At 49.0% G+C, this 71,126-nt stretch overlaps 1 protein-coding gene and 1 pseudogene across 3 annotated transcripts; one reads left to right on the forward strand and one right to left on the reverse strand.

Annotated features, from left to right (window-relative positions):
- Positions 1-15,269: 15,269 nt before the first annotated feature.
- On the reverse strand, positions 15,270-42,149 carry LOC119251229 (patr class I histocompatibility antigen, A-2 alpha chain-like). Of its 3 annotated transcripts, XM_054698555.1 has the most exons (7): positions 41,971-42,149; positions 18,372-18,591; positions 18,089-18,296; positions 17,513-17,782; positions 17,043-17,315; positions 16,198-16,473; positions 15,270-16,085 (listed from the first exon to the last, which is right to left on the reverse strand). In XM_054698555.1, exons 3-7 carry the CDS (start codon positions 18,150-18,152, stop codon positions 15,934-15,936), a joined length of 1,035 nt encoding a protein of 344 aa, XP_054554530.1. In that variant the 5' UTR covers positions 18,153-18,296; positions 18,372-18,591; positions 41,971-42,149; the 3' UTR covers positions 15,270-15,933. The 3 variants fall into 3 exon arrangements, with proteins under 3 accessions (XP_054554530.1, XP_037374527.1, XP_054554529.1); XM_037518630.2 differs by lacking the exon at positions 18,372-18,591; XM_054698554.1 differs by lacking the exons at positions 18,372-18,591; positions 41,971-42,149 and adding an exon at positions 37,271-37,385.
- Positions 42,150-53,232: 11,083 nt separating this feature from the next.
- On the forward strand, positions 53,233-56,341 carry LOC119251230 (class I histocompatibility antigen, Gogo-OKO alpha chain-like; annotated as a pseudogene).
- Positions 56,342-71,126: the final 14,785 nt, after the last annotated feature.

The following is a 71,126-nucleotide window of genomic DNA, read 5'->3' on the forward strand; positions in this document are numbered from 1 at the left end:
AAATCCATAAATCCCTGACTGAGTAATGTCATCCCTGCCCCCATGTTCCAGCTGAGAGACTGCTCTGAACTGTGTTGTCACATGAGTGGTTGGGGAGCACCCCCAACTTTCGAGAGCCAGGGCCCCCACAGGGCTGTCCTTCCTGAAGGAAGAGCTCCCAGAGCCCCTGGGCCCCACCCACTGAGGGAGACTGGGAGGGACACACTCACCTGGGGACCCCCCTGGGGCAGCTGGAGGAGGAGAAACAGGGAGGGAGGAGGCAGAGCACAGAGTTGGGGCAGGAGCAGGCTCCATGTCCTCAGGGCTGGGGAGAGACAGGGCAGGAGGCAGCCAGGCCCACACAGAGGATCAGGCAGCCAGGAGCTCTAGGCTCGGGGGGAGCAGGGCCCAGGGACCCCCACCAGCAGAAGCAGGGCCCTTCCTAGTGACCCCTAGGCCTTGAGACCAAGAAGTACAGACGTAGCTCTTCTGAAGGCTGCTGAGCCTCTTTGCTGCTAGAACATGAGGTTTATTGGAGAAAAACATCCTCCCTTCCCTTCCCACCCTGTGGAACAACACCCCAGACCCACACTGCCCAGAATACCAGGCCCTCCTTTCCCTGCACCTGGGCCTGGGGTGCAAACTGCCCTCCCATCCCCATCATCACACCCAGTGACTCCCCAGGACAGAGGCCCAGACCCAGGCCCCCAGGAAGGACAGGCAGCGCCTGCTTGTGGTCCTGTCCCCCTCAGTGTGAGCAGGTGTCCCTGAGAAGCATCAGGACACAGGATGTTATCCCCCAGGAGTCGGTCCCCCCAGGGTCCCCCTACAGACCCCTGTCCTGCTCTGTCTGCTTGTTCAGTTCACCTGAAGGTCAGTCCCTCCCCACCCCTGACCTGCCAGGGACAAGGACGAGCCCTGCCCCAAACACAGCAGGAGCCGGGTCAGATCCCCACTGAGGGCTTCTGGGCTTCCTCCTTGTCCTTGTCCTTGCTAACCCGGGGGTGGGGGGAGGATTTCTGCCCCAGGGTCAGGGACCTGCTGGGACAGAGCAGCAGAGAAGGGGAAATGAGTCCTGATCAGAGAAAACACACTCCGTCTGTTAGCAGGGAGAATGAGGGGCACCCCTGGGCCCCAAGCCTGCATGCTCCTTCTGGGTTCTGCCATCGGCCGCATAAAGGCAGAGCACACTCCTAGCGTGAGCTCCCAGTAGAGTCCCGTGCGGGGAAAGATGGGATAACAGTTTCCCAACCAAACACTGAAAGTTACCCCCCACCCCACCCCAGGGTAGAGGACCAGCCAGACTCCCTGGGGAGAGGCCAGAGCTGCAGGATGTGCCCCACCCCCACCCCAGCTCTCAGCCCAGCCCAGCCCCCAGCTCCAACCACCCCAGGGGAGGGGAGCAGGAGGGAAACTTGGACTCAAAACTGCCCCAGGAGGACACACCCAGAAACCTCATCTCCCCCCTGTGCTGTCCTTGGGCCCATGTGGGGAGGAAAAAGAGGGGGAGAAAGTATAGAGCACAGGGCAGGTGACCCTGGACAACCCTGGAGGACACTGGACACCCTGCAGGAAGGACACTCACCCCTTCACCGCCTCTCCAGCTCCTCAGAGTCTGTACCTGCTGCTTTCTCAACACACCCTGTTCCCTGTTCCCTGTTCTGTCTTGTCAGATACAAATTGTCCTGATGCTGATGGGTTAATCATTTATTTCCCTCTTTAATGGACATATGCCTCTAACTTTTTTAATTGTTTCAAGTGCTTTTGAAATAGTTTCAGATAAATACAAATACAGTGGAGAAGATAAAATGAATTGTGAATTGAAAATACAACTACTGATGGGAAGAATAAACCCCTTTCTCCAACGTGCCATCCAGTGAACTTCATGTTGACAAGGTTAGGATGAGGGGTTCACAGGGAAAGGCTCTTCCATAAACGGTGCTGGGGACACTGGACAGCCACGTGCAAAAGAATGAAACTAGAGCACTCTCTCCCACCTCACACAAAAGTCAACTCAAAATGGATAACAGGCTGGGACTTAAGACCAGAAACCATAAAATCCATGGAAGACAACAAGGACAGAACGCGCCATGACATACATTTCAGATATCTTTGTGGCTCCAGCCCCTGCAGCAAGGAAAAGAAAAGGGAATATAAAACAAAAGGGACAGATAGCAAATATCTACAAGTGTTAGAGGAATAGGCCTGGGTCTGCTGCCCGTCACCACCAGAAAGCCACAAGCAGAGTCAAGAATTGAATCTATAAGCACTTCCACTTCTCAGATCACAGGCCATTGATCTGAGAGAATGGGGGGACATCGCACCGTTCCCCCATTTCATCTCCAGCTGGCCTTGTTATAATCAATTACATAAAGACAGTCACAGCAAACAGCCGTCAGAATAGCCCATCAGAGTTGCTGCTCCTGGTCTCCAGCACGTTCAACTCTAGAACTTGCTATCAGCACCTGACCTCACCCAGGTACTACACTACCACAGTCGTTTGCACGAACTCAACAGAAACAGAAATTATTATGCAGACCTTTTAATTTTGCTTTGTTGGAACTTCACATAGGATCCCTCAGACCGAGAGCTCCTAAACACCAGGAGTCAGGGCTCAGGACCACGCCAAGCTCTCACCATCAGACATGGCCTGCGGCACCTGTATCTTTGGGGAAAACCTTCTCGAGGCTCCTAAGACATCTGGGGTTTCTGGACCTGTCAAGGCATTGCCTTCTTTACCATCATGACAGACCTTGTACCCCTAAAACAGGTGCGAATTTATTGTTTTCTTGTAGGCTCTGAGATCAGTCTGGTTTCTGAAAACACAACATTCCAGGCAAAGCCTTGGTAAAATACCCATATTTCCAATCGTCTATTAAAGAGAAGGGGAAGAAGAACTTTATTGGATTTATGCAAACAAACATTTTTTTTTTTAAGATTTATTTATGTGCAGAAGAGCTGGGGTGTAGGCCAGAGGTAGGCGAGGGAGGGGAGTGAGAGGATTCATCAGAGACAGAGGTGGGAACAAAACAGGCAGATCTACTGAAATGCCATGCTGAGGGGAGCATCGGGCAAGAAAGGGGAGGTCTGCTGCACCATGTGGGTAGCTCCCTGGGCAGGGATCCAAGTCAGGCCATCACGGTGTCTCTTCCATGTCTCTAAATTCTTGGTTCAAGTCCAAAGCCAAGAAGCAAGGCAGCCTTCTCTACATACCTCTCTCCTGCGTGTCTCCCGGTGCTCTCTGCGCTGACAAACCTTTATGTTCTGAGCAAATCGTCCATCAGAACAGCCCGTCACAGCTGACACTCCTGGTGTCCGTCATGATCAGCCCCAGAACTTGCCTTTAGCCTCCCGGTTATCCTGCCCCTGGTATATCAGAGGCGTCAGTGTCTGGCACTCTTTGGGGCATCAGCAGGGCAGGATCTCAGTTTAAACAAGAGCTTTAGTTCAAAGAAAACAGATCATGAGTCATGTAGCGTGTGTGTGCAGCCTGTGTGTGCAGGTTCCTGTCCTAAGTATGGGCCCTTCCTCCCTGGGCCCCTCTCAGAAGGACAGAGCTAAGGCAGAGCACAGGGCACTGTCTGTGAGCTCTCACCCGTGTGCTCAATTGCAACCACTCAGGCTCAGGGAACAGCAGTGAGGTTTTTCTAATGAACAGGAGAGCAGGGAAATAAAGAGTTTCTAAGGCCTCCGTGGCCAGCTGTGTCACCCCAGATAGTGTCCACAGTGTCCGATAGTCCTAAATTAAGGCTGCCCATGTGAGGTGGTACAGTCCCATCAGGGAGGGTGGCACAGCCATAAGCACTGGGCCAGGATCCAACTCACAGTGGCAGCTGGAGGTGCTCCCAGGGGGTGCTCACCTCTGAGGAGACAGCCCAGCAGGCACAGCCACAGTCTGATGGCCTGGCTGGACGGGAAGGAAGCAATAGCACCGGGAGGTGGTGTCGGACAGTCAGCAGCAATGACAGGTCTCAAAGGGGACCTTGCTGCTGTAGCCCCAGTGGACTGCATGCCCTGGGGTGGTATGTGGGGGGACAGAGAGCCTCTGCTGCCAGATTGGCTGCCGCATTTGTCCATGACACTGATGGTGACTGGTGGTAAAGTGCCCACCTACTGTCACCCACTGCCACTTCCACTGCTGGTTGCAGTGGGCACAGCTGTCAGGGTAGCCTGGGCCCTGTCCTCAAGCAGCACCTTCTGGAGCCTGCCAGGGTGGGTGGGCACCATTCAAACCCATTTGTGTCCCCAGCTCTCATCCTTAGCCCAGCGAGGTGGCCTCAGCGAAGCTGTCTTGTGGCACCCACTGCAGGGCGGTAGCACTGCCCAGAAGCAGCTCCTTTGGGGGGCACGGGGGGAGCCTAAGCTCTAGGGGCTCCTGTGCTTAACCCTAGCTTGCTCTGGGGGAGGGGCCCTCTGAAGGCTGCCTGCCCCCTGACAGGAAACACCCCCTCTGCCACCACCTCTAGAGCTGTGCCCACCAGCTCCCACCTGCACATGCAGGTGCCAGGGCAGGAAACCACCACTGCTGTTGCCAGCCCTTTCAGACTCCTGCTCCCATTGTTGTCTGGCTGTGCCCCCTGGGGCAGCCGCTCCAACAAAGCCCGCATGTCCCACCACTCAGGGGGCAGGAAAGAGCTGTGTAAGCCACAGGGGTCTGGAGTCAGTGTCACACACTATACTATTATATACAGGCATATACACATTCACATGTATCTATTATTGCCTTTAGTAAATTTTACTTGGACAATTTGTGTTGTGAAATTGTATCAAATGAGTGAGAAATCCAGGGATAGTGACAGGCCCTGCACATCTCTACTTCACAGTCTGAAATGTTGGGTGGCCTCCTGACCCCTCTTTCTCATAGCCCAGATGTCACATTAGGAAATGCTATAAAGTCCATCTCTAAAAATATCCAGCTCCAATGACTTCCTATTATTTTTGTGATCAGACCCCATAAAGCTACCAAATTTTCCATCCTAGAATCTGTGCTAGTTTCCTACATTTATCTTCCCACCTCTTACCCTGCACTGTTGATTCTGCACAGCAGCCAGACTGGGGCTTCTAAAGAGAAGTTGCACCATGTCAATCTCTGTCCAGAAAGGTCCATTGATAACACATCTTACTCAGAGAAAAGATCATGAATTCCAAACCAATGTTCAGTGTCAAGCCTAAATATTTGGCAATTTTTCCTTTTATAGAAAAGTATAGTTTTTTTCACTTTGAAACATAGCAAAAGCACAGTGTATCAGTTTAGTGAAAAATCCAGTAGCCAAATATACAACTTAGGCATGAAGTTTCCCTTTGTAAATACATTTAGAATCACATAATTCTATGCTTACTACATAATGGTTTTACATAATAACCATCAAAATCGTTAGTGAAATAATGTCATATCTGGATTGAATCATGGTAGCATGGATATTTTTTAGAAATTCCAGCTTATTTCTTGATGAGTAACATGTAACATTTGACAATGTCCCCAGAGAAGAAGCTTCCTGTGTGTGGGGAGATGACAGTGTCATCACACCTGCTAGGAAGTGGGTCACTTGCGCAGTCACTACTAGATTCTATCAGACCTGCTGTCATGCTGAGGCTTCCCCGTGAGCAAAGTATGACAAGTGGTCACTGCTGGACCCGCATGGAAGACCGAGCTCACTCCTGACACCAGGCACCACCTGAATCCTGTATTTGTGTTTCCTTGTTATGGCGCTGAGCCTTGGTGTTATTAAGCACAATGAGTTTTCCTTAATGAATGTGGTGAGTTAAAGCAAAAGGATATAACCTGGTCCCCTCAATCATTTACTTTCTCTCCACCTTTTTAAAAATTATTGTTGAGGCAATATAAGTTACATATTCACTGGCTGGAAAGACACAGTCACCTCTTAGGTCACCCCTGGTGTTTACACAGGAGGTTGGTTCCTCTTGGTCTCTCAGCATGTCCATCCCTCAGCAGGGCCCTCAATGCAGAGTTTCAGATGCTACCATTGCTATGACTCCTGGTTGGATGTAGATTATTTTCCCTCATTAGAAATATTTAATAATTGGGCGATAATCTGCTCAGCCTTTGTAACTTCTCCCTGGAATAACTTTCCATTTTTTACCATTTCCTGCTGGCTGCTGTGCTTTTTTTCTGTCTCCTTCTTCACATAACTGTGGTCCTTTTCCTTCAAAAGAGGAAGAATTTTTGAATGAGGCCCCAATTCTATCCCACAATGTAAAATATTGTCCACAGTTGTAGTCAAAGAAGAGGTGAAGGTATGTATGGGGAGCTGAGCCATTAATAAATGGCCTTAAGATTTGAAGATATGAAAATCACCATCATGAATGGAAACTGTCCAGTAGTTGACCAAGATGTACAACCTAATAAGCCAGCTTGCGGGATGAAACATCATGTGAGACCAGGGAGGAGTCAGGTCAGAAGTCCTAAAGGAATTTCTAACCCTGCACCACAGGGAAGTTTCCAGAACTGTGACTAAAGACCCAGGTCTGGGCTGGGAAAAATGAAGAAAGGAGGTGAAGGGGGACTAGTCCAAAGGCCCTCTGGGTAATACACATGTGTGGATGGTACTTCCCATTAACCAGGCAGGGCAAGTTCTCCCTGGGACATGAAAGCCCCCAGTGGACAAGATCCCCCCATTCCCTTCCCTACCTGAGTGCTTCTTCCTCCCCATTACAGCTGCAGCAACTGCAGCTCCAGTGAGCACAGCTCCAAGGAGAACCAGGCCAGCAATGATGCCCACGGTAGAGTCGGTGGAGTTGGTAGGGACGGTGGGCTGAGGAGGTGGCACTGGAAGGGAAGGGAAGGTGAGACACTGAGTCCCAAGCCTCATTCTGACCCTCTGAATGTCTCCAGAAGGGCTCCTGTTTCCTCTGAGAAGAAGCTCAGTGCCCACGTCCCCCTCCTCATCCCATCTCAGGACTCGGGGTTCCAGCAGCCCCTCATGCTGCACATGGCATGTGTAGCTCTGCTCCTCTCCAGAAGGCACCTCCACAGCCTCCTACTTCTGGAAGTTTCCATCCCCCTCAGGCCCCAGGCTTGGTGTCCACCAGCTGTTGTCCTGGGTCAAGTTATCCCCATCTCGCTGCCAGGTCAGGGTGATGTCTGCAGGGTAGAAGCCCAGGGCCCAGCACCTCAGGGTGACCTCATGCTCAGAGGAGAGGTGGAGGGTCACATGTGCCTTTGGGGGATCTGAGGAGAAGGGACAAAAAATTCACACTTTGGGTTTTTCCTTCCTGGACACTGAAGCAGCCTCACTGACCATCCTCAGAATGAACATGACTTTTGGTTTGGAGGGAGGAAGCACAAAACCCAGAAACCAGCCTAGTCTGGAGAATCTGGGATAATCAGGTGAGAGCCCAGGGTAGGAGGATGCAGGTCTCTAAGGAGAACACAGACTTTTGCTCCTGACCTGGGTGGAGAGTGAATGACACGGAAAGGTAGGAGAACATTCCAGAAATGTTCTTAGACCAAAAACAAGACCATGAAAGAGAAACTCATGGTTCCCAAGAGGGCTGTTGGGTCAAACCGATCCAGGAAGAGTTATTTCAGGATGGCCTCCCCTCCCTCGGGAAAGACTGGATTCCTTAACTGTCCAGAAAAGTGGTGTCTTCTGGGCGAGTCTCTCTCTAGCACAGAACATGACACCCAGGGGGACTCTCCCTCTCTGCCCAGAAAGCAGCTGCTGTTCTGCCCATTATTCCATTTCCCTGTGGGGCCAGAAGAGGGGAGGTCCGAGGCCTCGTGGCCCCTCTTACCTGTGCGCTGCAGCACCTCCTTCCCCATCTCCAGGAGTCTGCGGAGCCGCGGGAAGCACCTGCTCTGCACACTGTGCCTGACGCGCTCGGCCCTGCCCGCCGCCTCCCACGCGCGCTGGGTGATCTGAGCCCCCGAGTCCGCGGGGGTCCAGGAGCGCAGGTCCTCGCTCAGGGGGATGAAATCCCGCCGTCGTAGGCGAACTGGTCACACCCGCCGAGGAGGCTCAGGTCTGGCCCCACTTCACAGCCAAACATCCTCTGGAGGGTGTGAGACCCTGAAACCCACCCCTGTGTTTAGCCCCGAGGTCACCCCGCGGTCACCCCGCCTCTCACCCTGAATAAACCAAAAACTGAAAATGAAAAGGCAGGCGGGAAAGTTTCCCTGGCTCTTCCCGGTGGAGGGGCCTGGCAGAGCCACCATCCTCGAGGGGTCAGTCGACCTTGAGACTCGCGACACCCCAGCCTTATGGTGGGAATAGGGTTTTGACCTGATCCTGGAACCGCTACCCGAAACTCACCGTCCTGGCTCTGGTTGCCAATATTTGTCGGCCGGGAATCTAACCCGCGCTGCAGAGGCTGCGGACAGCTTCACAGCGCTGCGCTCAACCCGCTGTGACCCGGGGGAGCCCCAACACATTGATGTCTTATTTGGTTCCCCTATATTCCTGCTATAAGTGAAACCATCTGATATTTTTCTTTATTCTTCAGGCTTATTTCACTGAACACACACAATTCCTTCTAGCTCCATCCACGTTGCTGCAAATGGCATGAGTTTATCTTTTTTGATTGCTGAATAATATTCCATTGTGTATATATACCACACCATCTTGATCTAGTCATCTATTTATGGGCATTTTCGTTGTTTCCAGGTTTTGCCTATTGTAAATAGTGCTGCAATAAACACAGGGGTACAGGTGTTCTTTTGAATCAACCAGGTGTCAAATATTTGAAAAAGTCTCTGACGAGGCTGATTGGCAGCCATGAGGAAATCCTGGCCTATGATCTTGCTAAAGTGACCAGAAGCGCTGGCACCATACTTGTTAGAAACACAGACACCCACACTCTACTTGAGACCATCTGAAATTTAAGAAGATATCCACATGGTTTCTGGGCACAGAAAGGCTTGGGGCTCCCTGTTATACATGCCCTCCAGGTGCGGTATCAGGATGGCACAGGCTCCTGGTGTGCCATGTGGCCATGCCCCTTCTCAATGGAAGTCCAGGGTTCACTCCTTGTTACTTGATTTCATTTATCCTCAAGACTTTAAACATTATTTTTACCCTATCACCTCCAAGTGCATTTCTCCAATCCACACATTTCTCCCAAACTCCAGACTCACCTGCTTAAGTGCCAACACAACTTTCTCATTTGCTTCTCTAATAAATATTTCAACTTCAACAGATCCTAAACTGCTCTCTCCTCAAATATACTCCTTCCGGAAACTTCTCTATCCTATTAAAGGCAAACCATATCTTAGTTTGGACAATTTGAAGAACTTTTTGGCGTTCTCTCTGACTTTTTTTTTTTTCACTCTGCATGTTCTATCCATTAGGAAATGCTGCAAAAAGTCCATCATTGAAATAAATCAAGAATCTAACCACTCCTACTATTTTTGTTGCCTACATCCCAGGCCAAGCAATCAATATCTCTAATCTAGAACACTGAAGTGGTTTCCTGCAGTTCTCCCTACTATATCATTGGCCTAAAAGCACTAGATTTTGTTTCCAATTAAACAGCCAAAATGATCCTTTTATTTATTTTTTAAAGATTTATTTATTTATTTATTTATACAAGAACCAGGGTACAGGCCAGATTCACGGGAGGGTGAGAGGATTCACCAGAGACAGAGCGGGGAACAGAGCAGGCAGACTGATGACATACACTGCTGAGGGGAGTAGCAGGCGAGGCAGGAGAGGTCTGCCTCGCCATGTGGGACCCTTGCCAGCCAGCAGAGATCGAATAGCCTCACAACGCTGCGCTCACTGCCTGTGCCACCAGGGGAAGCCCCAAAGTGATCCTTTAAAAAGAAAAGTTATACTATGTCTCTTTTCTCAAAACTCTCTTGTAATCACCTGTCTCAGTTAATGAAAGGACAAAATCCTGCTCACAGCCTACCTGGTCTGACTGTGATCCTGTCTTGATGACTCTCTGCTCCAGCCACACTGGCCTCCTTACTGCTCCCAGAACACATGGCTGCTTTATTCTAGTGCATTTGCACTGTGGTTCCTCTGCCTGGAAAGAACTTGCCACAAGCATCTTCATGGATAACTCCTGGTGTTCTTGAGGCCTTTCCTCAAATATCACCTTTTCAATGATACCTACATGAGTAAAATAGCCATCTTCTCTCTTCCCACACACTCCCTCCGCATGGCCTTCCCCACTGTATACTTTCCACGACACTTACCACATTCTCACATGAGCACATCATTGACTGTGTTTACTAGACTGGATAATGGTCCTCAAAGATGTCCACATCCTGGCCTCCAGGAAGTATTGTATATTATATGTGTAAAAGGATTTTATATGTGGTTGAACTTAGGATCTTGATATGGGAAGATTATCCTGGATTAGCTGGGCGTGCCCAATGATATAGTCAAAAGAGAAAGAAGATTGAGAAAGAAGATGAGGTTAGAAGCAGAGTTCGGACAGAAGATTCCAAGTTTTTGACATTGAAGATGAAGGAAAGGACACAGGCTAAGAAAATGAAGGTGTTGTCTTAAAGTTGAAAATTAAGGGAATTAACGTCCCCCAGAGCTTCCAGAAGAAACACAACTTGGGCCTCCCCGATGGCGCAGTGGTTGAGCGCTGGGTTGAGAAGCTGCCTGCAGCTTCTGCAGCGCCGGTTCGATCCCCGGCAGCCATGCGAGGGTCCCACATGGCACGCAGACCTCTCCTGCCACCCGCTGGTCCCCTCAGCAGTGTACTTCGGTCCTTCTACCTGCTCTGCTCCCCGCTCTGGCTCTGGTGAATTCTCTCACCCTCCCACGCTTGACTGTACCCAGTGCTTGTATAAATCAATAAATCTTTAAAAAAAAAAAAAAAGTTGAACTGGCTTAGTTTTTAAAAAAAAAAAAAAAAGAAACACAACTTATGGACACATCTTAGTCTTCTGACCTTCAAAACTCTAAGATAATAATTTTTTTTTTTTACTTTAATCTACCAAGATAGTTTTTTTTAAAGATTTATTTATTTATGCATACAAGAACTGGGGTACAGGCCAGAGATGTCGGGGTGTGAGAGGATTCATCAGAGACAGAGTCTGGAACAGAACAGGCAGATCAACTGAAATACACTGCTGAGGGGAGCAGTGGGCGAGTCAGGAGAGGTCTGCTGTGCTATGTGTGTTGCTCCCTGGCTGGGGATAGAACTCGTGCTGTAGTGGCTGCAGTGAACTTCATAGGTTGTGTTTTAACCCCTTGCGCCACAAGGGAGGCCCCACTGTGAGAGTTTTTTACAGCAGAAAACTAAGACATTATGCTGGAAAAAAAAAATACTCTGTCTCTCCTCAATTGGACATATACTGTACAAGGCCAGCAAATTTTGTCTGTTTTTAGTTCACTGATATTCCTAATGCAAAAATACTGTGTGCCAAATATCTGACATTTGGTAAATGTTATTTGAATAGTCCTCCTTAGTCTAGAGACATTATCTTTGTTAATTTAGCTTCAACTCATATGCAGTTTTGTGGCCACTCTAGCTCATCACCTTCTATTTTTCTTGTAAGTGCTGCTCTTCTCTCCCTCCTCTCCTCCCACAGCAACTCCCTTGACACTACAGCACACAATTTCATTTCCCCTTTTAGAAAAGAAGGGTTCTAGGTTTATGGGCCCCATATTCCAAACAGCTGCAAATTTTGAACTTTATTTATAAATCCATGTTCAGTTGTTTCCAGCACTAGGATTACTACAGCTCAAGGCAGGAAGAGAGGACAAGTGAACAGAGAAGATGGAAACATAATTGGAATTAATCTGAGAAAAATGCAAAATTATGGGATCTGCTAATTGCAGAATCTGGCATTAAGAAGGTTGGAGAGAAGATGGAAGGAATAATCCAGGGAACTGCCAGGGAGCAAGAGCTAGACCAGACTAAACATCTGCTCCCAACACCACAGACTCCTGTGTGTAGGTGCCACGCCGGGCCTTGTGGGGACAATGACAGGATAAACACCTCTTGCTGTTGGAGATGGGGGCACCCAGAGGAGAAGATCAGCACTGAACACAAAACAAGCATAATTCCTGATAAATATAAAGACAGAAACAAATACCCAGAAGATGGCAGCTGAGGGCCTGAGCCTAGGCTGATTCAGCCACCTGAAGTCCTTGCTACCCAGGGTCCTGGAGACAGGACAGGTCCAGGTGGTGTCTGAGTCCCTGTGATCACAGGCCCTGCTGGGACAGGTGCTCCTGAAGGACAAGGACAAAGGGGCAGAGAGATGACCCCTGAGGAGTGACCACGTCAAAGCCCACGACACACTGAACACCAACTGGACACAGGTCCCGTCCCCCTCGACTCCTCACAGCCTCTCCTGCACAGACCTAGCATAGGAAACATTCAGATCCTGGACGGTTCTCAGTGCTTCCTTTCATTTCTCTAAAAATTTAATATTCTCTTCTTTAACCCAAGAACCCCACCTTGTGACAAGGATTAGAAGAAACAAACTTATGTACACATTTTTTAATTGTTGTGATTTTCCTTTTTATTTATTTATTTATTCATTCATTCATTTGAAGATTTATTTATTTATTTATTTATTTATACAAGCACTGCGTACAGTCAGAAGCATGGGTTGGTGAGAGAATTCACCAGAGCCAGAGTGGAGAGCAGAGCAGGCAGAATGAAGAAGTACACCGCTAGGGGAGCAGCGGGTGGCAGGAGAGGTCTGCGCGCCATGTGGGACCGTCGCCCGGTGGCTGGGGATCGAACTGGCACTGCAGAGGCTGTGGGCAGCCTCGCAACCCAGTGCTCAACCGCTGCACCACTGGGGAGGCCCTGATTTTCCTTTTAATTGAAGATCCCTTGCTGGTCCTGCCTCCATGAGTGGCCACGACCAGGGGAGTGGGGAGGGGAACCAGGCGGTGTGGGGAGTGGGTCATCTCTACATCCCGTTTCTACACAGAACCAAACAGACAGCACAGGGTCACTATTGCAGTTGAAAGGTGGCAGCACAGAAGGGGATGAACAGTGAGGGCTTAGGGTATGATTAAAAAAACTATACCCCAATATACCTCTTGCTGTTGGAGATGGGGGCACCCAGAGGAGGAGATCAGAACTGAACACAAAACAGTCATAATTCCCTTCTGGGGGGAACATGGTCTGCTTAAACCCAAGAGGGATGAGAAGATCAAAAGTGGTTTGGGAAGGCCAGATCTGTCAGGGATGGAGGTAGGAAGAAGGTCTGGGGGGGAGGGGGCTTTTGGCAACTAGGCGGAGGCACTGTCCTCCCCCTGCTGGGATTCCCTAGCCCCTCTGGTCTGGCAGGAAGGGGGCAGCCTGCAACCCCTATGGGCAGGTCTGGGGCAGCCAGATGCTTTAGGCAGGGGGGTGGAGGGGGCTTGCCCTCCAGGGAAATGACACACTACCCCCAGCTTCTCTGCCAGGGTAGAGTTCGTTTTTTTTTTTTTTTAATTATGCATGCAAGAACTAGGGTGCAGGCCAGAGGTGCGGGGTGGGGAGTGAGAGGATTCACCAGAGACAGAGTGGGGAACAGAACAGGCAGACTGACTGAAATACACTGCTGAGGGGAGCAGCAGGCGAGACAGGAGAGGACTGCTGTGCATGTGGGTAGCTCCCTGGCGGGGGATTGAACTTGTGCTACATAGGCTGCGACAAGCTTTATAGGTTGCATCTTTTTTTTTTTAAGATTTATTTATTTTATTTATACAAGCACTGGGTACAGTCAGAAGTACGGGAGGGTGAGAGAATTCATCAGCGCCAGAGCGGAGAGCAGAACAGGCAGAATGACGAAGTACACTGCTGAGGGGAGCAGCGGGCGGCAGGAGAGGTCTGTGCGCCATGTGGGACTCTCACCCAGCAGCCGGGGATCGAACCAGCGCTGCAGAGGCTGCAGGCAGCCTTGCAACCCAGCGCTCAACCGCTGCGCCACCGGGGAGGCCCCTATAGGTTGCATCTTAAACCCTTGCACCACCAGGGAGGCCCCAGCATTTTACTTTAAGAGCTGGTTGGGGCAAAACCAGAAAACAAAACCTGGTTAGAGTGCCTAGAAGATGAGTCTAAAGGAACAATTATGGGGTGGGTGAGCTCCTGCATATACTCCATCTGCACTTTTCTTTTTTTTTTTTAAAGTTTTATTCATTTATGCACACAGGAGCTGGGGTACAGGACAGAGGTGCAGAGGTTGAGAGGATTCACCCGAGATAGAGTGGGAAACAGAACAGGCAGACTGACTGAAATACACTGCTGAGGAGAGCAGTAGGCCAGATAGGAAAGGTCTGCCTCGTCATGTGGGTTGCTCCCTGGCTGCCCAGGGACTGAACCTGTGCTGCAGAGGCAGTGGACCACCCCAAAGTGCCATGCCCAGCCCCCTGTGCCACCAGGGAGGCCCGCCATCTACACTTTTCTAAGGGCCTTCTTACCCCACTTATATCCAGACTTAGTATTTCTCTCCTTCTCTACCTGTAGGAAGAAAACATTTTGTGAGAGGCCAGGGAGGAGGCAGGTCCTGAGAAACTGGCCTGTCCTGGGCTCCAGGACAGGATTGGTGCCGAGGACCAGCCTCCGGCAAAATGTCGTATCAGGGGTTCCTGAAAGGATGAGACAGCCTCGGCGAAAACGAATGATCTGAAACTTAGGAACTGAGGGGAAGGGAATGAGGAGACACCGACACTTGGTGAGGTGTTAGTATCTTCTGCCGAGAGGCTCAGCAGGTTCTTTATTTATACATTTTTTGCAAGCATTGAGATTACATTATCAAGTGCATAAAAACAAAGCAGAAACAATCAGTGCATCCCTTTCCCCATAGACTTTTGACCACTACGTGCTCTCAGCAAGAAGGCAACCTTCAAGGTTAATAAAAAACTAAGTCTTACACTAAAATTCATTGTTTCAGCTAAACAATAACCTAAGACAGTTGATAGCCGCCAGTACATCCCTATCAGCTAAAGCCTAAGCAAGAAAAGACTTTTCTTATTCGCATGGCCTTCACAGCAGGGGCTGGCTGCTACTCAGCTATCAGAACTTCCTCTACCTAGAAACTCCTTAACTCAAATAGCTCCATTTAAGAACTTTCCCAAGAAACTTCAAGGGAAGGCAAAAGAAGGACTTAAAATAATAGTCGTATTGTAATGCTTGTCAGGCATGTTCAATAACTTGTCTCCCATTGTCAAGTGGGCCAAATTGTTTAATAATTAGTTTTTTTTTTATAGAGGCATGTTTTCTTTCTTTGTTTATTTGTTTGTTTGTTTGTTTGTTTTTTTGTTTTATACATGCACTGGGTACAGTCAGAAGCGCGGGAGGGTGAGAGAATTCACCAGAGCCAGAGCGGGGAGCAGAGCAGGCAGAAGGACCGAAGTACACTGCTGAGGGGAGCAGCGGGCGGCAGGAGAGGTCTGCGCGCCATGCGGGACCCTCCTCCGGTGGCCGGGGAGCAGCCGGGGATCGAACCAGCGCCACAGAGGCCGCGGGCAGCTTCGTAACCCAGCGCTCAACCGCTGCGCCACCGGGGAGGCCCTAATAATTAGTTTTTAAGAGATAATTTTCCGTGCCGTTTATTTGCAGTATGTATATAATGTAGTGCCTGATGTACTTTTTTGGGAAATTTTTCTCCTTTTATGACCAGGAACAAAAAGTGAAGGGATGTTAGATCTTCAGCCCCACGGTGTGAGGCCCTTTAACTTCGGCCCCATGGTGTGAGGCCCTTTGAGCTTCGCTGCTTGCCAGTATTTTATCTGGCGGGGCTACAAGGCCTCCTGCAGCAGATTGGGGAACATGAGGAGAAAGCACGTGTGGGAGCTGTGCCAGCCTCCTCCGTCCTTAGCAGGGACATTTCCTTTTTACCTGCAGCTACTCAAGTGAGGTCCCCACGACCAAAATCATCAAGTTGAAATATTTGTCCTTCATTTTTCATACAAAGGAGTTTCACATGCTTTACAAAAAAAGTGTCAGCAAACCCGGCTCTCAGCTGAGAAAGCGCATGTGTGTGGGAACATACCTCAGTATCAAGCAGACGTTAGACAAGAAATCTCAGACCTCATACGAGGTTTTCTCTGAGTGCTTCTTCCTCCAAATCACAGCTTCAGTGAGCACAGCCCCAAGGAAAAGCAGGACAGCCCCAAGGGGAACCAGGACGTCTGCAATGTTGCCCACGGTGGGGATGGAGGACTGAGGAGGTGGCTCTGGAAGGGAAAAGGTGAGACTGACTTTCAGGCCTCAGGCCCCATCCTTCTGGAGGGCTCCAGAAGGGCTCCTGATTCCCCTGAGAAGCTGTGCCCATGACCCCCTCCTTACCCCATCTCAGGACTCGGGGCTCCAGCAGCCCCTCATGCTGCACATGGCACGTGTATCTCTGCTCCTCTCCAGAAGGCACCTCCACAGCTGCCCACTTCTGGAAGGTTCCATTGCCCCCAGGCCGGGTCTCTACCAGCTCCGTGTCCTGGGTCATGTCCTCCCCATCTCGCTGCCAGGTCAGAGTGATGTCCGCAGGGTAGAAGTCCAGGGCCCAGCACCTCAGGGTGACCTCATGGTCAGAGGTGGGGTGGTGGGTCACGAGTGTCTTTGGGAGTTCTGAAAATTTGTACTTTGGGTTATTTTCACAGGCCACTGAAGCAGCCTCATATGACCATCCTGAGGGTGGACAGATAATTGCACTGGGTGGACAGAGTGCAAAACTGGAACACCAGCCTGGCCTTGGAGACTGGGATAATCTCCTAATCCTTGGAAATTTCTAGAATCAGGGTGCAGCAGTTCAGGGTAGCAGGCTGCAGGGCTCTGAGGGAGAGACTAGAGACTTCTCGTCTTGACCTGGATAGAGGCCCAAGTGACTCAGGAATGTTCGAGTCTGAACTAAAACCTCTGAGAACCAGATGTGAGCAAGATATACCTGGCTCACCAGAACACTGCCAGGATCAGAGAGATCAGTTATTTCAGGACTGTTCCTCACCTGGAGAGAGCGCCTTCCTTAATTGTCCCCACGAAGGGCTGGCACTCTAGGGGTCACTTTCGAGGATCTGGACACCCAGGCAGACTCCTCACCTTCTGGGGCCATAGGCGGGTGGTATCTGACCTTGAGCCCACTCTCCTTCCCTGTGCTGGACCCAGCGTTGGCCCTACGGGAGGCCCGAGGCAACTCTTACTTGCACGCAGTGTCCGGTTCCCTTTCTTCAGGTGTCCTTGGAGCCACTGCCCACACTTGTGTTCCAGGCGCGGAGTGTGGAATTCCGAGGCGAGGACTTCCTCCCAGGTCTCATCCTCCCAGGTCTGCGCCTCCATGCCCGCTTTGGTCCTGGTGCGCAGCTCCTCCATCAGAGTGAGGGAATCAACGCCGTCGTAGGCGAATTGATTGAAGCGGCTTAGGCTACCGTCCAGGCCCACTTCACAGCCATCCCTCACCTGCAAGGTGTGAGACCCTGGCCGGCCCCGCCATGTCAGCCGCGCCCACTTAGCACCACCCCCACTTAGCACCACCCCCATCCCCAGGCAAGCACAGCTGCTGGGGATTTGTAATAAACTATCACAGAAACAGGGTAAAAGTTCCAAGGCCTCGAGGGGAAGCTCGGACCCAGAGACTGGAGGGAACCCCTGTCCGTAGGCGGGGATCACACACCTGTTCTGCTCTGGTTGTAGTACATCAGCAGGTTGCTCAGTCGGAGCCTGGACAGGTGTAAGTGGCCCTCGACAATCCGCTTTTGGCTCTCCCAATACTCCGACCCCTCTAGCTGCATCCAGGGCACTGTTGCCTCCATTTTCGGACTCGGGTCGTTGTTGTCAAACCGCAGGAGCTGCGTGTCGTCCATGTAGCCCACGCAGATGAAGCGGGGCTCCCCGGAACCCGGCCGGGACATCGCGGTGTGCAAGAATATTACGGAGTGGGAGCCTGGGGGAGGGGAGGGGTTGAGACCCCAACTCTCCTCGGGGCACCAGTGTCTGGGTCCGAGGATGAAGGGGCCGGGCAGGGGGAGAGAGCAAGGGCACTCGTGAGACTGAAAAAGGGTGGCAGGAGAAGGTCAGGGCACAGGGTGGGTGGAAAGAAGGAGCAGGATACCCCTGCCGGCAGAGGTGTGGGGTTTGATGTGGGTTGAGGAGAGGGCCGTTGGGGGACCCTTCTCGGGTCCTGGCCGCTGCAGGGCGGTCCTCTCACTCCTCCCAGGTCAAAGCCATCCCCTCCAAACTTTGTACTCACCTGCCCAGGTCTCAGTCAGGACCAGGGCCCCAAACAGCAGCAGGAGGAAAGTTGAGGGTGGCATAATCTGGATCCTCCTGGTCTGAGAAGAATCTAAAACCCAGTGCAGACTTTACATCCCAAAAGGCTTGACGCTGATGGACTTGTTCCGACAGTCATGTATTGGAATTAGAACTGGGCGTGTACAGGATGAAGGACTTGGTGCAGCCTGTGATAGAACAAAGTGGAGATGAATATTCCCTGCGCTTGGCTCCCCACCCAAACACTGTCCTGAGAACCACACCTGAGAGCTGGGACTGTGCCCGACCCTCCTGCAGGTGGCTCTTGGCTCTGGTGTCTTTGCTTCTGCATTGAGGAGCCTTTCTCACACCAGTCTCTCTGTACCAGGGTCTGTTTAAATCAGCGGTTCTCAAAATTTTGGTCTTTATGATCTGAATACACTCTCACAGATGAATGAGGATCCATGATAATTTTGTTGGTTATATCCATCAATATTTGCCATGCTAGAGATCAAAAATTAAAAGAAATACTTATTCATTTAGAATGATATTAACAACCCTACATGTTAAAAGAAATAAAATATTTTTATGAAAATATTTTCCAAAACAAAAAGTATAGTGACAATATTAGGGGGAAAGGATGTCCTGAGCAAGCTCCACACAGGCTTTGTGGACTCCACCCCCACTCCAGACCAAAGCCATCAGGACACTGGGAATGACAAATCCCTTTGTCACCAAAGGGAGGGTTGCTGGGACCTGAGGGCGGAGTTTAGCAGCCAGGTTTGTGGGCTTGTGTTGCTCTCTTGGCCTCATGGCTCTTGGCTCTTCGCCAGCTCTCAGCGTGCCCTTGGGATTTCAGGTCAGCTGAACTGGTAGGACAGATTCACAAAATTTTCCCTCTTTTTCTCCCTGAGTTATTCATTTCTTTATTTCCCCTTCTTTTGTAAATAAACCTTTTATTAACCTTTTGTGTGTGCCTGCAGTCAAGCATTAATAAGTCCCTTTTAAGCGTGCAGGTGAGGACCCACAGTCACACAACCCGTTTCATATGGGGGTTGCCCTGTAACAGTTTGGCACAACATGGTTGACCAAGTTACATCCATGGTTGACCAGCCCAAAGTAACCTTCCTTGCGATGGTCACCTTATGTGCACTAGGTCTACAGGACACGTGGTGTAATCTTTGTCTCAGGTCTTGAAAAGTCTGCTTTTTTCCCCCTGTGTACAGCTCTCTCTTGTGTGTGTGTTTTTGACCAAAACATGGATGGCCTCAACCGTGAGCGTAAGCAGTTTTATCCCTAGCTTGAGTTCTTTCAGTTTTTTTTTCCGGCCTTGAGTTTAAGTAGCCTTTTTCCATTAAATATTATCACCAGTTTTATAAATGTAAATAATTTGATAAAACCTGGTATATGGCACATGATTTTACTTCTCTACATATGTGGGTGGTTTACAAGCCATCCAAGCCATCCCTACTTTACAATCTGTGCTTCTGGGTTTTTTCTTTTTTTTTTTTTGTAATGTGTGTAAGCGCCATTTGCTACATTCTTGGTTCAATGAAAGGTAGATGTTCTACTTCACATACTGAGAATATGCAACAACAAATTCAGGCTCTTAACTTAGCTATGCAACAACAAATTCAGGTTCTTGATTAAACTATTAAGAGTATGAGGGATGAAAACCATACTGTTTTTGAGCCAGCTTTTAAAAGCATGCAGGATCAAGCTTTTAAAAGTATGCAGGACCAGCTACAGGCCGCCCTCCATAAATTGGATATGGCCAAATCTTGGCTGATGGCACAGAGAAGGGATAAACCTTCCCCTTCCCATGAGGACTGCAAGAGGGCAGAGTTAGAAGAGGAAAATTATCATTTGTTAAACACTTTAAACACATCAGGACAAAATCCTTTTCAGTGTGACAATGCCACCCCCCTCCACCCCTGCAGACTCCGGAGGCACCACAGCCTTCACTGCCCTCTGGGGAAGAAACTAAAATGGCGTCTCCCCCTACACGAGATGGGGCATCCACTTTGGCAGAAAGAGTCACCCTGGAGCAGGACAGTTTCCTCTTTGCCAGATGCCGATGGGTGGTTTGAATGAACATGGGCGACCTGCTGGGTATTTTTGGTTGCACCATCCTTTTAGCACCACAGACCGGCTACATTGGAGGAGTTCTGTCCCTTCATATGGGCAGGCTCCTAAGAAGATGGCGAACTTGTTTGCGTCTCTCTTCCTCTCCTACTGCCCTAACTGGGCAGATATACAGTCCATGCTACAAACTTAACTGACTGTGGACGAGCAGAGGAAAGCCAGGAAGGAGGCTGGCCACCTCCACCAACAGGATGGAGAATCCCCAGAGCCAGAGATGGTTGTCCCGGTGGTGGATCCTGAATGGGAACCCAACAATGGAGGAATGGCGATGTTAGAGCTCTATAAAAAATGTTTACTGGTAGGACTGCAGCAGGGAATCCCCAAACAAAAAAATTACAATAAAATCTTACAGATCGAATAGGGAGCTAATGAGGATCCACGGAGTTTCTTGAAAGAATTATCCAGACATATACTGACCACACAGATACAAATCTAGAAGCCCCAGATAACACTCTGATCACTATGGTATTCGTTACACATAATGCCCCAGACATAAGGAAAAAGTTAACAAAGGTGGAGGGCTTCCCTGGTGGCGCAGGTGGTTGAGCGCCGCACTGTGAAGCTGTCTGCAGCCTCTGCAGCGGGGGTTCAATCCCGGCCAGCTGGCGAGAATCCCACAGAAGACCTCTCCTGTCTTGCCCGCTGCTCCCCTCAGCAGTGTATTTCAACAGTCTGCCTGTTCCTTTCCCCGCTCTGTCTCTGGTGAATCCTCTCACTCTCCCGCACATCTGGCCTGTACCCCAGTACTTGTAAAAATAAATAAATCTTAAAAAAAGTTAATAAAGGTGGATGGTGTCACAGAGATGAGTCTGTCCTTGGTAGTGGACTTGGCATTTTGGGCTTATAACAACAGAGAGGACAGGAGACCAAAACCTGCAACTGTTTTTGTACAAAGGGAGAAACAGGACAGGATTTCAGGGAAACAGTAATGGACTGACATGTGAGCCCAGGAGAAGTGAATCCCTAGGGAGAAATCAATGTGCTTACTGCAGGAAGGGTTCAATTAAACCAGGGCGTCTTATTACAATATGCAGATGATTTATTGATTGCAAGTCCAGACTATGAATCTTGTCTGAAAATACCATAGTGGTACTGAATCACCTGGCAGAATGTGGCTATAAGGTGTCACCTAACAGATATGTAAACAAACAGTGACATATTTGGGGTTTGAAATTAAGGAAGGCAAATGGAGCCTGATGATGGAAAGAAAATAGGTAATTTCAGCCCTTAAAATCTCTAGCAACCGGTGACAGTTGCGTGGATTTTTGGGTATGGTTGGGTTTTGCAGGATTTGGATGCCTAACTTTGGACTAATAGCAAAACCCTTATATGATGCTCTCAAAGTCTTGGACTCTGAACCTTTGTCTTGGACCCCAGCATGTCAAAAGGCCTTTGATAAAATAAAACTAAAGTTGATCTCAGCACCAGCATTAGGGCTTCCAGATCTTAGGAAGCCATTCAGACTTTATGTACATGAGAGACAGGGGATTGGCCTAAGAGTGCTAATCCAATTGTTGGGGCCAGAAATGCAGCCCATTGTGTATCTGTCCAAACAATTGGACCACACCACTAAGGGATGGCCTCCATGTTGCATGCTGTGGCTGCCACTTGTGAGCTCCTACACAAGGCAGAAAAGTTTACCTTGGGTCAGCCCATGACTGTGTGTATGCCACATCAGGTCTTGCTGTTGTGGAACAGACGGGTGGACTTTGGTTAACCGCTGGGTGAATGGGAAAATATCAAGCATCTCTGTTAGACAATCCTAATGTGAAAATGCAGGTTTCCAATTCCCTGAATCCTGCCACACTGCTTCCAAGCAATGCAGATGGATCTGAGGATGACACTTAAATCCATAACTGTTTAGAAACCATAGACACAGTGTTTGCCAGCCAACCGGATCTAACTGACCAGCCTCTGCCGGATCCAGAATGGGAGCTATTTACAGATGGCAGCAGCTTCAAGGCCGTCGATGTGCAGGATACGCAGTGGTGACACTCAAGAACATCGTGGAAGCCAAGGCTCTTCTGGCAGGTCCATCAGCGCAGAAAGCAGAATTAATAGCCCTGACCCGTGCCTTGGAACTCTCAAAAGGTAAAAGAGTCAATATATTCACTGACTCAAAATATTCTTTCATAATTCTCCACATGCATGGGGCCATTTTGAAGGAGCGGGGACGCCTTACTTCCAGTAACAAGGATGTCAAACACCCATTAGAAATCCTGGCCCTGTTAAAGGCAGTAGCTTTACCATCAGCTGTTGCCGTGATGCATTATCCTGGCCACCAAAAGGGTGGGTCTGACATGGCAAAGGGCAACAGGGCAGCTGATCGGGTGGCTAAGGCCACTGCCCATTCTGCTCTCCAGGGTGCTCTCATCCCTCTTGTGGACCTAACTTGGTATGTCCCTGACTACACTGAGCGGGAGGAGGAGAGAGCTCGTGTATGGGGATTTACTGAGTTTGACCCCAGCTCCACTTGGAGAGTAAAGTCCCATGGGAGATACTCCTCCTGGAGGCCCTGGTATATCCGGTGCTAAAACATCTTCACGAAGGATCTCACTATGGAAAAGATGCCTTATTAGAAACAGTGTGCCCATATTTGAAGGGACCATATTTACACAAAATAGCACAACTGATCACCCAAGGTTATCAATATGTGCCAGAAATAACCCCAAGACTGACTCCCACTCTAAAGTCACTGGGGTTCAATATTGGGGCAAGTGCCCTTTTGAGGACTGGAAAGTGGACTTTACACAAATGCCTAGAACAACAGGCAACTTCAAATACCTACTGGTTTTTGTGGACACGTTCTCGGGATTGGGGGAAGCATTTCCCACCAAGACAGAAAAAGCTTCCGAGGTTGCAAAACCACTGCTAAAGGAGATAATCCCTCACTTTGGGTTGCCCAGCTCCATCCATAGTGATAATGGGCCAGCATTCATCTCTGATGTCACTCATGCAGTAAGCAGGGCATTACAAATCAAATGGAAATTGCGTGCTGCATGGAGACCACAGTCTTCTAGACAAACTGAAACAATGACCCACACCTTAAAGAAAACCTTGGCAAAATTGTGCCAAGAAACAAACCTTCATTGGGACCAGGTACTATCCCTTGCCCTCTTTCAGATAAGAGTGGCACCTAGAAGTGGACTACAATTGAGCCCCCTTGAAATTGCATTTGGAAGACCCTTCCAGGTCTCAGTTCTGAAAGCCAGTCCAGAAATAGCCAGATCACACAATATGTGAAACATATCCAGGAGGTTCTGTCAGTAAACCACAACTTTGTAACCTCGAGGATCTCTATGCCTCCTGGTCAACCATTACATCCCTTCAGACCTGGAGATCAGGTCTTACTGAAGACTTGGCAGAGTGGGGATGCCCAAAACAGCTGTAAGAAAAACATACTGGTCCATATGACATTTTGCTAAGCACACATACTTCTTTAAAACTTTCAGGCATAAAACCATGGATACATCATTCCAGAGTTAAGAAAGCCCCAGAGGGAACTGACCCAGAGACGAAAACCCATTGGTCTTGTGAACCCATGGAGGACCTGAGGTATTTATTTAAGAAAAAGACGAAAACTTAAATGTTGTTGACTTCTTTTTTTTCCCGCTATTGTAGCAGGATACTCAAGATTTCACTATTCTGAAGAAACCCAGAGATGATTAACATACTCTAACCAATCTCTTTCCTTTCAAATTTAGGAGACATGAAAGAATATCTAAAATCATGCAATTATGCTGGCAGTATTTTTTAAAAATGATTTAATTTTATTACAACGAAAGGCCTTCAATTTTGATTTTGGTGTATCCTTTAACTTTTGGGTTTTTTTTTTTAATTTCAAGGGTTTTTTTTTCCTGCTTGTTTTTGTTATTTTGGTCCATGAGTGAAACTGCAGTTGTGTAAGATATCCCACGCGTGATAAATGACACCTAAAGAGCTCTCTGTGTCTAAATGTTGGATGTCTGTATGTCCTTTCTTTGTGTCCTTGTCTTGTTTTCTAGAGGTTGTAAGATTAGTATAAATGGTGCCTATTGACATTGGGGAAAAAAAGTTATGAATTAAAAGCTAAAGGTTATGGTTGATTGTCAACATTGTACTACAGAACTGAGCTGGTGCTTTCATAGAGATTGAATATTGTTGTTGCTGTTGTTTTATAATATTTATGGAAAGCTTCCCAGAAATCTAAATTGAAGTAAAATTTGGTACCCTGTCATTTGCTTGATAGAAGGAAATTTGTGGAACCACAGTAGAGCTCATGAGACACTCCACAAAATTTCTCCCTTTCCTCCTGGGAAAGTCATTAGATGAATGAGTCCTATTTGGTTTACCTAGTAAAGTAAAACTAGAAGGGAAACATTGTCCCTTGGGAAAATGGTAAAACTTTGGCATGTGCAGAAATGTTAACATTGGTTTTCTAAAATGTGTATAAAATTTTTCAGTATCTTGGGCCTCCCCGGTGGCGCAGCGGTTGAGCGCTGGGTAGTGAAGCTGCCCGCAGCCTCTGCAGCACTGGTTTGATCCCCAGCTGCTCCCCGGCCACCAGAGGAGGGTCCCACATGGCGCGCAGACCTCTCCTGCCGCCCGCTGCTCCCCTCAGCAGTGTACCTCGGTCCTTCTACCTGCTCTGCACCCCGCTCTGGCTCTGGTGAATTCTCTCACCCTCCCGCACTTCTGACTGTACCCAGTGCTTGCATAAATAAATAAATAAATAAATCTTAAAAAAAAAATTCAGTATCTGATATGTATGTAAATTGTCAATGTTGACAGTTGCCTTGCAATATTGTATACTTCTATGGTTTGATATCTGCAGAAATTGTTTCTGGAGAAAATAAAGGGAAGAAGGCCTCAATGGATTCCAATTGATTGAACTTTTAGTGGAAATTCCCTACAAAGGACTGAATGTTTTTTTACTGTTTTGTTTGACATAATACTGTTTTGTTTGACATAATACTGGTAATTTTTTTATTTTTGTTTTGATTCAAAGAAAGTTTTCTTGTTTTGACTGACCAGGATCTGCGGCAACATTCCATTTTTTTTTTTTTTTTTTCAGGAGAGCTAACTTGTGTTTGCATTTTCTCTCCCCTTGATACCAACACGGCATGAAGACAGTGGTAGTAATTTTTTACTACTCATTTCAGTGTCTATTTCTGCATAACTTCCATAGGGATTTTGTCTGCTTAAACTAGTAAATTGGAAACGAGTTTCATTGTGTGGCTTTGAGTGGAGTTCTTCCAGGGAGTTGAAATAGCACTGAACCAAGAAGAGGAGAACACTCTGCTTTGTCTGTAGGGCTCCAGAGACCTCCAAAGAAGGTGAGGAAGCTGCCTCCATGGGCAGGACTGGACAACCCAGAAAAAGGAAAAGCTCTGGTACCTAGAGAAGAGGAAAGCCCAGGTGGAGGCTGGCGAGAGCAACTTTGTTCCTGAAGCCTACATGGACCGGACGTCAAGAGTTCACTCTGATTCTACATGGAGTATTCCAACGAAGCCAGCTAAAATTGCTGTTTGGTTATTCTGCTTTGTGGTTTTATGCAAAAATAGGTATAATGGTTTAAAAGTAGATTTAGTTTGCAAATTTTTTGCTATGCTGTTGAAAAAATTGTGATCAAGGTGGAGAGAACTTATTTTTAGATAAGTTGGACCAGTTTTAAGATTTTTTTTCTTCCTGTGATTTTGATATATTTGCTGTCTTGTTTTGCTAATGCTTCCAGATATATTTTTTTTTTCCTTTGGCTTGGACTGATGAACTATTTTCCAGGAAAGGAGGTCTTTTGTTTTCCACAATGGACAATACCTAGAGAGACCGACTCATTTTTCTTTCAAACTGGAACCCTGAAAAGTTTTCACCTGAGACTGTATCCCAGCATCCATACATGTGATCTTCATCACCATGGAAATGGTGGCAAAAAGTGAAAGGGGGGAATTGTTAGGGGGAAAGGATGTCCTGAGCTAATCCCATACAGGCTTTGTGGACTCCACCCCACTCTAGACCAAACCATCAAGACACTGGAAATGACAAATCCCTTCATCACCACAGAGAGGGTTGCTGGGACCTGAGGGTGGAGTTAAGCAGCCAGATTTGGTATAAAACCAGACACGTGGGCCTTGGGTCCCTCACTGGGTTGCTCTCTTGGCCTCATGACTCTTGGCTTTTTGCCAGCTCTCAGCGTGCCATTGGGATTCCAGGTCAGTGGAACTGGTAGGATGCATTCACAAATTTATCTCTCTGTTTTTCTCCCTGAGATGTTCACTTCCCTTTTTTTTGTAAATAAACCCTTTATTAACCTTTTGTGAGTGCCTGCAGTTGAGTATTAGTAAGTCTCTTTTAAGTGCGCGGTTGAGGACCCACAGTCAGGCAACACATTTCATATTGGGGTTGCCTGTAACAAACCCACTGACTCCAAAAAACCCCATCATATGGCACCCAACATGTGCTGCTTCATGACATGGGTAAGATTTCTCCAGTTTCTCTATCTTTGTATTCTCATGAGCTCTGTCTCTCTGAGAGGAGTTGGCGTCCTACATGGACTGAGGGGCTCAGGCCAAGGCTACTCTTTGGCATGTCCCAAAATGTGAGGGAACAGCCTTCCTAGGCCTGACCAGGTAAATGCCTCATGCCTCTCTCTTTGCCTCACTACCTTGCTAATCTCAGTCAAGCCGCCATTCCCTCTCTACTTTGGGAAAAGAGCTGGATCCTGAGTTCTGTCTTCAAACCAGGTCTCGTACTCACCACAAAAAGTAGTGGGCATGGTTAAGCCATGTAAGAGGCCACTAGGGTTGGCTGCCACTTTCTAGAAGACTCCTAAGAAAGGATAAGTTGGTGTGCACCCCAGGTTACCTCTGGTCCCACCAACCACAAGACAGAGGGTACAGCAACACTGGAACTCGCGATAAGCACCACATGTCCCACCCTGCAGCTCTCCACCTTTTAGGACTGTAGAAATGAGACCTGGACCTGCTTTTTACAACCTATTATCTACTGCTCTTCCCTAACTCAAAGCACAAACTTCCACTGCTTCCTTTTCATCGTACTTAACTCCAAGTCAACAAACTGTAAGTAGCCAGTAACCCATCCAGCCTTTTTCTTGCTTAGGTGGAGCTCCCCCTCTCAGAGCTCCCCCTCGAATTCTTGTCTTTTAAGTGCCTTCCTGTGTCACCTGTAATTTGATAGTCTCCTTCTGTAACGAACATATAAAGACTACAAGTAAAACTAAAAATATTAAAGTCCCTGCAAGCACCATGAATGAAAGTAGCTGCATCCACATCCTGAGTGTTAAAGACTGATAAAGCAGAAAGAATGGAGGAGCTTCAATGGCCCCGTGCTACAGGTGCAACAAGTCTGGGCAATGGAGCAGGAATTGCACACAACCCAGAAATCCACCTGGGCCAGGCCCCAGGTGCAAGCAGGACGGCCACTGGAAAAGGGATTGTCCCCTTCTCTTAAGGGAGGATGGACCAGACCCTCAGCTGATGCTTCCTGGATGACAAGTGACAGGGCCCAAGGACGTCATCAGCTTCCCAGCTGACCATCTCCATGGCTCAGTCTGGGGTAACCCGAGAAGTCGCAGGTAAGAATATTAATTTTCTGATTGCATCGGGAGCCACTTACTCTGTACTCACCCAGCATTCTGGATCCGCCTTCCCTTCCTTACAAAATAGAATAGGAATGATGCAGTTACAAATGACTGGTCTCTCAGATAAGAATTAAGAAGTTTGTCTTCCCCCATCTCTTGCAAATTCCCCCTTATTTGACAAGTTTGCCTTCTTTATGACCGGCCTCCCAGATAAGCATGAACAAGTTTGTCTTTCCTGTATTTCTTGCAATTACCCCTTTCTTTGACAGGTTTGTCTTCTTGCATTTGAAGGAAAAGGAAGGCTATCCCTAAGAAGATAATAATAAGTTAAACATCTATGGAAGTTAAACATCAGGTGTTAATAAAGCAAGCTGGCGCCCACCTGAAATCTCCCTATGCCTGCATCAAGAGGACATACCGACCCTGTCCATCTCCCTTTTGTTTTACTCCTCTGTATAAATCCCCCTGACCTCTGCCAAAGAGCAGGACGGTGGTCTTTCAGGCATGAGTCTGCTGCCCTCCTCATTTGTCCACGAATTAAGCCACTTTCTTTTTCCTCAAACTTTGTGTCCTTTTATTGGCTGAGGGAAACTGAGGCTGGTGCTCGGTATCAATTTGGCGAGCCAGCCAGGAGATGGATGCCACTTTGGCTCTCCCAACCCCAACTCTGACTTCCAAGGGATGGAGCAGTTGGCTGCTGCAGCGCACCAAGGCTTTCCCATCCACGCTATTGGAGAGGGGCCTGGGTGACTCAGTTCGCATCCTGACCCTCCTGCTTGGAGGGAGCACCCTCTCTCCAGGAGGATGAGGGAGAGTCCCAGCAGCTGCTGGAGTTTTTCCTCTGGGGAACTTCCCAAGTCCTCCTCGGGAGAGGCACAGCTCTTCTCTGCACCCGGCATTCACCTTTGAGGAGATGGAAATGGATGGAAAACCACAGTCCCCTGGCATTTGGTGTAAGTTCCCCTGGCATGCATGCCCAGACCCTTGCCTTCACACATTTGGGAGGAATCGGAATCCCCCTTGTGGAGGGAGTCCAGTTCCCCTCAGTTTGTGAGGGAGCCTATTATTGAAAGTTCAATGCATGGGGCAGGAATGTGGAAGACCACCTAGAAAAAATCAGACAATAGGGCCTCCCCTGGTGGTGCAGCGGTTGAGCGCTGGGGGCTGCGAAGCTGTCTCAGCCTCTGCAGCGCCAGTTTGATCCCCGGCTGCCGGTGAGGGTCCCACATGGCACGCAGACCTCTCCTGCTGCCCGCTGCTCCCCTCAGCAGTGTACTTCGGTCCTTCTGCCATTCTGTTTCCCTCTCTGGCTCTGGTGAATCCTCTCACCCTCCCGGGCTTCTGACTGTACCCAGTGCTTGTATAAATAAATAAGTCTTTAAAAAAAAAATCAGACAATAAACCTTTTCCCACCCTGCAAACCCAGTTTCCCATCTGACCTCTCCTCATCCTATCAAAGCCTGCCTCCCCCTGGCAACGGGCACAACTGACTGACTCCCACCTTGGGTTCATGTACCTTGCCCTGGGGCACAATAAAGTTTTCTGCCTGTGAAAAACTTGGCCTGGCCCTCCTTTTCTTTACTGCGCTGAGCCTTTCATCTTAGTGCAGAAACCCGGAAGGCTGTGTCCCCTGGCGCCGGGGCCACCTTCCGTTTCTGGGACCTCTCCACTCCATTGCAGACGTCTCACATCCACCACCGGCCTTGATCCTTGGGGTAAGTCATCTATCTGACCCTCCTTTCTGGGAGGCCCTCACCCCTGGTTACCTGGCTCCTCTCCTAACCCCCTATCCTGGTCGACTGTTCCATAAACCATGAGCCTACATTAGTTGACCCCCATTGCACCTGGTTCTGGATTTGGGGATGCCCGTCTAGACCAGATGTCCCATACAGGTGACAACTGAGTGGTGGAGACGTCCCTCTCGCTTATCTGCCCCCATTCCAAAGGCCAGGACCAGGTCATGGGATGCTGCGATTCCGGGTCTGTACCCCTATAGGTCAGATCAGGTCGTGGGATGCTGTGTTTCTGACTCTGTACCCCCATTAGTTCGGTAGAGAAGCCAACTTAGCCATGGGGTCCACAAATTCTATGCCGAGCCCAGCCACCCGACTATGATGCCTTCTCTCAAAACTTGATCTGTTGGGACTAAGGCCAGTTATACGCCCTAAGTGCCTTATTTTTTATTACAACACTGCATGGATAATGGCTCTCACTGGCCGGAATATGGCCTTTCGATTTCACGGTCCATGCAGACTTAAACAATTCTGTCATCGCAATGGAAAATGGTCAGAGATCCCTTATGTCCAGGCTTTATTTCTCCTGTACTCCCATCCCTCCCTCTTGAAAACCACACTTTCCAAGTCTCGAGACTGCTCTCACTCTTTGCCCTCTCTAGACCCCTCTTCGGCATTCTCTGATCCTCTGATTTTCTGTCTTCACCTCCTTCAGCTCCCCAATCCAACCCCCTTTTTTCACCTCCAAGCCACCACACCCACTCTCATGATTGTCCTCTTCTCTGTCTCCTTAGGGAAGTGGCAGGGACAAAGGGAGTAGTTAGAGTCCACATTCCTTTCTCTCTGTCTGATCTCTCCCAAATTGAAAAGCATCTCAGTTTTTTCACTAATGATCCCATTACCTACACCAAAGAATTTTGTTATCTTACCAAGCCTATGACCTTATGCATCATGATTTACATACTATTTTCTTCCACCCTGACCCCTAATAAAAGGGAACATGGAATAAAAGACTATGACCTTATGCGTCATGATTTACATACTATTTTCTTCCACCCTCACCCCTAATAAAAGGGAATGTGTTTTTTTTAAAGGTTTATCTATGCACACAATAGCTGGGGTATAGGCCAGAGGCATGGGGGTGGTGTTGAGAAGATTCACTGGAGACAAATCGGGGAACAGAATAGGCAGATTGACCAAAGTACACTGCTGAAGAGAGCAGCGGGCAAGATAGGTCTGCTGCACCATTTGGGTTGCTCTATGGCTGGCTGGGGACTGAACTCGTGCTGCAGTGGCTGCGGACATCCTCACACGTTGCGTCTTAACACCTTGCACCACCAGGGAGGCCCCTGAAAGGGAACGTGTTTTTTGGTCTGCTCAAGACCATGTAGATCAGGTCCACTTAACTGATGCAGTCACGCCCCAGGCTCTGAAAGAGTTCCCCACCAACAGCTGGGGTGGGACTACCAGACTGACACTGATGCAGGCCACCGGGAGGGCTCACTGAGACCGCTTCATCACCTGCCTCTTAGTCGATCTCCGAGCAGCAGCCCATAAGGCAGTTAATTTTGACAAGCTTCTAGAGACCACCAAATTCTCCTCAAAAAATCTGGCCACTTTCCTGAGCTCCCTCACTGAGGCACTCTGGCGCTATACCAGGCTTGACCCTGACTTGCCTGGAGGCACCATAGTTCTGGCTCCCATTTCATATCCTAGTCACCCCCTGACATTGACAAAGGCTTAGGAAGGCTACGGACGGTCCTCAAACCCCTATCCGGGATCTACTGAATATGGCCTTTAAAGTATTTAATAACTGGGAGGAACAGGACAGGATGGATAGAGAGACCTGTAGTTGCCAGAAGGCTGAGCTTCAAGCTCAGGCCCTAGTAGCTGCCTTGAGGCTGTCATGCCCTGCTCCTCCAATGAACGCAGCACCCGCTGCTTGACAGAGGTCAACAATGGGCCCCATGGGCCCCAATCAACCACCCCAGGAGCCTGCTTCAAGTGTGGCCTGGAGGGCCACTGGTCCAGACAATGCCCCAACACCCACCCTCCATCAGGACCGTACCCCATCTGTGACATCCAGTGTCACTGGAAAAGTGATTGACCCTTTGCACATGGCCATGGTGGGCCAGTCCTTCTAGCCCCTGCAACCCTGCCACCAGCAATCTTGGATTTGGTGGCTGAGGATTGAAGAGGCCTGGACTCATTGACCCTGATAAACTTTGAGGAGCCCAGGGTAATGAACAATGTAGCAGGTAAGTCCTTCTCCTTTTTGGTCAACACAGGGGCTACCTTCTCTGTCCTCCCCTCCTATTCTGATCAAACTTACCCTTCTCAGGTCTCAGTCACAGGTGTTGATGGCCTTCCTTCTCAGCCCAGGACCACTGGATCCCTTCAATGTCAGCTTAATTACAAACCACTGGTCCACTCTTTCCTAGTCATGCCCACATGCCCCACCCCTTTATTAGGACGGGATCTGCTGGCAAATTGGGAGCCGCGATCTCATGGTCTCCTGACCCGGCAAAAGCTTTCATCCTCCCCTTGCTACCTGACTGTGATCCCCAAACCCAGGACACCCCTCTACCACCAGACCTAGTTAACCCGCAAGTATGGGATGTCTCTACCCCAACTGTTGCCACCATCATACCCCAGTCCTCATTCACCTCAAGGATCCCTCTTCTTTTCCCTCTCGCCCCAGTTTCCTATTTTTCTCACCGTCAGGGCCTCCAACCCATCATCCAACGACTCCCAGGAAAGGGACTCCTTACTCCTATCAACCCGCCCTGTAATACTCCCATTCTCCCCGTTAAAAAGCCTGACAGTTCTTATCGCCTTGTTCAAGACCTTTGCCTCATCAATGAGGCAGTGGTGCTTATCCATCCCGGAGTGCCAACCCCCTACACCCTCCTATCTCATATACCATCTTCTACCACACGCTTCTCTGTCCCTGACCTCAAAGATTCCTTTTTACCATCCCTCTGGATCCTCAAGGTTACTTCCTATTTGCTTTTACTTGGGAAGATCTGGACACACACACCTCCCAGCAACTGGCCTGGACAGTCCTGCCTCAGGGGTTCCGGGACAGCCCTCATCTGTTCGGTCAGGCATGAGCTAGTGATCTCCCGTCATGTCATCCTCCACCCCGCACTCTCCTCCAGGATGTCGCTGGCCTCCTCCTCTGCAGACCTTCTCCGCCACAATCTCAGCAACACACTGCACAACCCCTCACCTTCCTGCGCTCAAAAGGATACCGTGTCTCCCCATCCAAAGCCCAACTTTCAGTTCTCACAGCCGTCTATCTGGGTCTTCGACTAACTCCTTCCTCCAAACAGCTGATGGTGGGCCACAAACAGGCCATCAGGGGCCTTCCCTCCCATGAATCGGCAGAACAAACCCTTTCCTTCCTAAGTTTAGTCGGATTTTTCCGTCATTGGATCCCTAATTTTGCTTTCCTAGCCAAGCCACTGTACGGGGCAGTAAAAGCTGCCCTGAAGGACGTCTCCAATCCCCCGGGGAGGTCTGCAGGGCCTTCCTTGTACTCACACATATCCTCCTTAGGGCACCTGCCCTTGCCCTTCCTGGCAACCTCGCCTTAGAGCCCTGGTGGCAGCTCTACTCATCTGGGAACCCCTCAAACTTACTCTGGGAAGACCTGTCCAAGCATATTCCCCGCACCGCCTTCAGGCCCTCCTGTCTCCCCACCCGCTCTCGACTCTCACTCCTGCCCGCTCACAGGACTTCCACGTGCTCTTTATCGCAAACCCTCTGGTGAGTCTCACTCAGTTAAATTCTCTCAACCCAGCCCCTCTTCTGTCTCTGGCCCCCCTTCTGCCGCTCATTCATGCCCTGATATCCTGGTTGAAATGCAAACCTCCAGACTGGGTTTGGCCGACTCCCCTTGGTCAGATGCCTACTGGGCTCTGTCTGTAGACGGCAGCTCTTGCGAAGGTGCGCGAGGTCAGCGGAGGGCTGCCTAGGCCATCGTTACCCTCAATCAGGTCATCGAGGCAGGAAAGCCGCCCGGGGGAACCACCTCCCGAAAGGCAGAACTCAGAGCACTTCCCGGGGCCCTGACCCTCAGCAACCATAAGAAAGTCACCATCTATACGGATTCAACATATGCCTTCCTTATGGCTCACAGTCCTGCTGCGATTTGGCAGGAAAGGGGGTTCCTCTCCACCCAGGGGTCCCCCATCATGAACGCTAAACTTATCCTTAAGCTTCTAGTGGCCCTGCAGCTTCCAACTGAAGTTGCCATGATCCTCTGTGAAGGACACCACACGGACAATTCTTACGTGACCACAGGGAATAACAAGGCTGATGAAGCAGCACGGGCTCCCACCACAGGCTGCAGACCCTGGTCCTATTCTCTCTTTATCTATCCCCTCCATCGCTCGGACTTAGGAGCCTAATGAACACCTCATGACAAAAGGAGGAACTGAAATAGCCCAGGGCTGGATTATGGCAAATAACAAACTGATCCTACCTGCCAAACAGGCGGACTTGGTCATTCAACAAGTCCACAGTACCCTCCACATCGGGCCGTGCCCACTTACCCAATTCCTGAGTCCGCTCTTCTTCTACCCCTCCTTGAGTGCAAAATTCTGGTAGCTATGTTCCCATTGTCAAACCTGTGTTCACATGTCACCTCATGGGGGAGTTCGCCCACCTTCTTTTGCAGCTCACCAGCTGCGTGGACACTTACCCGGACAGGATTGGCAGGTTGATTTTACTCACCTCCCAACTCACAAAAAGGTTAAATATCTGCTAACAATGGTTGATACGGTGACAGGTCGGGTCTAGCCCTTCCCTGCAGCTAGAGAAACGGCTCAGGTTAGGCTCAGGTGGTAACCGAGGCCCTTCTAGCCACATTATCCCACGCTTTGGCCTCCCCACCTCTCTACAATCTGACAATGGTCCAGCTTTTATCTCAAAGATTACTCAGCAGGTCTCCGTGGCTCTGGGTATCACCTGGAAGCTTCACATTCCCCACCACCCGCAATCCTCAGGGAAAGTGGAGCGCGCCAATGGGCTAATCAAGGATCGCCTGACTAAACTCTCGTTAGAGCTCCGTAAGTCTTGGGTTCAACTTCTCCCACTGGCTCTCACTAGGACACGAGTCACTTAGAGGGGACCTCGTTTCATCAGCCCCTTTGAATTGATGTACGGCCGCCCCTTTCGCCTTAACTATGACCTACCCATCCAACCCTCTCCACTTTATTGGTTGTCTCCCTTACCTCTCCCTACTCAGGCGACTGCTCCGGGAACAGGCAGCACTTTTGTCCTGGCACAAAATGCTACTGTCCAGGTCTCCCAAGATATCCTTCACTCAGAACAAGTCCTACAAAACCAGCTGACATCACCAGAAAAGACCAAACACCCTTAACCTGGATCCATATAATCCAAAACCCTATAACCTTCCTAATTGACTCTTTCAGGACTAATACCTCCTTTTGTTTCCTCTGCACTTTCCTTCAGAGGCCTCTACTGGCAGCGGTTCCAATTACTCTCAATACCACTACGGCCAAGATAACAGATGCTGCTTGCCAGACTCCCCAACTCTCAGTCCCCCTCGGACTCCAATCACAGCTACTCCTGCTAGCAAAGTGACACCCTTGTTGGTTTTCATTCCTGCACTTCTAACATTTCCGTTACTTCTGTGCTCCAAACAAGGGGAAACTTTTTCTAGTGCAATGGCTCTCTCTCTCAGTGTATTAATTTTTCCACTCCAGGCCCATGTATCCAAGTTCTGGCGGTCCCACAGTTAACTCTGTACGGACAGTCTGAGCTAGGGTGGTTACTTTCACCTCACCAGACTAAGCGGGTGAACTTTCTTCCAATCATGGTTGGAATCAGCCGTTGTAGCTGCAGGTGTGGCAGGTGGGACCCTGGGACACAGTCTTATTTCTGCCCAGGATTTTTATGAATGAGTAGATATCTCCTTAAAAAAAAAAACCTCTGTGTCTTTAGCATCACTACAAAGACAGCTCACTTCACTTGCACAAGCCACTCTCCAAAACCGGTGGGCTCTGAACTTGTTAATGGCGGGTACCTGCCTGTTCCTCAGGGAAGAATGTTGTTACAATATCAGTGAGTCAGGGATTGTAGAACAAAATGTGGAAGCCTTCATGAAACTACGCAAAGACGTGGAAAGGCAAAGCGGCGGCTCTGACTCTCCACTGACATGGTTTCAAAATCCTATAGTCTCATGGCTCCTCCCACTCTTGGGGCCAATATTAATAATAACCTTGTTTTTTTTTTTGCTCCTTGCCTCTTAAAATTCACACAGGCTTGCATTTGGGAAATGTCCCGTACCACCTTTAACCAACTCCTTCTCCACCCATATTCTCACGTCCCTGAAGAAGACCTTCATAATTAGGCTTGAGTTCCCTCCCCCCCCCCCCCCCTGCACCCAGTCTTCTCGAAGTAGCCAAAGAAAGAACTATCACCCCTTTTCCTATCAACAAAAGGCTGGTATGAAAGGTCAATGCAGGGGCCAGGACTGGGGAAGCCCACATACAAACAACAAGATGGCCCTGACCCCAGTACCCCTGATTCCATCAAACCGAAACTGAAGCCATAAGCAGGAGAAAAACAACTCGGCTCACAAAAAACAACTTTGTTCTGTCTAAACCCGTTTCCCGCCCAGCCAACCCAGTTTTCGCGCCTAACCTCTCCTCACCCTATAAGAACAACCCTCCCCCGGCTGAGGGCGCGGCTTCCCTGACCCCCACGCTGGGTCCGTGAACCTCGCCCAGGAACACAGTCAAGTTTCTGCCTGTTAGAAACTGGACCTGCTCTCCTGCTCTTTACCGCCGATCTTTCACGGATTAGTTTACACTTCTGCTGAAAGGAGTAATAATCCTATGAGGATACTTCCGATGAGGTATCAATGTACCCAAATTGACTCAAGTTTGCTTTTCACAATGAAAAACAATTTTATCCGGTTTCTTAGGAGTCCTCTTAAGGAGAGATGGATCAGCCGGGCAGCGGGGAAATGCCGTGAGTAAGACCTCCCGTTAAAAAACAAGTTACTAGGGGGGAAAAGCAGCAGGTCCCTGTGAGAACCGGGACACGGAAGATAAACGGGGGACTCTGGCAACTGGCGAAGAGGAAAGTTGCCATAAAAGAGGGCGAGAAGAGAGGAAATCTCGGAACCCTGCTCCCCTCCCCCACCCACAAAGTCGGCGGACCCCGACCAACAGAAAGGAGGAAAAAAAAAAAAAAAAAAAACAACGAGAACAAACTACAGATCAAGCGGGACAGCGAGTGGAAAGGAACTACTGCAGGCACCACACCCGGGAGCGCGGACTGTGGAGAACCGCGCGCTAATCACCACAGAGGTGATCCAACGGCTCCGGGCGCCATTAGAGGAAGACAAGGACTCGGGGGAGACCTGCAGATAGCCCCGGGCCAGCCGGTAAGTTTGTGCGGAGAAGTGCGCGCGCTGGGAAAGCACACGCGGATCGTGGCTGCCCAGGTCCCCGCGCCCGCGACCCAGGTTCGTGGGGAGACGTGCGGGAACCTTCACTGAGGTGAATGACCCTCACTGAGAAATCAAAAACCAGGCGCCAGGTACGGGAGTGGAGGGCAAAAGGCACCATTTCTGCCAGCGTTTTGGATCTGAGAGCCCTGGAGCTGAGACCTAGAGCGCAGAATGCAGGGCGCGGGATCCATACAGCTGCGGGCACACACCGGGTGAACACGGGGCAGACACAGCACCCACCTTGAGCAAGAGCCCCTGTGTTGAGGTGCTTCCCTCCCCTCCTCGGTTTCTCAGAGAACCACTGGGAAAAAGCACAGGCAGGCAAGTATGGGTCTCTGGCGCCACCTAGTGACCAGAACAAAACCACTAGCTGATTCCCTGATGGAACTGGGTAAATACAGAGGGAGGGAGCTGTCAGGGACAGCACCCAGCAACACAGCATCAACACCCTGGTGCAGTTTTGGCAGAGAAATGAATCAGTAACACTGGAAGAGAGGGAAGAATGGGGAGGAGAGAGAGAGAAAGGGAGCAAGGGGAGCCTTTTAAATAATCCTAACGGGGATCTGAGGCTAGTGGGATTCTGTGTCGGATCCGGTGTGGTGCTTAGTGAGGAATGACCAATGTGACATTGGGATCATCCATCCTCTACTGGGTCTCGGCATCTCCTCCACTGCTGAGGGCGGGGCATGATGGCCGGAGCTGCTGGGAGAGCAGCCCTTCTGTGCAGCTCCTGCACGGCCTCTAGATGATGTATGTGCCCAGCTTTTCGGAGACTGTAGTCCCTCATATGACAACGATGACGACCAGACTTATTTTTCCAACTGGCAGATGGACTAGTCCCCTTATGTGGTCTGGTCACCAGTTTATCCTTCTGTTACAGGGCAAGGATAGGGACACGCCAGAACCCCCAAACCTGCCTGCTCTAAATAGGTTCTGCCATCTGCCGCATCAAGACAAAACATAGAAGACCTTTAATGGAAAGGAACTTTAATACCACTAGTAAACAATACAGAAAAGACAAAGAATACAGTTTCCAAATCAAGTACCCACGGTTTCCTGTCCCCTCATGGGTAAAAGTCCACCCAAAAGGGACTGGCCCAGAGCAAGGCCCAAAAGCCTGACACAAGTCTAAGGCCACCCTGTTACAGAAGGGGGAGTTGTGCCCCAGGGAATACAGACCTTCTTTCTCTGATTACTCTAAAGCTCCTTTAGTCTCTTTGTTACTGGTTAGTTCTCAGTGTGTCAGTCACTGACTGAATGTCTCTGTGCCCAGAACTGTCTGTGTCCCAACCCTTATCTTTTTTTCCTTTATCGTCCTTTTCCAGGAATGTCCTGTTTCTCCTAGTCCTGGGGTGTGTGATTATCCCCTTTGGAATTTGTTGCCCTTATCTCTGGAGCCTCCTTAACTCTCCTGAAATCCCTGCACTGCCCTTGAGGCTGCCTGATTATCCCTAACTTGCCCTGGGACTCAGTAACAGGCTGCTCTTGCTCTCAGGACTATTATGTTCCATTCCATGTGCTGTAAGTAATTTTGTAACAGGGTGGTCCCCAGGAAAAGGGGAAGTTCCAGGTTCCCTGTCAACTCAAAGGAGGGTAGAGCTGAGCAGGGAGGAGAAGAAGCTGCAGAAGAGATTGAGAAGGAAAGAAGCAGGATGGAGCCAGAAGGAGACCTGGAGGAGGCACGTGGAGCAGAGAGACACGTGAAGAAACTGCGCTTGCCTTTTGGTCGTGGACTGGGTGACACAGATGTGGGCGAGAGACCCGTGGGGAGGTTGCAATGGCAGCTTTTGTCTTGGTTTTTCTCTTTTTCTTCCAGACTTGCCTGTGTCTGACCCTATTCTATGGGTCCCCGTGGGAAGGTGCTTCAGACTGTGACAAGCCTTTGGGCCCTGCTTTGGGCCAACCCTGTTTAGCTGAACATTTACCCACGAGGGGATGGTGACTTTGGGTGCTTGGTTTGGAAACTTTATTCTTTCCCTTATCTTTGTTGCACACTAATTGTATTTAAGTTCCTTTCCATTAAAGGTCTTACATGTTTTGTCTTGATGTGGGGATGGCAGAGAGATGGGGGAGACAGATTGTTAAGGGGAGTCCCCCTCCTTATTCAGAACATCCCCCCTCAGTTCCCCAATGCTGGGGTGTCAGGGAGGTGCAGGGACCAAAGATGAGAGCAGAGCAAGGCCTGTGCCACCCTGGAGGACCATCCCTGGGGACTGATTCTGGGGTTCCAGGGCCTCCCTGCCTGCAGATGGGCCAGAGTCAGCCCTGCTCACAGCTCCAGGACAGCTGTGGATGGCAGAGAGATGGGGGAAGACCTAGTTAAGGGGAGTCCCCCTCCTGTTGTGATGCCGATGTGCATTACTCCTCTTCCTTTTACCACCACTTCCTCTTGGGAAGACGTCCAATGGCGCCTTCCTGGTCCCTTCCACGATTGTCTGGCATGAGATATTCTATTTTGTTTTTAAGATTTATTTATGCATACAAGAGCTGGGGTACAGGCCAGAGGTGTGGTGGGTGAGAGGACTCACCAGAGACAGAGTGGGGAACAGAACAGGCAGACTAACTGTTCTGTAAGGGAGCAGCGGGTGAGACAGGAGAGGTCTGCTGTGTCATGTGGGTTTCTTTCTGGCTGGTGATTGAACTCTTGCTGCAGAGGCTGCGGATTGCTTCATAGTGCAGTGCTTAACCCCTTACACCACCAGGGAGGCCCAAGCACGAGATATTCTAGATCTCAGAAACAAACTTCAGCAACAAATGGCTTGACTCCAACAGGAGGCAAAAAAATGCCACCTTCAGCCATCTAAATGATGTAGCCCACTGGCTAAATCCAACAAATTGGTTTTCAGGTCTCAATATCAGAATATGGGTCATGACTGGATTGGCTATATTATGTATTTCGTGTTTTCTTTCAGTGCTAAAGGCCCACTGTCCCTTGTTCCGGGGACCAGACAAGCTGAGGCCAGGCTGACCCTTGTGCAACCATTACAGTATCAACCCCTTCCTGTGCCTCCTGCTGACTCCACTCCTGATTCTGACCCGCCATAAAACAACAGGGGAGGAAATGTGGGAGATGGATTATTCTTTCCCTTGACTATTTTGTGCCTCTCAGAATATGAACACGGAGAGTTTGAGATAAGGAACCTCTCAGGGCAAAAGTTCCTGAGAGTCCTGTTTCAGCATGTGCTGGAAACAGCAATAGATGTTGCGCTTAGAGAAGCAAACCACTGACTCTCCCTCATTTCCCAGCCTTGACTGGGCCAGCTGGTTACGAGTCCCCCCACACTTGTGCATCCCCGTTTGCCTGCTGTTTCTTTGATATTTTTTATTTTCTGTTTCATTCTAAATAAAAATGAGACTGCCCTTAGAGCTGGGCTGCCCCTTTGTGGTGTGGTCCCTCTAGGTTTCTCAGTGTTCTGCACATGGACTCTGAGTAATCCTTTTTCATGCCACCGCCACACATCGTATCAAGACATGAATTCTTTTATGAATATTTTCAAGCACACAGAAAAATGGAAATAACAGTACAGAGCACACCACCTGGATCCCAGCATTAGCATTCGCCACATTTGCTTTATCACTTATCTTTATCCACAGACCCGTCTCTCTGTTCATCGTCTTATTTTTCTGATGCATTTCAAAGTTAGTTGCACATGTCAGCACCTTTCATTTCTCAACAATAGAGCATTCCAATTAACAACTAGAGCTCAAATTGGGTTAAGAATTTTCTTTGAGATAAAACTTTATTTGGAGAAATGCACAAACCTTAAGTATAATGTTAGAGGAGTTTTGACACTTGTCAAGAACTTTTTGGACATTATTCTTTTCTTCTCTTGGAAACAATGAGCATTTGAATAATTTAATGATGTGTTACACTTAATAATATAATTTATCGGTCCCCCCATCTTTTGAGTAACTACCACAGTCCAATCTGAAGCCTCCCCGGCCCCTCCATTCTCAGCACGTCCCGGTGACCACACTCTCCTTGGAACAGAGTCCATGCCTGATTCATCTTCATAGTTATTTATTCTTATTCTATTTATTTGGATAACTTTGATTTTTCAACCATATATACATTTTTTAGGGGTTAGAAAACTCCACAATACATGTCATCACCCCATATAAATTGATATATCAATATATGATATGTTATTCATCTTTGATCTTTCAACAAATAAGTTGATCTAATTCTCCTTTTTCCTTTCATCCATAAGACTATTAGTCAATCATAAGAGCAGTTTAGCTGTTTTCATAATTTCACAGCCAAATATTACCATATATATCTATGGTAAGTATTTTTTATTATCATTTTTATTATTTTATTATCAGTTTTATTATAAATCTTGTATTTACAAGCAATACCTGAAGCATAATTTCATCAGAGCAAGAGATGGTCATTTCTTCTAGAAAAACAAATGTCTGCAGTTAGATGAAGACAAGGAAATAGGGCCTCCGTGGTGGCCAGGGGTTAAAGTGTCAGCCCTATCAAGCTATCATCAGCCACTGTGGCATGAATTGGATCCCTGGCCAGGGAGCTGACCCACATGGAGCAGCAGACCTCTTCTGTCTCACCCACTGCTCCCCTCAGCAGTGTATATTAATAGATGTACCTGTTTTGTTCCCCACGCTGTCTCTGGTGAATCTTGCCACCTCCCTTACCCCCACACACACCTCTGTCTTACACCCCACTTCTTGTATACATAAATAAACAAAAAATCTTTTTAAAAAGAGAAGGAAATAATAATTTTCATTTTATAATTATCCTGTATGTAGTCACCCAAGTCACATCAATTCCTTTATGAGTGCTACTTTAACAAGTTATTAACATCAAATAAGCCAGAATCCTTATAGCCTTAAATTTCAAATCAATCATCAACTTTTCTTAGTTATTTGAAGACATAAAACTAAAAATAATTTCATATAATAGCATGCAAACTACATACCTTTGTAAAGTGATGGAATAGTCAAACTATTTCCTAGGTTTTAGCTGAAATGACCATCAAGAGTGCTCAGATTGTATCCAGCTTGTTTTTGGGTAATTTGCCTCCTTGAGCCTAAGCAGAGGACAATATTAAAATCCAAAAATGATCTTCACTGACACTCTTTAGGCCTCAAATGGAAACAAAAACACCCCCTATACAAAAAACTGGGCGGTGGTTTCCATGTCATTTCCTGTGGTCTGTGGTTTGTTACTGCACATTCTAGAAAAACAAGTGTGTTACTTTGTCTCGAGATTCTTTCTCCCAGGTTTAGGAGATGCTCCCTGCTTTCCTGAGCCTCCCCGTCCAGGACCCCACAGCTCTTCACACTGGACAGAGTGGTCTCTGTCCACATCCGTGACTCGGGTCATGGTTTTGCATCAATAATCTCTGGCTCTTAAATCTGTCCCAAGTCCTGAGATCCACCCACCTTTCCCCACACACTACTTGGAACATAACCCTGGAAACTCCCTGGTCCCAGCCGGCCCCAGAGTCTGTCCTCACAGATTTTCTGTCCCCCCCTGGACTGGCCCCTGGATCCCCTCCTTGGTTTCCCTGCTTCTCCATTCAGTCACCACAGATATTGTCCTGGAAGCTGGGAAAGGCTCCTCCTCTATGTCCTGGAGTCTCACCAGCCCCTGAAACCCGCCCTCCAGGCAGGTGCCCGACTGCGTGTTCAGACTCCTGGAAAGGAGTAGGGGCAGGAGGAGAGGCTGCTGGGCGTGGGTAAGGGTGACCAATCCATGGGATCGCTCCCCTCCCACTTGTGGGTGCAGGTCACCTTCCCCCCACAATTCTGTGACCCAAAAGGGATGCCTTTTGGCTACAGGTCAGAGATGACAAAAAAGGGGGTGCTTTTCCTGTCATTCTCTTCCAGGAGGGTAATGAGGCCTTCACTACCTGCTCATCCCTCGGCTGTGTCCTCAGATCTGAGCTACTGCCTGGCCAGCTCATAAACTAGAGAACAAAGAAATCCTGGCCAAAATTGGGAGTATAGATTTCAGTTCTTTTTTTTTTTTTTTTTTAAGATTTACTTATTTATTTATGCAAGCCCTGGGTACAGTCAGAAGCACAGGAGGGTGAGAGGGTTCACCAGAGCCAGAGCAGGGAGCAGAACAGACAGATTGTCAAAATACACTGCTGAGGGGAGCAGCGGGCATGGCAGGAGAAGTCTGTCGCGCCATGTGGTACCCTCGCTGGCAGCCGGGCATAGAACTGGCACTGCAGAGGCTGCAGGCAGCTCCGCAGCCCAGCGCTCAACCGCTGTACCACCGGGGATGCCCATAAATTTCAATTCTTACGCCACAACTGAGGCAGTAGAGAAAATGCTGGAGACTAAAGTGAGAGACTCACAGCAGCTGATGGGGAAGCTGCCTCTGTTCTCATGAGACCAAGTGAAAAGCAAGGACTTTGGGAAACTAATGTAAATCTTCTGTCTCGGTTTAAAGCCAAAAACAAGTATTTGTTATAAATGGAAACTTAAAGCAAATGTTTTCTTGTTAAAGAAAATTACCAGGACCCCAAAATTACCAGGGCCCTGTGGGCCACTTAAAAACCATTAGGGTGTCCCATACATTCTGAAAAGTTGTGTCCTCATTGTTCAACTCAAAGTATTTTTTAATTTCTTTTTTTATCTCCTCTTTAATCCATCTTCCCGTAGTGTGGGTTTCAATCTCCATGAAATGGGAGGTTCCTTGCTTTCTTTTCATGGTTTATTTCGAGTTTGATCTCTTTATTATCAGAGAAGATAGTTGGAATGATTTTGATCTGAATGTATCTGTCGATCTTTGTCTTGTGACCTAAAATGTGATCGATTCTGGAGAATAATTTGTGCGCACTTGAGAAAAATGTGTACTTGGATTTTTTTTTTTGGCGCAGTGTCCTGTGAATGTCTATTAAACCCATGAGTTCCAGATCTTTATTTAGGACTCCAGCGTCCTTGTTCATTTTTGGTTTCATTGGTCTGTCCATTGGTGAGAGTGCAGTGTTGAAGTCTCCTACTCTGTATGCATTTTCTCTAATATTTGTTTTCAGAGTTGATAATAATTGTCTTATATATTTTGGTGCTCCCTCATTTGGTGAGTATACCTGGACCCCTATGTTTATTCCTGCACTATTTACAATAGATAAGATTTGGAAAGAACCCAAATGCCCAAAAATAGATGACGGGGTGAAGAAGACATAATATATATACACAACAGAATACTAGTCTGCAATCCAAAATGATAAACTCATGCCATTCACAGCAACATGGATGGAGCTAGAAGGGATTACCCTCGGTGAAATAAGTCAGAAGGAAAAAGAAAAATATCACATGGCTTAATTTACAGGGAAAATATTGTGGAACCAAATAAGGGATAGAGAATAAAATAATAACAATTAAAAAAAAAACAGTAAACTATAAATCAGAGACATTCTGCAGGGGAGGAGGGGGAAGTGGGGTCAAAACAAGGGTGGGAAGAGCACAAGGAACTATGGTTATGGTGCACGGGTGAATTGGTGGTGGGAATTCTATGGGGACTTGCCGCGGACCAGCGCAGCGGTAGATTAGCAAGGCTGACCCAGGGTTGAGAGACTGAGCAGGGTGGTCAAGGATTCGGTGCAAAAATGACAGACAGACACACTTTAGGAGTGAACATCTGACTATAATGTGCTCAAAATCAACGTACATTCTTATACATTTTTAAAAGCATTACATCATACAATTTTTTATCACAAGAATGATTGACATAACACAATATAATCATAAGATATGCTTAGAATTACAACAAGTTATATTTTAACTAATGATTGGTCACAGGTTACACATGTTCTTGGCTAAAATGTAATTCCTACCTATACTTGTTTAACTTGTTTTTTATTTTATACCTATATTAAACCTATAATTATAAGTACTATTATTGTTTTGAAACTGGCCACCTTTCTTAACTATTTTTTCAGGTTAATATTTTATTTATAATGATTGGGTTTAATTATAAGCTTGCAAGCTTGGATTTTTTATTCAAGACCACCTTGAGGTGGTTGCCAAGGAGTGTTTTTTATTTATGACTTATACTGAGAAATGTTTTGACTATTGGAGGAAGTTACTATATTATTTTTCATATATAATTGTTAACTTGTTTGTTAACTGGATCTTAGGTTGCTGAATTTTTGTGCTTATGTATTAAACCGTAACATTTGACTCATTACCCCATTGTATTGTGACTAGGAAAATTAAAGCAATACAGGAAAGAAAAAACATTCATAATAACAGAGGTCAACAAAAGGGTATGCAGAAACACAGGAGGAGATTGTTGCTATGGCAGGAACGGCAGGTACGTTGTGCTTATGGCAGTCAATCTTCTTAGAATCTGGTACGTCATCAGCGGCAATCTTCTTGGGGAGCAGGTGCAGCGTGTCCCCCTCCGCGTGCTCGGCGCCTTGACCGTGCTGAACATCAAGGACCAGATTGGTATCACTTGAGTTCTTCCGCGGGAGGGGGCCCCGCAGGCGCTACACGTAAGAAAGCAAATATTGTACAAAAATGAACAATGATGTAAAATATATATAAATAAATTATTAATTAAAAAAAAACATTAGGGTGGGGGCCTCCCTGGTGGCAAAAGAGTTAAAGTATCAGAACTATCAAGTTATCACCAGCCACTGCAGCATGAGTTCAATCCCCAGCCAGGGAGCTACTCACATGGCATATCAGACCTCTCCTGTCTCACCTGCTGCTCCCCTCAGCAGTGTACTTCAGTAAATCTGCCTCTTCTTCTCCCCACTCTGCCATGGGTGAATCCTCTCACCCCTACACCTCTGGCCTACACCCCATTTCTTGTGTGCATGAATAAATTAAGAAAAACAACACTAGGGTGACTGTAGGGAGAAAAGTCTCAGGGTAGGCTGTGTGGTATAGAGTAGAAACTCTCCAGTCCCTTTCTGAGGCAGGGAAGTTGTCCTTTCTTGCACCACTTTCTGACTGTTCATCTTAACCACGGGCCCAGTGCTTTGCTACCCCTGACCTCACTCATCATCTTGGAGGCCATCCTGTATCCTAGACCTAAGTAAAGTCCTCAAGTCAGTAAAAACTGCTTATAGTTAAGTTAATAAAAGTTCTTTATGTCTTCACGAATAAAAACAAATTTAAAATTTAGTAGTTTAATTAAAGTTATGATGCTTTAAAGTTATGATGTTGGAAATTAGTACTTGATTCTGTGTTTTAATGTGATTACTTAAAAAAAAAAGTTCATGGTATTCAGAAAAAAAAAAAAGAGAGCAATTAACCTGCTCTATGTCAACAAAGATAGATTTGCTTTTTTTTTTTTTTTTTTTTTTTTATTTATTTTTTTTTTAATAGAGGCATGTTTTATTTCTTTATTTTGTTTTTGTTTTTATACATGCACTGGGTACAGCCAGAAGCGCCGAAGGGTGAGAGAATTCACCAGAGCCAGAGCAGGGAACAGAGCAGGCAGAAGGACCGAAGTACACTGCTGAGGGGAGCAGCGGGCGGCAGGAGAGGTCTGCGCGCCATGTGGGACCCTCCGCCAGTGGCAGGGGAGCAGCCAGGGATCGAACCAGCACCGCAGAGGCCTCGGGCAGCTTCGCAACCCAACACTCAACCGCTGCGCCACCGGGGAGGCCCTAGATTTGCTTTTTGATGTTAATACCAAACTTCTCTTTATGAAATATATTCCAAAAGACAAATCCATTATCATTACTTAAAGTTTTATTGAGTTTAATTATAAAAGTTTGTTAAATATCTAAAATTATTTTATTTAAAATTACTGAAATTTTATGTTTACTTTTTGCTCTTTATTTTAAGGAAGCTGAAATTTGATATCATGTAACTGAAAGGAAAAAAATAAAACGTGTTTAAGTGTAAGGCATTCAGTCCAAAGAGATGATAGTACAATAATTACTTTAATATTTTACAGCCTAAGGGGGAAAAAAAAAACTAGGGTGTTATAAATCTGAATACAGGTAAAGTAAAATGCGTGTTTTTACTTTTTTTTATTTTTTTAAAGATTTATTTATTTATTTATACAAGTGCTGGGTATAGTCAGAAGCGCGGGAGGGTGAGAAAATTCACCAGAGCCAGAGCGGGGAGCAGAACAGGTAGACTGAGAAAATTCACCAGAGCCAGAGCGGGGAGCAGAACAGGTAGACTGACGAAGTATACTGCTGAGGGGAGCAGCGGGCGCAACAGGAGAGATCTGCACGCCATGTGGGACCCTCACCAGTGGCCGGGGATTGAACCAGCACTGCAGAGGCTGCTGGCAGCTTCGCAGTCCAGCGCTCAACCGCTGCGCCACCAGGGAGGCCCAAAATGCGTGTTTTTAAAAAAGGGTTTAATATCAAATTAAAACTGGTTATCTTTGAAATAAAGTACTATAAAACAGAAAAGCAAAAGAAAAAATTTTTTTGCATAAGATAATATTTAAAGTTAAAGGCATCTTAAAAAATTTTATGTGGTCTTCTAACTCACTATAATAGCATTTAAATAAACTTTAATATTTCTAGTGTGCTTATATGATACCAAACTTAAATTTCTGATTTGCAAGAAGAACTACAGTACTCTTGGACTGTCTTCACTAACTTTCAATAATCCCGTCAGCATTGCTAAGCCTTGTCAGAAAAATAAGATCTGCTCTGAAAAATCTTTGTCACTCTGGGTAATTAAGTATTTTAAAAAAATCTGTACATTGCTTAATTCTATGCAAGCTTCCATTATAATAAATATTCTAAAATAGTAAAGATTTTACTTTGAAAGTCTTGAAAGGACTCCTAAGACATCTGATAAAGTTTTTCTTGTAAAAAACAAATTGGGTCAGTTTGAGTGTATTAAAACCAGTCAAGAAACATTTTTTTGTCATTAAAAATATGATTACACCTTTTCAGCATAAAAATAAATTAATAGGAGTGATTCTAAAATTTGTGAGTTCTTGAAACGTCATACATTCTGGTGGGCAGTCTCTAGTACAGGCCTTAAAGCAGCACCTATGTGATCACCTGCTTCCTTCAGGGCACACAAAAAACAACTATAACACACTGAGGAATATTACACAGGAGCCCGATAAAAATCCTGCATTATTTCAGTCTAGACTTGCAGAGACCATAAAATATATATACTAATCTGGACCCAGGGACAGTAAAAAATGAATCTCTTCTAGTAGCTCCTTCACTAGCCAGTCTGCCCTGGATCAAGAGCCTCAAACCCCTTTCTCACAATTTTGGGTATGACCTTCAAGGTTAACAGTGACAGGGAGACCAGCCTGACTAAAAGAGGAGAGGAAGAAAGACCCTGTATATTGGCAGCCATTGGCAGTGCCTCCACCTTAGATACCCGAGAACCTATGTGTGCCCAGGGCGTTGGGGCCTCAGCTGCACAAAGGGCCTGAAGCAACTGGGACATTTCAGCCACAAGTGTCCAAAGAGCCCACACCAGGGCAATGTCTTCTGTGCCATCACACAGGGCATTGGAAGAGGGACTGTCCACTAAGAGAGGGGCAGCCCGAACTACAGGCCAGACTGGAGGATAAACGGACTATAGGATGCCTCTGCCTGTGAAGACCCCAGTGCAGAGGAAAAGACCTAGAGGAAAGGAGCCTAGAGGTGAGTCAGTCTCCCCAACGTACTATCTCTATGGACAAGCCTCGGCTTGACTCCAATGAGCCCCGTGGAGAAATCAGGTTTAATTCCAGATACATGAAAGATATAAGATTTAGCACATCTGGAATCTATGTTGCTTTCCTGGGGGTACATTTCCCTCCCCGCCTCCAAGGACCATTGCCTGGATCCCAGGGAAGCCTGCAGTGTGCGCAGCTGCTGTGCTCTCTTCTCCAGCGTACACATGCTGCGTTTTCATCCTGGGCTTGAAGGATTTAACCTGCATCTGTGAGATTTAAAGGTCAGCCAAGGTTTGGGTAGTTTCTACTCCAATTTTGTCGATCCCCCTCTTAGTGGTTGCCTTGCTCCTGGCTTTTACCCCAAATTTCCACATGTCTGTCCAGACACAACGTCCCGTCCTCAATATTTCAATCCAGTAAGATTTTTGTGTTTGACAGCCTGAGCTTTGCATGGAATGGACAAGTCATCAGTGAAAGGTGGAGACTCACAGATTTCAGCAGGATCAGTCTGTCTCTTTCAAGGGGAAAAATACCTCTAGGTCCTTGTGGCTTTTCTAGTAGTTTTCTTGAGCGCCCCACACCTGGGCACAGTTTGTATTCAGATTTGGTTTCAATCCTGCTGCTCTCTCAGGTTTACATTTCCCCTGGAATGTCAGGCTGCTCTGCTCTGCCCCCGAGACACTGGACTGCAGGGTCTGTGGGGGTGGAGAGCACCCTCGGGTGAGAAGGCTGTGCATTGCAGTTTCCACTCATTACAGGAGCTCTTCAAGATGAAATGTCTTCCCATATTTTTGCTGCCTTAGTTTATTTTTCTGGTTACTTTAAATATTTATTTCTATACTTTTGTTCAATTGTTGTAATTACCTTCTGCCAAAGACTTGCTCAAACTATTGCTTTGTATTTTCACTTTTTGCTTTCAATTTTTTAAATTTATTTTCATATATTGTTCATTTTTGTGCAGCTTCTCCCCTCATGTATTCCCCGTAGCTCCCCCACTACCACAGCACCTGGGAGCACTCACCATAGCTATGTGCTCTTTCTCCCCCTGTTTTGAACCCCCTCCCTCCCCTCTTCTGCTGTATGACTCTGATGTATAGTCAGCTTGCAACTTTTGTCTTGTTCTTGACATTTTGTTCAGTTTCTCTGTATGTCTCATATAAGTGAAGCCATCCTATGTTTATTTTTGTCCTTTCCACTTATTTTGCCTAGCACAATCCCTTCCAGTGTCATCCTTCTTGCCTCAAATGACATGAGTATATCAATTTTGATAGCTGAGCAGTATTCCATTGTGCATATATACCACACCTTTTTGATCATTCATCTGCTTGGGCCATTTGGATTGTTTCCATATCTTGGCCATTTTAAATAGTGATGCAATAAACATAGGGGTACAGATTTCCTATCAAATTAGTGTGTGCTAGGTATTAGGGTAAATTCCTAAGAGTGGAATTGCTGGATCATATGGCAGATCCATTTTTAGTGTTTGGAGGAAACTCCCCACAGCCTCCATAGTGGCTGCACCAGTTTACATTCCCACACTTGCTGAACCTCTCCACCCGGCCATTGATAGTCCCACCTGACAGAGGATTTGGGGGAGAAGGCCACAGCCCATGATTTGATTGTGAGAGACTAATGTGCATCCAGGCACCAGGATCTTCTCTACTTGGGTTCTCAAACTGATATGAGACTAGACTGGGGTCTGGAAAGCACAGAACCCCCTCAGGAAACACTGAGCATGCACAGTCAGCATGACAATGGAGGACGGTCCCGCTGGCTTCATTGTAGTTTGGAGAGAGCAACTACAGACTGTGGATGCCCCTGCATTATCTAAGTCACCAGAAAACAGTCAAGTTTGAAAGAAGCCCTTGAAGTGGTTAGTTCAAATCTGAAACAGTCTCTGTGTTTGTCCTCATCCTCATGAACCACACAGATGTGATGCAGGAAGGATGACACTGTAGGATGTCCCTACACTGATACCAACATGGGGCGAACGTGATAGGAGCCCTGAGCTGGTAGTTAATTAACTCTGAGCAGGTTCTCATGAGAGGCCGTGGGAAAGCCGTGTCCCTGCCGGCATCACAGGGTCAGCTGTGCCCTGGTCCACAGAGCCCAAGGAATGGGACTGTTTTCCCTGTGAAAGATCCTGAAAAGCAAAAATGATGGCCTGTTCTTCCTGCTCTAGTGATGGTCACCTGTCCTTTTTGAATCCAAAGTCACCTCTGTCATTGGGGATTTTCATACAGGATCAGTGTGGTTTCTGGGGTGTGAGAGCCCAGACCTGTCCCCGGTGACCCTCACAGCCCAGATGCCCTCCTCCTGCAGAGGGAGAGTCGGCCCTTTATTCTCAATGATTCTCCAGCCACCCCAGCTGCAGTGTCCTCACATGACAGTGTCACTACAGCAGTGGGTCCCTGGCAGGGAGGGGCCCTCACACCCAGCACTAGGGCTGGTGTCCTGTCTCTGGGGATGAGCACGGGCCCAGGCAGAGAGACTGTCTCAGTGACATGTAACCCATCCTTGGACAGCAGGCGCTCCAGGTGAGCATGTCCTGGGCCAGGACCACTTCCTGCCACAAAGAGACTGAGGGTCAGGGTCACAGATGAAAAGAGGACCATGAAAAGAGGACATCCAATGGAACTGGGGATGTCCTTATTATTAATGACTATTATAAAAACAGCTTGAATTTAGCATCACCTTACAGTATACAAAGAGCAATTTCACTGTTCACGGTGACTCTGGAAGCAAAGGCGGATGAGTTGCTTCTTCACAGGAGAGAAATGAGTCTCAAAAGAAAGGGGTCTACTAATGGGAGCCGCGCTACTCATGTTGTCTGACAAAAGTCCGGGCATGGGGCAGATTTCTGAAAAATCAGGAATCTCGTTAGCTGACTCCAAGATTCTCCTCATTTGTTTATGGCTAGTTTCTACCATTGCTAAAATACGCATTTAAAAGTAAAACTGCAAATACTGATCAATTACTGAATAACCAATTTGATGGCAAATGGCACTGCATAATACAATTATTACAAAATTAGTCTTTCTCTGCCAAAAGGCAGTCAACATTTGGCCTTACATTAACAAGTGAAAAAACTTCTGGGAACAAAAGACTATAAACATCCCTTGGCCAAGTCTTTAATATGGAGATGTGGTCTTTTAAGGAAAGGGCTAATTGGAGAAGGAAATTCTATTACTTTAAAGATAGCAATTGGTTGGCAGAAGTGATCCATGCTTCAAGTGTAAGAAAATTCCTGATGAGCCAGGAGGCTCCATAGCTGACTCCTGCTAAATTCTTCCTGTTTGTTTAGGGCTGATTCCCCTGGAGGTGACAATTGGTATGGTAGCTGTTAGAGTATGCATTCAAGAATTAGTCAACAGCAATTTTATGACTGGTCCAGCTAAAACAATATAGATAATAATTTCTAAATAAAAGCCTTCTGTTTTTTGCTTTAATCATTTGGCTATATGTTAGTCTAAACTTTGTAGGTTAGTTAGAAAAAATCCCTTTGTCTCCCTTCCCCCAGGTAACTTCCTGCCCTTTGCTTCCCCAGCCCTTGTTAATCCTTCACTATGGCAAACATAGAAATGCTAGTTACAGTAGTAGAGTAAGCTTTTTGCTAGTAATAAAATGATTGTTTGGTTGTTTAAGGTAAATGACTACTCTAAGAACACTTCTGTTGAGCAAATCAAAAAACAATAAATGTCATGATCTCTGCAGTTGGGCAAATAGACACTTGACTGTTTTTGAGAATGATGTGATGATTGTTATCTCCCTGCCTTAATGCATATGCTTATGGACCCGGTTTGCTTGAAATGTATAAATAAAGGGCTGCTGAGACCCTCAGCAGGATGATGTCTGCACCCTGATCAAGTGTCTGCGTCTCCTCATTCCCCTTCCCCTTTGAAAGGTTCGGCACCATAAAGAAAAGGAGAGCCAGGCTAAATTTCTCAAAGGGAGGGAAGGTTTATTGCGCCCCGGGCGGACCTCACAGACCCAAGGCTGGGGTCAGTGGAGTCGCGCAAGTTGTTAGGGGGAAGCAGGGTGAGGAGAGGTCAGGTGGGTAGTTGGGCTCCTATGGCAGGAAAAGTTTGTAGGGCAGGTAGAGGTTCTTTGTCTGAGAGGAAACTCCTAGGGGGAGGGGGGAGGCTCATTGCCTGAATCCTCCAGGCAGGTATTCCCATTCCTGCCCCCCAGGTGGGCTTCCTGGTTGGCTCCTGCATTCTGGCCTCCTGCATGGACCTTTCACCTGCAGTAGAGTATTGATAAGTCCTTTTAATCGCGCGGGTAAGGACCCACAGTCAGGCACCCCGTTTTGTATCCGGGCTGCCCTATAACAAGACGACAGGAGTAGCATGGCTCCCAGCATAATAACATCTTTTGAAAGGTTTTATTCTAGTAAAGTAAATATTTAAAGCTATAACCCACGTAAAAAAATTATACATGGGATCCGTAGTGATTTATGAGACTGTAGAGACATCCTGAAAGAAAAATGTTTGAGAATCGCTGACCCAATTCCTGGGCCTGGATTCAGGGAGGCAACAGTGTCTTGGTGCAGGAGAGGAGGGTCTCGGGGTGTGGCTCTCAAGGTCTCAGTCCCCAGGGCGCTGTCTGGGGCTGGAAGGTGACTGTTGGGGACTCCCCGACTCCCCAGTTTCACTTCTCACAACCTGGGCGGGTCCTCCTTCCTGGATACTGGTGAGTCACCCCAGGGCTCACTCCCCATTGCCTGGAGGTCTCCAGAGCAGCCAATCAGCAGCCCCGCGGCTCCCGTTCCAAAGCCCTCGCCCGCCCGCCGGGACTCCGTCTCCCCAGCCCGGGTGGAGGCGCGTCCTGGGGGATGGGGGGCGCAGCCCTCCTGCTCCTGCTCGCGGGGGCCGCGGCCCCGAGGGAGACCCGGGCGGGTGAGTGCGGGTCGGGAGGGGACAGGGCGCTCCCAGAGGCGGGAGCGAGGGCGCGGGCGGGCGTGGGAAAGGCGCGACCTCGCCGCCGCCCTAGTTGTCCCCCCACCTCGGCCCCGCCCCGTCCTGGGCCCTTTCCGTCCCCCGAGACCCCAGCCTCCTCTGGCCCCCCGAGTCCCGGCCATTTTCGTCCCGCAGCCGCTTTTCGGTCTCATTCGTCTTTCACCCGCTTTCTGTCTCGTGGGCGCCCCCTGGGACTCGAGCCCCCGAAGGGGAGAAGAATAGCCCGGGTCTCCCCTCCCGCCCCAGGCCCCCACTCCATGAGGTTTTTCCACACCGCGATGTCCCGGCCCGGCCTCGGGGAGCCCCGCTTCATCTCGGTGGGCTACGTGGACGACACGCAGGTCGGGAGGTTCGACAGCGACTCCCTGGGTCAGAGCGCGGAGCCGCGGGCGCCCTGGGCGGGGCAGCTGGGGAAGGCGCAGTGGGACACGGAGACGCGGATCCTAAGGGAGCGCACACTGTAGTCCCGAGCGCAGCTGGACGCCCTGCGCGGCCTCTACAACCAGAGCGAGACCGGTGAGCTGGCGCGGGTCCGGGCCGGGTCAGCACCCCCATCCCCACGGACGGGGGGTCGCTCAGGGTCTCCCCCTCCAGGCTTCTCTGCATCCTGCCCGGGAACAGCCCGCGGGACTTTCACCCCGTTTCATTCTGTTTAGTTTATTCCCGGCGGGGGGCGGGAGGTCGGGGTGACCACGGGGTGATCACGGGGTGACACGGGCCTGGGACAGGCTCTCACACCCTCCAGGGGATGTTTGGCTGAGAAGTGGGGCCCGATGGGCGCCTCCTCCGCGGGTACAATCAGCTCTATTACAAAGGCGCCGGTTTCCTGGCCCTGAACGGGGACCTGCGCTCCTGGACCGCGGTGGACACGGCCGCTCAGATCACCCGGCGCGAGTGGGAGGCCCGGGGTGAGGCAGAGAAATTCAGGAACTATGCGGAGGGCAGGTGCTTGGGTGGCTGCGCACATGCCTGGAGTACGGGAAGGAGACTCTGCAGCGCACGGGTAAGACGGGCCTGGAGGCCTCCTGGTCCCCCCCTGCCTGGAGTCACTGCGGGAAATGAGTCCTCTCTCTAGTCCCGAGAGGGGGACTCCCCTGGGCTTCATGTTCTGCACCAGAGAGACTCCCAGAGACTCCGGCTTCTCCTGAAGGACAGTGAAGGGATCCCGTCTCTCCTGAGAAAGACAGACAGTCCCTGACATCACGCGTCACCGGGTCCTTTTGACCAGGGGCCTGTTTGAGAACCACCAGTTTCTCTCTCTGTCTTGTTTCTGGTCTGAGAACATTTTCAGTTATGTGATTCCTGCTTTTCTGTGTCATTCACCTCCCCCCACCCCCTCGTGGGAAATAAAGTCTGTGTTCCACTCCTTAGAGACCTGCATGATCCTAGCCTGGGCTTTTATCCTGGTTCTAGAACTTTCTAAGAAATAAGGAATCTCATAGATCCCTGCCATTACCCTGCTTTTTACATTTTATGTTTCTTCCTTCCAAACTAGTTGTCCTGTCCATTCCGAGGATGGTCACATGAGGATACCTCATTGTCCATGGAGGAAACCCAAAATGTGAATTTTCTGATTTACCCCCTCAGATCCCCCAAAGACACATGTGACCCACCACCCCACCTCTGAGCATGACGTCACCCTGAGGTGCTGGGCCCTGGACTTCTATCCTGGGGACATCACCCTGACCTGGCAGTGAGAAGGGGAGGACCTGACCCAGGAGATGGAGCTGGTGGAGACCAGGCCTGGGGGGAGATGGAACCTTCCAGAAGTGGGCGGCTGTGGTGGTGCCTTCTGGAGAGGAGCAGAGATACACGTGCCACGTGCAGCATGAGGGGCTGCTGGAGCCCAGAGTCCTGAGATGGGGTAAGGAGGGAACATGGGCACTGAGCTTCTGCTTGGAGGAAACAGGACCCCTTCTGGGAAACCTCTAGTGGCTCAGGATGAGACCAGGGGCTCAGGGTCTCACTCTCCCTTCCCTTCCAGTGCCCCCTCCTCAGTCCTCCATCCCCACCGTGGGCATCATTGCTGGCCTGGTTCTCCTTGGAGCTGTGCTCACTGGAGCTGCGGTGGCTGCAGCTGTGATGTGGAGGAAGAAGTGCTCAGGTAGGGAAGGGAGTGGGGGAATCTTGTCCACTGAGGGCTTTCAAGTCCCAGGGAGAACTTGCCCTGCCTGGTTAATGGGATATACCATCCACACACGTGTGTTGTCCAGAGGGCATTTGGTCCAGACACCCTCACCTCCTTTCTCCGTTTTTCCCAGTCCTGACCTGGGTCTTTACTCACAGTTCTGGAAACTTCCTTGCGGTGCAGGATTAGAAGATTCCTTTAGGCTTCTGACCTGACTCCTCCCTGGTCTCACATGATGTCTCTTCCCACAGGTGGAAAAGAAGGAATCTACACTCAGGCTGCAGGTCAGTGTGGATCAGGGATTGGATCCCTGAGCCCCTGGGGACAGTGTAGATGTATTTAATGGGAGAGTCACCCCCATCAGTCCCTCCTGTGATCTCCTCTCTGACCAGTTTCTGTTTTTGTTCTCCCCCAGGCAATGACAGTACCCAAGGCTCTGATGTGTCTCTCAGCCCCTAAAGTGTCCTTCAAAATAAATCTGATGGAATAAAATTATTCCTATTGTTTTCAGATTCCATTTAATTTTGCTGTTTGCTTTTATTTTTTTCACACTATCTCCAGAGCAGTGTCTGCAGGGTCACGGCACAGAGGGGCTGTCAGCAGCCTGGAGGTGTGAGCAGGCCTGACTCTGACAGCCTACAGGGAGTGGGGCCCTGGAGCCCCAGAATCAGCCCCCAGGGCTGGTCCTCCAGGGCAGCACAGGCCTTGCTCTGCCCTCCTCTTGGCTCCTAACATTGGGGAGTTGAGGATGATGTTCTGGCTCAGGAAATGGGGGCCTCCTCCAAACATCTTTCCTTCATCAGCCTGAGTATGTGTGTTTGAGTCACACCAGCCCTGCACGGACAGGAAAAGGCCCAAAACGAGTAATTTACTTGTCAGTTATAGAGTCAACCCCTCTGCAGTTCTACCAGGAGAAAACAGAGACTCTCCCAGCCCCCAGCCAGAGCCCGTGTCACCCACACAGACCTTCTCCCGGCAGTGTCCCCAATGCTGCCCTGTCCTGGCCCCATCCTCTCTGGTGCCCCCACCACTCCTTTTGGGCCCCATCCCCTAGTCCCCATTTTCATCCTCTGCTCCATTTCCAGGAGCCTCCCCGTCTTCCTAGCCATGCCCTGGGGGCTCTTCTCAACCCTCCTCTCCTTGTCCGTCCCTCATTCAAGGATGGTGAACTTTAAAATATATATTTATTTATTTTCTTACATAGTGGGTCATCTTTCTATAGATATTATTACCCTTAGGTGTGGTGCTCCCACCAATAATCCACCCACATACCACCTCCAGCTCTTCCCCAGTTGGATCATTTCCACTGCCTCCTGCTGCAAGACATGGCTCAATGGTCAGCTCACGGGCCTTGTCTTTTTCTAGAAAACTTGTCCTTTACCTGGGTGAGGTCCTAGGCTCCTGGGGAAATTGAAGTTTGATTCCCAGGAGGAGGTGCTTTCACCCCTGGGAGCAGAAACAAATTACAGACTCTAGAGTCAAAGGCTCCATTCCAAGACTCAAGGAATATTTGGAGGATCTTCCCATAATCTGGGAATCAGCTGGAAACCTGGTTCTATCCTTAGTCCATAGGACTCACTAGGAAGAAAGTTGGAGGACTTCTGACCTGACCCTGGACTTGGGCGCCCCCTTGTGTGCAGATCCCTGTCCTGCCGCTGGGAGCCCAGGGAGCCTGGGGAGGGCCTGGCTGAGCAGGAGAAAGGGCGGCTCTGGGCTCCTGTGCTCAGCCCTGTGGCCACACGGGGGCGCTGCCGCGCTGCTCCGGATTCTGGTGGAGCCGCCAGGACGGGGCGGGGGCTGAGGTGGGCAGAGTTGGGGGTCCTGGAGGGCGGTGTCCTGGGGTGAGATGCTCTGTGAGGAGTCAGAGAAGCAGGGCTCAGAGGAGAGGAGACTCCGGAGCCTGCCCTGGCTGTGATGTTTCCAATCCCCCCCGCCCCCTCAGAATCCCTACTCCAGCCCCAGGATAACGATAGCTGGGAAAACGGGAAAGTTGAAAAAAATTTCCTTCTCCAACCTATTAAATATTGAGGGCATTTAAAAAATAACATTTAAAGAATACTGTTAGACTTACAGAAAAGTTGCATAGGTAGTACAGGTCTTGTTTATCCCACACAAGTCTTGTTTATCCCATTTTCAGTGTTAACATCCTACATGAGTAAATTTTGTTTTTTTTACAACTAATATAGCAATGTGGACATAATTACTAAACACCATGCTTTCATTAGTTTTTGCTAATGTGCATTTTATGCTCCCTAATCCCATCCAGTTTGCCTAGAAGGCAGTTTCTCAGACTTTCCTTGTTTTTATAACATTGACACTGGTGAGGAGTGATGTTTTGGAGAGGTGTTGGGGTCACAGATGGGGGTTCTTGGGTCACCTCTGAGAAGTTTCTCTAGAGTCCCCCTTTAAGTGGCTCGTGTGTGTATGCACACACACACAAACACACACGGAAAGAAGATGCTTGTGCAGACACAAGCAGGCAGGATGAGCTGCACCTGGAGTGGGCAGGTGTGTTAGCAGAAGCCTGCAGGTCCCAGGCGGCTGTCTTGGGAGCAGAGCTGAGTCTTCCCACAGTGCACTGGTTTAGTGTTCTAGTTGGGAGGGCTTCATTCCCCTGTGCAATTGTTATCTATCTTTAATCACTTCTATGGTGTGACTAGGCTGATTTGTCAGGAGCAGTGATTCTCTGCAATGGCTCCATCCCCATATCCCAGCTCTGGTCTGCGCCTCCTTATACTTCCTATAGTGTCTGATACTTGCCATAGCAGTTGGCCCAAAGCGTTTTTCACTTCTATAGTGGGTTTAATGATGATGTTAATCACTTCTATCCCCTCCTCCAGTTTCTGGTCATGTGACCCCTCCATCCTGAATTTTCTACTCTTAGCCTCCATCACAGAGTCCTGCTCAGGAATATTGTCCCTTAATTTAGGTTTTGTTTTTTTTTTCTTTCTTTTTGAGACTGTTGGTTTGGGGACATAGACCACAGGGATGCAGGGTCATTCTCCACTCAACACAATAAGGGCACATCATGTCCATCTGACTCATCACTGATGGTGTTAACCTTCAAGACCAGACTAAGGCAGTTTCCCAGCTTTCTTCCTGCAAAACTTCTCTTTTTTCCATTTCTTTAGATATTGTAGTCTTTGAAGGGGTCTCAGTGTGGCCCTCAAGCATACGTGTCATTTCCAATGGGAATTTTTTTTTGCACATTTCCTAATTATTAGATTCTGGCTCACAGAAGACCCTGTGGGATGAGAAGTCACATCTACTTTGGTGTGATAATTGGTATCATTTAGGATTTGATAACAGCAATGCAGGTACATTTTTGGGAATCATTTTCTAGAATTTAGATTTGTATCATTTTCTGCTGTATCTTAAGGAACTGGAGGGAACGTGTCAGAGGAAGGCGGTGGTGTCCGTGCAGGTCCTTCCCTCACAGCCCGGCCCAAGGAGAGTCCCCGAGTGTCTCCTCAGGGGCCTCTGCTGCCTCCTCTAGTGAGCAGAGGACTCATGTCATGGAGGAGGGAGACCTGCCCTGTCACGTCTTCCCTCCTGGGGATGAATGTGGGGAGTGGGCCCCCAAGCATGTGTGCATGTGTGCAGAGCCCCCAAGCATGTGTGCAGGGGGTTCCCCGGACGCTTTTTGGCGGAAAGGACTTGATGAATAGCTAGAAGAGCACCAGAGCAGTATCTGCTGCTCTGCTGTGAGTCCAAGGTCTAAGCTCCAGGGACAGCTGTGGGTCTCTCTCAGACGGGGCTGGTTCTAAGTGACTCACCTGGTGGCTTCCTTCGCCCAGCCTGGGCCTGCCTTAGGCCTTGTCCCTAGCTCAAGATTTTCACCTATTCTTGGATCTACGAGGAGGAAAGGCCCCTGTAGGGAAAGTGATTATCAGGCTTTTCTGCCCTCCAACCACTAGGATTGATGATGGACCCTGCGGTCCTGAATTGCATGCCTGATGGCGGCCCCTGGAGTGGGGGGTGTGCACGCGTAGGGACACCTGGGCTGAGACTGGCTTATAAGGGTGGTGTCCCGGGGACACCAGCAGAACAGCAGAGGAGAAAAGAATAGAAAGGAAATGAGAACGAGTAGAAGCACAAGAGCAGGAGAGAGAAAGAGAAGCAGAAGAGAGAGAACGAGGCCACGACAGAACGCCGGAAAGTCCAGGAAAAGTGAAGATTCACCAGGGGCTGGGAGGCCTGCCAGCTCCCTGCCCCCCACCACACCTGCCTGCCGTGTACCTGGTAAATCCCAATAAAAGCCTGAGAAAGTCACTGAGGGCTCCAGGACTCTCCTTTACCCATCTGCACAGGGTCTTAGAGATCCTGCTCTGTGCCTTCCTGCCGCTGCAGCCCCTTTCCCTGCACAACATGCGCACACGCCCGTTTTCACTTGGGAGTTCGGATGCCCATAGACCCTCTCAGCACCCAGGCTCCTTCTGTGAGGACATCCTGCACCATCAGGATCTGGACTGTGGCTGGAAATGGGAGATGATTAGGACCTGGAGCACCTGCCGGGGCTCCTACTGGCAGATCTGGGGACACGTGGGGAACACAGACCTCCCACACTGCCTGTGCCATCCTCCCTGTCCCTGCACCCTGACTCTGGGCCACCTCCCCACATCCATACCCACTTCTAAGCAGACATGCCCCTTATTTACTGCCACAGTCTCCAGTCTCCCCTTCCCATCAGGACACGCGCTCCACAAGCCAGCAAGTTGGGCTGTATTTAGTTCATTGAGGTTTCCTAGATGCAAAAACAGCCTGTCACACATCTGATGCAGCAATTAATTTATGAATGATCAGGGATCAGGTTAAAGCACCTCCCCATTGCAGAGACAGTGTCTTTACTAAGATAGCCTCAGACCACATTCTACACACACCTCCACTCTCAGAGATGTCAGTGTCCCCTCTGTTTTTATCACAAATACTGCTCCTTCCCCCCCACCCCCATCTTTTTCTCCCAAATCAAACCTGCACATCACAGCTCACAAGAATATTTCTCCCTTTAGAAAAGAAGATCCTGGGCCTCCCTGGTGGCACAGGGGTTAAAGACACAGCACTATCAAGCTATCCACAGCCACTGCAGCACAAGTTCGGTGACCCACATGGCACTCCAGACCTCTCCTGTCTCGCCCGCTGCTCCCCTCAGCAGTGTATGTCAGTCAGTCTGCCTGTTCTGTTCCCCACTCTGTCTCTGGAGAATCCTCTCCCCGCCCCCCACCTCTGGCCTACACCCCAGTTCTTGTATGCATAAATAAATAAATCTTTAAAAAAAAAACCTATAAAAAAAAAGAAAAGAAGATCCTAAGTTTATGGGTCTTATTGTTAACCAGCAGTGAACATAGCTTAGATCTGGGATATCAGACCTGAGGGTGGGGAGAGGGGGCAGCTGCAGAGAAGACAGAAACCCAACAGGGACTCATCTAAGAAGAGGAATTATCTGATCCTCCTCTCTACTAATACCCAAATGGGGTCCTTTTAAATGGTGGGAAAAAAGATGGAAATCTTTTCAAAAAGAGTCCCAAAACGCGGCCTCCCTGGTGGCACAGGGGTCAAAGACAGAGCTATCAAGCTATTGCCAGCCACTGCAGCACAAGTTCAATCCCCAGCCGGCCAGGGAGCAAACCACATGGTGCAGCAGAGCTCTCCTGTCTTGCCCACACTCCCCTCAGCGTGTATTTCAGTAGATCCTCCTGTTCTGCTCCCCACTCTTTCTGGTGAATCCTCTCACCCCCCACACCACTGGCTTATACCCCAGTAATTGTAATCATAAATAAATAAATTAAAAAAAAAAAACAACAGTCCCAAAGCTATTTGAGTCTGGACATTAATTTCTAACACCAGATACTCCTGTGAGCAGGGGCCGCCCTGTGCCATATGGGGACAATGACAGATGCTCTTGCTACTGTCAGAGACAGGGATGCCCAGAGGACATAAGCCCTCATCTGTAAACATGAAAAAGAACAGACATAAAGCAATAAAACCCAGGAAGTAAAATCATAAACACAGAGTATGAGGACTAGGGAACTAACTCTCACCTGAGCCTAGGCTGACTAGGCCCCATGCAACCTCCACCCACATTACTGGAGACAGGACAGGCCCAGGTGGGGTCTGAGTCTCTGTGATCACAGGCCCTGCTGGGACAGGTGCTGCTGAAGGACAAGGACAAAGGAGCAGAGAGATGACCCTGAGGAGTGACCACATCGAAGCCCACGACACATTGAGCACTGACTGGACACAGGCCCTGTCCCCCTCGGCTCCTCACAGCCTCCCCGCCCCCACCTGCACAGACTCAGCCCAGCAAACCTGCAGCTGTGGCTGGTCCTCAGGACTCTATTTCCTCTCAAATATTTCTAATTAACCCATCAACCCCACATGATAAGGTAAAAAAATAATTTCATATGTGGATGGTTATTTTCAACAGGGAAGTAGACATTGTTCTCAGGAAAACACAAAGTGCAGGCAGGGGTGGAGTCAGTCCCACCTTTGCTGGAGCAGGAAGGTCACCAGGGAGAGACACAGGTCAGTGTGGGGAGGGGCATGGTGGGCAGGGCTGGGCCAGTCTCCCCACCTCCTCACATTACGCTGATATGAGCTCATATATAGATGAGCATATATATATATATATATATATATATATATATATATAAAGTAATGTTGGTTTACATCATTGTTGGAAGTGTAAGATGAGCCCCTTCAGGTGTTTTTAATACACCACACCCACCACCCAATCCCCCATAATCCACCACTGTGCTCCTCCACACTTTATTTTTGCTCTTCCCACTTCCCCTCTGGTAGCTGCAGTTCTAGTCAGATTTCAAGGGTTAGTTTTTTAGTTTGACTTTATCTGAGCTTTTGTTTGGTTTCTCTATATTCCGCATAGAAGTGACACAAGTAGTATTTGTCTTTCTCCCTCAGACTTAGTTTGCTTAGCATAATCCCTTCCAGCTCTGTGTTTGGCCTGAAGAAAATACACTGCTGAGGGGAGCAGCGGGCAAGACAGGAGAGGTCTGCTGTGCCATGTGGGTTGCTCCATTGCTGGCCAGAGATCAAACTCGTGCTGCAGAGGCTGTGGATTGATTCATAATATGGTTCTTAACACCTTGTGCCACCAGGGAGGTCCTGAGTTTATCTTCTGTGAACACTGAGTAGTATTCCACAGTGTAGACAGACCATATCTGTTTTGGGGAATTTGAGTTGTTTCCACAACTTGGCTACTGAAAATAGTGTTGTAATCAACATGGGAGTGCATGTCTCCCTTTAAATTATTCTTTTTATATTCTGGAAGTAGATGCTAAGGAGTGGAATTGCTGGATCACATGGCAGATCCATTTTTAATCTTTTTTTAAAAACTTTTTTAATTTATTTTTTTCTCTACATAGAAGAACTGGGGTGCAGGTCAGGGGTGCAGGGGTGAGATGCTTCACCAGAGAGAGTGGGGAGCAGAACAGGCAGACTGACTGAAATACACTGCTGAGGGGAGCAGTGGGCGAGACAGGAGAGGTCTGCGCCACGTCGGTTATCTCACTGGCCAGGGATTGAACTCAGGCCACAGCAGTGATAGCACTGAGACTTAACCCCTAGATCAACAGGGAGGCCCCATTTTTAATATTTGAGAAACCACCATTTCCTTTTCCATCGGAGCTGGACCAGTGTGCATTCCCACCAACAGTGTAGAACTTTTCCCTTTTCTCCACATCCTGTTTCTGTTCTTTTTGTTATGGGTCATTCTCACAGGTATGAGGTTGTATCTCATTGTGGATTAACTAGGGGATACTGAAGTCACAAAATGGGGATCAGAAGAAATCTGCATATCTTAGTCCATGCAAGGTAGCTATGTCACACTGTAAAGGAAAAATTATCAGGAACACATTCAGGTGAGGCACAAAAGTGTTGACATTCTCTCTCTTTTTTTAAAGATTTATTTATTCATACAAGCACTGGGTACAGTCAGAAGCATGGGAGGGTGAGAGAATTCACCAGAGCCAGAGCAGGGAACAGAACAGGCAGAGTGATGAAATACACTGCTGAGGGGAGCAGCGGGCACAGCAGGAGAAGTCTGTCGCGCCATGTGGGACCCTCGCCAGTGGCCAGGGATCGAACTGGTGCTGCAGAGGCTGCGGGCAGCTTTGCAGCCCAGTGCTCAACCACTGCACCACCAGGGGAGGCCCATGTTGACATTCTCAATAGTCCACCACATCCTCAGAATGTCCCCCTCACAGCTTCCCCACAACCTGGCCCCATCCTTTTTGCTCCAGCCCCTCCCATTGCAGGCCTCCAGGGTCTGACCTATGCCTTGAGGCACAACAGGGCCCTGGGCACTGTCATGCCTGAGGTATAACAAAACAGAACCAGGTCAGGGGCCACAGGAGATGAGAATGAAGGAGGAACTGATGGGTCAGCTTATCCTATGGGCTCCATCTACACTATCCCAAGGGTCTGAGTAATCATAAACCTGATCCATTTACCTCCAGTCTGGGAGTAGCTTCCTCCTTTCCAACCTGTGGGAATAAAACATCATGTGAGACCATGGAGGGGTCAGGCCTTGAAGTCTTAAAGGAATCTCCTAATCTGGACCACGGGGACGTTTCCAGAACTGTGAATGAAGACCCAGGTCAGGACTGGGAAATATGACAAAAGGAGATCAAGGGAGACTGGGCTTACTGCCTCCTGGAGTCTGTCCCAGGCAGGAAACTCGCCCTCTGATATTTTCTGGGAATCAGGTCCCTATAACAAGAACTACCAATGAGAACAAGTTGATTCACTTTCACATGTGCTTTACAAAGACTAAGTGTTAGCAATCAGCTCCAGATTGGGCAACAGGTGTGTGGATGGTATTTCCATTAACCAGGTAGGGCAAGTTCTCCCTGGGACTTGAAAGTCCCCAGTGGACAAGATCCCCAATTCCATTCCCTACCTGAGCTCTTTTTCCTCCACATCACAGCTGCAGTCACCGCAGCTCCAGTGAGCACAGCTCCAAGGAGAACCAGGCCAGCAATGAGGCCAAAGGTGGGGATGGAGGACTGAGGAGGGGGCACTGGAAGGGAAGGGAATGTAATGGGAGACCCCGTACTCCAGGCCTCAGTCTGACCCTTTGAAAGTCTCTAGAAGGGCTCCTGGTTCCCTTGAGAACAGGCTCTGTGCCCATGTCCCCCTCCTCACCCAATCTCACAGGACTTGGGGCTCCAGAAGCCCCTCATGCTGGCCATGACATGTGTATCTCTGCTCCTCTCCAGAAGGCACCACCACAGCTGCCCACTTCTGAAAGGTTCCAATCCCTCCCCCCCCCACCTCAACCCGGCCCCAGGCCTGGTCTCCACCAGCTCTGTGTCCTGGGTCAGGTCCTCCCCATCTCACTGCCAGGTCAGGGTGATGTCCGCAGGGTAGAAGCCCAGGGCCCAGCACCTCAGGGTGACCTCATGTTCAGAGATGGGGTGGTGGGTCACCTGTGCCCCTTGGGGGCCTGAGTGGGAAGAGTCGGAAATTTCATGCTTTTTGTTTCCTCCATGGACACTGAAGCAGCCTCATGACCATCCCCAGACTGCACAGACAACATGCTTGGAGGGAGGAGCACAAACCCCAGAAACCAGCCTGGTCTGGGAGTCCGGGAAAGCAGGTGAGAGCCCAGGGTGGGATGCAGGTCTCTGAGCATTTTGTTGCTGACTTGGGTGGAGGGTGATGACACAGACAGGCAGGAGTGAGGTCTCCAAAAATGCTCTTTGACCAAAAAACAAGATCTCAAGACAGAAACTCATTGCTCCTAAGATGGCTGCCGGCCAAAAGGATCCTGTGCAGGGTGATTTCAGGGGTGGTCTCCCCTCTTTCTCAGGAGAAACTGGATTCCTTAACTGTCCTTCAGAAAAAGTAGGAGACTCCGGGCCAGTCTCCATCCCAGAGCTGGAAAACGTGGCCGACAGCTCCCTCTCTGGCCAGGAGGGGGCGCTTCCTCACCCTGATTCCATTTCCCTGCGGGGTGCGCGCCTCAGGGAGATCAAAGGCCGCAGCCCTCTCACCTCTGAGCTGCGGCGCCTCCTTCCCCATCCCCAGGAGTCTGGGGGCCCCTCCCCGCACCCGCCCCCCAGCTGCTCCCGTCCTGCTCTGCCCTACCTTCCCCCTCCCCCTCGCGCCGGGGGGCTGAGCCGCGGGCCCGCCGGGTCCAGGCGCGCAGGTCCCCGCCCAGGGCGCGTCCCCGGCGCCGTCGTGGGGAGCTGGTCGTGCCCGCGGGGGAGGCGCCGTCGGGCCCCGCGGCGCAGCCCAGAGTCCTCTGGATCGTGGGAGACCCTGAGCCCGCCCTTCAGTCACCCCGAGGTCTCCCGCCCGCACCCGATCTCCCTCCCTGAATAATCCCAAACTTAAATAAAACCTAAAGGGGGAAAGTCCCGCGGGCTCCTCCCTGGTCAAGGGGCCTGGCAGGGGCCACGGCCTCGGGGGTCACGGGGCCCCGAGACTCGGGCGGGGGGTGGGGCGGGAGCGGTGACCCGCCCCGGCCCGCGCTGCTCCCCGGCCCGGCTCTGGCTGCGGCGGCCGCGCGGGGCCTCCGGGAGCGCTTGGAGCCTCCGCGCCGAGTGTCTGCGGAGCCGCGTCTCCTCGCCCGACCCTCCCGCCCCGCCCGCCCGCCCAGGGGCCCGCGGCTCCGCGCTCTGGCCCGGGGAGTCGCTGTCGAACCCCGAACTGCGTGTCGTCCACGTAGCCCCCGCGATGCACCGGGGCTCCCCGAGGCCGGGCGGGACATCACCATTTCTAACACCCTCAGAGAGGGGGAGCCTGGGGGCGGGGAGGGGTGAGAGCCCGGCGGACCCTCCTCCCGGGGCAGGTCCTGAGTCCCGGGGAGATGGGGCAGGGGAGAAAGTGTCCAGGAGGGAGGGAGCTCCAGAGACTGAACATGGGCAGCGGGTCCAGAAGGGGCAAGACTCAGGGGACAAAAGGAGGAGGCAGGGTGGGGGGACAGAAAGGGACCAGGACTGAGGGGGCCACGGGGGTGACAGAGGGGCCTAAGGCAGCAGCTTCCTCTGCAGAAGCCTTTTCCCTCCACCCTGCACTCACCAGCCCAGGTGTCTGTCTGGGCCAGAGCCCTGGAGAGAAGCAGCAGGAGGAGGTTGGGGGCCCCATGAACAGCACTGCTGGGGTCTGGGGAGCTTCTGACTCTAGGCTGGTGGACAGAGACTTACCTGGGCAGGCAGTGATGCTGACTGGTTCTCTGGGAACCTCCAGGCACTGGGGACTGAGAACTGGGGAGGAGTCACAAGTGTCCAGGGCCCAGCACAGGTGGTGGAGACAGAAGGGAGGCTAAGGGGGCAGTGGGGTGTCCCCAACAGTAACCTTCCTGCCCTAGACACAGCCCTGGGGCCTGGAATTATGAGAACCAGACTAGGGACCTGGGGCTTTGCTCTGGCCCCTCCTCTCCTCACCCAAAGCTTCCTCACCCTGTCTCTGTGACCCCAGCACTGGGTCTGCGATTCTCAGTCATTTTCCTTCCCGGATCCGTGTCCAGTCTGACAAATTAGGGAGGACGCCAAGTATAATCTTGTTTAGGAGGTATCGCTCCCCATACTTACCACACTGGGAATAAAGCGAGTTTGATCATGTAGTTGTTTCATTTAGAATTATAGTAATAATCCAATGTCTGTTAATAGATAATCAATAACCAATGCCTGTTAAATAACTTCTTTTAATCAGGGCAATGGGAAGAGTGGATCTTTCACGTGTTTTATGTTTGCAGTTGTCTTTCTTGTCTGTCTCATTGTTTTTTCTTGTCTGTCTCATTAGAAGACAGTAGGATTTTCAAGTTTCCTTCTGCATTTAGCTGTGGTTCTGGTTGAAGTCTATGAAAAAATGTCTACAGCCTCACACAAATATGTTGAAGTAGTGTTTTCACATTATTGTGAATATTTCACTTTGATACTAAATTAAATCTATACAGCTGGCATTTTCTCCCAGGTTATTTGCAAAGTGAAACCTGAAACAATATCATTAAATATTTCTTATTCTGTTACATTTCCTTAGTTCTCTCTTGCATAAAACTAACTGCAGTTAGTTTTAATGTGTGATTTTTTTTAATGTAATATATTGTTCCACAAATTATAAAGCTTTTCAATGTTCATTACACTGGAATCAAATTAATTTAAAAAATTCATTTTATTTTTCACCACAAATCCAAAAAGTAAAAGTAGTACTGGAAGTTGTCAAGTTAGTGATAGGACACAATTTTCCATGATTCTGGTTTTTTCTGAGCACTTATATTTGGTCAAGGAGAAGTGACTGTCAGTTATCAATTGTCAGTTGATTTTCTCAAAGGAGCACACACTCATTTTCAGGACAATGTCTGTCTAATTAACCGAATCAAATAGCCACAGATTTTGTCATTCATTCCTTCATGTGCAGATGGAATTACCTACAAAAAAAGAAAAACTGTCTAATTCATCTCATGCAAATATTTTCCTTGGCACATGGTAGTTGGGGACGCAGCAGGAGTGTTGTGTGTGCACTTGCGTGTCATCGCATCAGGTGCTGTAAAATGTGGATTTGAGGATGACAGAATAATGAAGATAATTTTTAATGCTTCAACCAAGACACTTTGAAATGACACTGCCTTTGAGTTGTGTTTCTGAGGTAAGTAGTTGTGAAGAATAACTGCAGTTAGTAATTTAAGCTCCATTTTTAGTAAGTTTTACCTCAGCAGATGTCAAAATAGTGAAAAAGCCAATGGTGTCTTAGTGACGTTTAGAAAATAGTTTTGACCTAGTGGCTCCTGTGACAGGCTCTGGGTGACTTCAAGGATTCCACAACCACACTTTGAGAAATGCTTTTCTCAGTGAACCAGGGAGCATCTCCCAAGTGTTCTCTGCCTTTGCCTCCTCTTCACTTGCCAGCATCCCTCTCCCTGGCTGGCTCCTGCCTCCCCAAGCTGCCTCCCCTGCAGACACAATGGCAGCAGAGAGAGGACCCTGGAGACATGGAGCTTGCACTGTCGTGAGAGATGGACACTGAGCAAAGGTGACAAAGACATGTGTAAACCTGACCTGAGCCAAGGGCTGGAGCGTGTTTATTATGAAAGTAGAGCAGTAGGAGTGCTTCTATTATTTTAAATAATATCAAAAGATGTAAAAAATAATAATAAAACAGGGCCTCTGTGGGGGCATAAGGTTTAAGTCTGAGTGCTATCACTTCTTAGACCTGAGTTTGATTCCTGACCAGGGAGCAACCCACATGGGGCAGCAGACCTCTCCTGTCTCACCCACCACTCCCCTCAGCAGTGGATTTCAGTGGATCGGCCTATTCTACTCCCTACTCTGTGTCTGGTGAATCCTCTCACCCTCTGCACCTCTGGCCTGTACCCCAGTTCTCGTATGCATAAATAAATTAAAAATGAATCTAAAAACAAAGAAATAAAAAATTACATGCAGCATCAAGTACAAGATCCATCTCAGACCCAGTAAACAGCAGAGGCTGGGGACCCAGTGGTGGTGTAGGTGAAACAAGACAATGGGGCACTCAGTCAGCAGGAGTCAGGCTTTGTCATCAAATGAGTTTGATGTCAAACTAGAGAGGGTCAGTCCACCATCCAGTGCTGCCAGGCCAAGAAGTCTAGGCTGGTCTGCAGCCCCAGCCAGTAGTCAGGCACCACCTGGGAGACTCAAGGGATAGTTTAATCTAGCCCTTTGTTTAATTTCTCTATATCCATATCTAAGTGACGTTTTTGTCTTTCTCCTTTGGGCTTATTTCCATTAGCTCCGTCCATGTTGCCCCAGATGGCATGAGTTTATGTTTCTTGATGAGTAGTATTCTATTATCTATGTACAACCCCTTCCACAGCTCGGCTACTGTAAATTGTGATGCAGTGATCAGGGGGTGCCAGTTTCCATTGAAGTAGTGTAAGGTCCTCTGCTGGTGTGCTGGCACCTGCCGCCCTAAAGGGAGCTGAGTCTCTGAGAGCACCTGCTTACTCTGCACAGGGGGTTGCAGGAGGTTAGAAGTTCTGCAAATAGAACTTTTTTCTTTTTTTTATTCATATAAGCGTTAGGTAAAGTCAGAAGCGCGGGAAGGTGAGAGAATTCACCAGAGCCAGAGCAGGAAGCAGAACAGGCAGAAGGACCCAAGTACATTGCTGAGGGGAGCAGTGGGTGGCAGGAGAGGTCTGTCCCGCCATGTGGGACCCTCACCGGTGGCCAGGGATTGAGCCGGGGAACCGGCGCTGCAGAGGCTGCGGGCAGCAGAGGCAGCAGCTTCACAGCCCAGCACTCAACCGCTGCGCCACCAGGGGAGGCCCCCAAGGTGGTTGTTCCCAGACTGAAGTCTCTTGCAATTGTGCACACGGTTGAGAACCACAGTGATGAGTCCCCTACTGGGCACTATCCTTCCATCGGCTCTAGCCTGTAGGCCCCTATCGTATGGGTACTGTAATGCTCCAGCCCTTGGTTTTGGCTTTGGGGCTTTTTGGCGGCTCTCTTATCTTAGAGCCCGGGCAGGTGGGTGCCACTGCGGCCTATCCTGGCATCCCATCCTCATGCCCCGTGAATACCCATTTCAGTTGGGATCCCAGCCGGTGTCAGAGACACCAAGTGTTAAAAGCTCTTTATGAGTTGCTGGACAACACCAACAACAAACAGCTCTTTCAGACATGAGGCCCGGAGCCTTTGCTCCTTTCCGGTGATGTCAGACTGAGGACTGGAGGCCCAGTCTCTGACAGAGGTCTTCATCCTCTCTTCCTCCCGCAGAGGTTGGCTCCTGGGTGCTGCTTTTCTTCTTTCAGCTTCTGGTTCTCCTTTCTTCAGAGGCCAGGAACAGAGTCTTCCCCTTCTTTCTTTAGAGGTTGGAACAGAGCCCCTCAGCTCCCTCTAACCCTGGCTTATATCACTCTTCAGGGTGTCCCAACATCAAGTCTGGTTGGACTATTTTTCCTTTTTTGTGCAGAAGAACTGAGGTATTGGCCAAAGGTGTAGAGTGAGCAGAACAGGCAGACTGACTGAAACACACTGCTGAGGGGAGCAGCTGGCAAGGCAGGAGAGGTCTGCTGTGCCTTGTGGGTCAGCTCCTGACCAGGGATCAAACTGAGGCAGTAGTGGTGATGGTGCCGAGACTTAACATCTAGGCCACCAGGGAGGCCCTGGACCATCTTCATCCTTGGCTGACTGGACCACTTAGCACCAATCAGCTCAGAACTTGCACCTCATTGGTCCTGCCCATAACCCAGGAAGCATGCAGAAAAGGGCAGTTCTGAGGAGCAACTGCTACAACAGACTTGTGGTGGAGCAGCAGAGTGGAGACCACCGCTGCTGCTGGCTCCTGCCGCCAAGTCATTTCACAGATCTGCGCCCACAGATGCGGGGGACAGGCGCGGGCCCCTCTTCCTGAGGCAGGCACTGTGGGACTTTGCCACCTGCCCAGGCCCCTTCCTTCACCGCAGCAGAACTGCTTTCTAGTGCTCTC

The sequence above is a fragment of the Talpa occidentalis genome, unplaced genomic scaffold (genome assembly GCF_014898055.3).
Source record: "Talpa occidentalis isolate TD23 unplaced genomic scaffold, MPIMG_talOcc4v2.1 talOcc4.2, whole genome shotgun sequence".
In the NCBI taxonomy this organism is placed as follows: Eukaryota; Metazoa; Chordata; class Mammalia; order Eulipotyphla; family Talpidae; genus Talpa; species Talpa occidentalis.

Bases quoted from the DNA above. Each gene is read 5' to 3' on its own strand.
- LOC119251229 (XM_037518630.2), bottom strand. From the start codon at position 18,152: ATGCCACCCTCAACTTTCCTCCTGCTGCTGTTTGGGGCCCTGGTCCTG. The intron at 17,783-18,088 runs GTGAGTACAAAG...CCCCTCCCCCAG, and splicing joins CCTGACTGAGACCTGGGCAG to GCTCCCACTCCGTAATATTC. The intron at 16,086-16,197 runs GTAAGGAGGGGG...TTTCCCTTCCAG, and splicing joins GCCCCGAGTCCTGAGATGGG to AGCCACCTCCTCAGTCCTCC.